The 60,948-nt window shown below is 49.0% G+C and overlaps 1 protein-coding gene across 1 annotated transcript; it reads left to right on the top strand.

The window, feature by feature from the left end:
- The first annotated feature begins 5,111 nt into the window (after positions 1 to 5,111).
- Positions 5,112 to 34,233, top strand: LOC119517188 (cytochrome P450 3A4-like). Its single transcript, XM_037813757.1, is given in 17 exon segments — positions 5,112 to 5,118; positions 15,226 to 15,319; positions 16,037 to 16,089; positions 18,596 to 18,712; positions 19,894 to 20,017; positions 22,186 to 22,274; positions 24,735 to 24,883; positions 26,026 to 26,057; positions 26,473 to 26,541; positions 27,710 to 27,766; positions 27,849 to 27,900; positions 28,488 to 28,648; positions 30,291 to 30,390; positions 30,393 to 30,407; positions 30,410 to 30,533; positions 32,733 to 32,895; positions 33,794 to 34,233. Coding segments are annotated over 17 exon segments (1,497 nt in total). The 5' UTR covers positions 5,112 to 5,116; the 3' UTR covers positions 33,890 to 34,233.
- Positions 34,234 to 60,948: the final 26,715 nt, after the last annotated feature.

Genomic DNA, 60,948 nt, shown 5'->3' with positions numbered 1-60,948 from the left:
GTCCCCAGCGTCCAGCAGCGTCTCCCCCCAGCCCGGTGCTCACCTGAAAGCTCAGGTTCCTCTAAGAGGAGCTCGGGAGCCTGGGCCTCCTTCCCCCCCACAGAGAGCCCACTCCCCAGCGGGGAGACACCCAGGCCCCACGAGACCTTGCAGAGCGAGCGGGCCGAGCTCATGAGGGGTGGTCCCTTATGCTTTGCTGCCTGGAACCATCTCCCCTGCCCACAGCACACCCGTGGCCTCTGAGGACTCACCTCGACCCCAGGACACTGTGCGGGGGCCCACTGGGGGGGCGACAGGTGACCCAGGCGGCAGGAGGCCCCAGGGCTGTCTCCTCAAGAGAGGGGGAGCATGCTGCAGGGCTCCCCTGAGCTGATGGCAGAGGATCCCCAGCTTTCCAGAGCTGCCTCCTCCCTGCCAGTTTCCAAGCTGACTTCCTGACAACACAGCAGCGATCCGCCGCATCCTTTCAATAAATCCCTTTTGCTTTACTGGCCTGAGACTGTTGACCCACTTGCAACTGGAGAACCCCACTTCCTCCACCTGAGGAGCCCGTCCTCCCACCCCAGGCCTGAGCCCCGAGCCCCGGGCTGGCTGGCATGGAGGCCGTGCGCTTGCCCGTGGACGGGCCGGGCTGGAGGATCACCCGTGAGGGGCGCCGGGCCTGCACCCACCCCGAGAGCAAAGCCCCAGGGAGCGCCTCAGCACCCAGAGAGTAGCTGTGTCCCCTGCTTTCCGGGCTCAGGGGATCGCATTGCTGCCTGGTGAGCCTGTCATCTGCCTGAGCCAAACGGATGTCTCCAGCCTTAAAGAAAAGATTCAGCAACTCAGGAGAGGCCTGGCTCCCCGTGCACTGTGGACGCAGCCTTTAGCAAGCGGCCAGCCTGACGTGTTCCACAAAATGAAGCATTTCTGGGGCAAAAAAGCTATGCGAAAGCCATGTGCTATTTTCAAATGGCCCCACGCAGGGAGGTGACCCACCGGCGGAGGTCAGCCCGGCTACACCCACCCAACAAGAAAAATGAGGGCGCAAGGCAGCTTTCCCCCTGCCCCAGAGCTTAGAAAATGGCAAAACAACGGGTGGCTTTGAGGTGGGTGACAAGGCTTTGTGGAGCTTCCCAAAAAGCAGGAGGACGTGGTTGTTGTCAATTTCTGTTAATCACAATCAAATTTTAGAGGCTTGGTTTTGTCATGAAGTGGAACCATTTTCAGAGAGTTTATTTGGGAGCCACAGAAGCTTTTGCAAACCTTCTGATTAAACAACCTATTTTCCTAAAGTGGTTGGCTCACCAGACGCTTATTTTTAAATGATCTGAACACGTCCATGGCTTTGCTTGTACAAATTCCTTAGGATTTGCCAAAAATCCTCTGCCTTTAATGGCTTAAGTCAATTAACTGGCAGCATGGGCAAAAATTCCAAGCTGTTAATTTTGTGCTCTGTGGTCTTAAAATGTCCTGTTTCTCCTCAGATAAGACAATATTCTGCAGTCATTAAGCAGACCGCTACATTATGGGGTTGAATTCGAGCCAGACGCAAATATTTTAATGAAAAATTCCTCTTTCTGAGGCATCCTAAAAATACTTCTATTACTGCAGGGTTCTCCAGCCAGACGGCATAACTGATCTGACTTCCTGGGTCCAGAGAGTTCCACGGGGTCCCCAAAGTGGGGAGCTCACGAGGAAAACCCACGTACCTGTCAGAGCCACGGCGTTTGCAGACGAGTCCGCTGCCTCTCTCTGGGTCAGCAAATATGTGGGAGAACACCGAGCACCGGAGGACAGGGGTGAGGTGTTGCCTGATGCAGAGCCAGGTGTGGTTCCAGAAGCCCAGACAGACAGAAAGACACAAAGTCTGCTGGGAGGTATTGGGGGTCTCTGATGGAGACAGGGAGCCCCAGGAAGGGAGCTTTGTCCTCACATCAGGAGCCAGGCTGAGCCCCCTTTTACTGTCCCCCCAGCAGTGCCCACTCACCACCCCGTGCTGGGCCCTCCATGAGGCCCAGAGGCCACCTGCCCCTCTCGTGCTCCTGCAGCCACCAGCTCAGACTCCCTTGCAGGCCCCCAGGGACCCCCACTTCAGTCTTTTCCTCCCCATTTCTCCACTCACACTATCTCCACCCCCTGCTTTCTTCATCTCCTGTTCTTCAGCTAAATCCATCCCTGCCTCATGCTTCAGCTTGTGCTCCTCCTTCCCCAGGAAGCCCCCCGACAGCCCCAGCCAGCCTACCCTGTCCCTGGTCTCCCCCCAGCCCGGCAAGGCCCCACTCTGCAGTCCTTGCTCCTTAGTTGTTCCACGTGCCTCCCCCGTGCTAGATCAGACACCCCGCGAGAGGAAAAGCTTGTCTTGTCTTTTCCGTGCTGTTCACCAGTGCTGACCACGCAGTGACCCGCCAGCGGGTGGAGCACCAGCCCTGCCCTTGGGCTGCCAGGTGCCTGCGAGAGGGGCGGAGGCAGAAGCACGTGCACCTGCTCTGCAAACAGTAGGAGATGAGTCCGCGCAGGGACGCCACTGTCCACCCATCCCTTAGGTAAATGAAAAGCAGCTCCACTTAAAATTCACAGCCCTGGCATCTTAGTTTCCCAGCTGCTAAAACACACACGATTCCGTGGGTTGGCTTAGACAGCGGGGATTTATTGGCTCATGGCTTTGAGGCTGGGAAAGTCTAAAATTAAGATGTCAACAAGGCGAAACTTTATCCTCAAAGTCTATGACATTCCAGGGCTGGCTGCCGGTGATCCTTAGTCCTTGACTTTCCGTCACGTGGTGAAGCACCTGGCAGCTCCTTCTCCTTTCTCCTCCAGGTTCCATTGACGTCTACGTCTTGCTCGCTCCCGTGGCTTCTCCCTGTGGCCTTCTCCACAAGGCCTCTGGGAACAGGATTAAGACCCATCCTGATTGGGGTGGGTTGCACCCTAACTGGAGCCACCTCTTCAGAAGGCCCTTCCTACAAGGCCCACACCCACAGGGACGGGGTAAGGTGAAGGGCGTTTTCCTGGGGTGAACCCCTCCAGCTCCCGCACCTGATTTCCACCAGCCTGCCCTGAAACTGGACTGCGTCAGCATTGCATTTGGGGGCAACTTAGGTTTTTTGGATGAAAAAAATTGTACCTTGGGTCAGTCCCATCTTCCATTCGGAATTCCATCTGTGCTGGAAAGTTTTGTGCACTTAAAACATTAATTTTTGAAGTTTTACAAGTATCTACTTGCCTAAGTCTTGACCTGAAAACTTAGCCAGCTAGAGCTCACCCCCCGCAGCCCCGGGTGATGTCTGTGCCTCTTTTCCCGTATCATGTCCCCCGTGTCCTCTCTGTCTGACCAGCCCCTAATTCTGATTTTCTTTCATCATGTCAAGGACAATCACCACCAAATTTTGGTGTCTGAAATTTCTTTTGCTTTCGGAGGGAATCATAACCCAGCTCAGACTAAAATTGGAAATACACTGGAATCTCAGTGAGGCCAGGAGAGTCCCGGGGGCTATTAGCAGAGACTATTGGAAAACAGGGAGATGAATGGTGAGAGGAACACACAGTTAAACAAGGTCAAGATCTTTACCACCCCCGACGCCTGTTATCTGCTCTCTGATGGGTGGTTTTGCCAAACCTACCACTGGCCAGTTTGTCCACTGCCCTTTGTCACCTGCACCCATCTCGCCGGCCAACAGAGCCACTCGCCCCTGCCAGGGCTTAAGAAAGAGCCAGAGGGAGGAGGGCAAGATGGTGGCACAGAGAGGAGTGGAAGCTAAGTAGTCCCCCTGGAACAACCACAAAAAACCAGAAACAACTAGTAAATAATCCAGAATAACTGCAAGGGGACAAACGAGACCATCCACTCATCATACACCAACCTGAATTGGGAGGAATGCCCGAGAACACAGCATAAAATCTGAGGAAAGGGGTGGGGCCCTTTCCACTCAGAACCAGAGCCTGGGGGAACACGGCCATACCTCCTCATACCAGTCAAGAATTATAGGCTAACAGGCATCACCTGCTGGGCAGAAAAGCACAGTGACCTGAGGCATCAAAGGGTGGAGCAATTTTCTAAGACACACCCCCAGGGAAACCAGATACTGAATATTTCTTCCCTCTGGGACCTGAGCCTGTTCTGGTCTGGGAAAACCTGATTTGGATAACCAAGGAAACCATGCCTAGACAACAGAAAATTACAACCTACACTAAGAAAAACAAAGTTATGGCCCAAAGGAACAAACGTACACTTCAACTGAGATACAGGAATTTAAACAACTAATGCTAAATCAATTCAAAAAGTTTAGAGAAGATATTGCAAAAGAGATAGAGGCTGTAAAGGAAGCACTGGGCATGTATACGGCAGAAATCAAAAGTTCAAAAAAACAACTAGTAGAATCTATGGAAATGAAAGGCACAACACAAGAGATGAAAGACACAATGGAAACATACAACAGCAGATCTCAAGAGGCAGAAGAAAAACACTCAGAAACTGGAGAACAAAACACCTGAAAGCCTACACGCAAAGGAGCAGATGGAGAAAAGAATGAAAAAATATGAGCAACGTCTCCGGAAACTCAAGGATGAAACAAAGTACAATAATGTACGTATCATTGGTGTCCCAGAAGGAGAAGAGAAGGGAAAGGGGGCAGAAGCAATAATAGAGGAAATAATCAATGAAAATTTCCCATCTCTTATGAAAGACATAAAATTACAGATCCAAGAAGTGCAGCGTACTCCAAGCAGAAGAGATATGAATAGGCCTACGCCAAGATACTTAATAATCAGATTATCAAATGTCAAAGACAAAGAGAGAATCCTGAAAGCAGCAGGAGAAAAGCAATCCATGACATACAAAGGAAGCTTAATAAGACTATGTGCGGATCTCTCAGCAGAAACCATGGAGGCAAGAAGGAAGTGGTGTGATATATTTAAGATACTGAAAGAGAAAAACCGCCAACCAAGAATCCTGTATCCAGCAAAGCTGTCCTTCAAATATGAGGGAGAGCTCAAAATATTTTCTGACAAACAGACAATGAGAGACTTTGTGAACAAGACACCTGCCCTACAGGAAATACTAAAGGGAGCACTACAGGGTGATAGAAGACAGCACTGCGTGGTTTGGAACACAATTTTGGGAGACGGTAGCACAACAATGTAAGTACACTGAACAAAGGTAACTATGAATATGGTTGAGAGAGGAAGGTGGGGAGCATGTGAGACACCACAAGAAAGGAGGACAGATAAAGACTGGGACTGTGTAACTTGGTGAAATCTAGAGTATTCAACAATTGTGATAAAATGTACAAATATGTTCTTTTACGAGGGAGAACAAGCAAATGTCAACCTTGCAAGGTGTTAAAAATGGGGAGGCATTGGGGAAGGGATGCAATCAGCATAAACTAGAGACTGTAACTAATAGAATCATTGTATTATGCTTCCTTTAATGTAACAAAGGTGATATACCAAGGTGAATGCAGATAAAAGGGGGGGATAGGGGAGGCATGTTAGACACTTGACATTGGTGGTATTGTCTGATTCTTTATTCTACTTTGATTTAAGGTTATTTTTCCTTTTGCTGCTTCCTAGCTGTCATTTTATTTTCCTCTTCCTTTTGCCTCTCTACCTTCTTTGACTCTCCCTCCTGCCTTATGGAAGAAATGTAGATGCCCTTATATAGATAGTGGTGAAGGTGGTGAACACATAAATGTATGACCATGCAGAGAACCAACGATTATTTACTTGGGATGGAATGTATGGTGAGTGAACAAAACCATATTAAAAAAAAAAAAAATGGGTTGATGACAAAACCTCGAGGGCAATATACTGAGTGAAATAAGCCAGACACATAAGGACAATTATTGCAGGGTCTCACTGATAGGAACTAATTATAATATGCAAACTCATAGACATGAAATATAAGGTACCAAGATATAGGACGAGGCTTAAGAATGGGGAGTGGCTGCTTAGTATGAGCAGAATGTTCAATTAGGATGAACTTAAATGTTTGGAAATGAACAGGGGTGTTGGTAGCAAGATGTGAGAATAACTAACAGCGCCGAATGGTGTGTGAATGAGGTGGAAAGGGGAAGCTCAGAGTCATATATGTCACCAGAAGGAAAGCTGGAGGTCAAAAGATGGGAATGTATAAAACTGAATCCTATGGTGGGCAATGTCCATGATCAACTGTACAAATACTAGAAATCACTTCCATGAACCAGAACAAATGTATGGAATACAATTAGAAGTTAATAATAGCGGTGTCATATAGAGAAGAAATATATACCTATTGGAAACTATATACTACAGTTAGTAGTATTTCAACATTTTTTCATAAACAGTAACAAATGTACTATATCAATACTATGAGTCAACAATTGAGGGGGGTTGGTTAGGGATAGGGGAGGATTAGAGTTTCCTTTTCTTTTCTTTTCTTTTTTTTTTTTTTTCATCTTTCACTTTATTTCTTGTCTGGAGTAACGAAAAGTTTCTAAAAATTGAACAAAAATTAAGTGTGATGGATGCACAGCTGTATGAGGGTACCCAGGGGCAAGTGGTTGTACACTTTGGATCTTTGGATAATTGTATGGTATCTGAACAATCTCAATAAAAATGAAAAAAAAAAAAAAAAAAAAAAAAGGAAAGAAAGAGCCAGAGCAGGAGGAGGCGGCTGAGCCAAGGCAAAGACATTGCAGAAAGCTGGGGACCAAGGATGAGCCGTCCATGCTGGTGGTGTCCCCACAGGCACAGCCTTGGAAGGCTCTCGTCCCGGTTGATGCAGCTCCAGGGGCAGAACCTCCGCACTGGACGCTGTCGAGATCCTGGGGCCATGCCCGCACTCCCTTGTGCATGCTCATCACAAAAATTACCCATTAACATGTCTGTAAATCAAAATGCACCTACGTATTAATTTCTGTTTTCTGGAGTCTGTTGCGCTCTTACTTTCTGTCCTTGGCTTCTAACCTGGTGAGCCCGTTCCCTTAGGGGTTCAGAGAGACGCCAGTGGGGGTTCACAAGCGGTTTTCAATATTTCAGAATGCCCAGCAGAAAATTGTTTAATTTTCCTTATCAAACTGTGCAAGTTTCTTTGCTTTTGGCTGGAATAATATCTGCCAGGGGCGGTCAGAGGGGTTGACCCAAACAGATCAGCACAGCACGGATGGGGCCCCGGAGGGAGGTCGCCTGGATTCACCCTGAGGACCCCCTTTACTGGCCGAGTGACCTGGGCAGGTACTTAACGATGCTGAGCTCAGTTTCCCCGTCTGTGAAATGTGGATATTTACCATGCTCTGGAAATGGGAGCTATCATTATTATGTTATTATTATTTTACCCAGTTCTTAGAAAAATAGTAGAAAGGAAAGATAAGTATTACTTAGCCATTCAATCAGCAAATATCCATTGAGCCCTTACAATGTATTTCCAGGTGCATGTGGGGTATCCGTGAGCAAAGCCAGACAAACTGCCCCTCCCCCCAACGGTGGAGTTGATATTTGAGTGAGGGGGAGCCAGACGTTCAGCAACAAACATAATTATGAAGTATATTTTATAGTATGTTCAGAGGTGGTAAGTTTAGCTGAAACAGAAGAGATCAGACAGGGTAAAGGGGGTTCATGGGGCAAAGTGGAGGCCAGTTGCCATTTTAATGAGAAAGGTCAATGAAAAGATGGCCTTTCCTCAAAAGCTTGAGGGTGTTAACTGTGCAGTTATCTGGGGAAAGATAAAATAAAATTTGTCAAATAGTCCCAAAATACGGATTTCAAAGGGAGGGAAAAAGTAAAAGTGGCTCTTCAGAGACAGCTTGATTTGTACAACAAACACTCTGCGAGTTTCTTAATGATCTGAGGTCCCGGCAGTCCCCTGGGGAAGCTACCTGACCCTCCAGAAAGAAAGCAAACCCAGTAGGGCCAGTGTAGATTGTGGGTCGAGATTGGGGCTCCACAAACTGTAGACAGCAGGTAAAATCCAGGCCACTGCCAGTGTTGTGTTTGTTGGTTTTAAACTTTGAGCTGTGATTTACAGTTCATACAGGTCACCTGTTTCAATATACAGTTCAGTGGTTTTGAGACATTTGCAGAGCAGTGAAGCCATCACCATATTCCACACACTGATCAGAATGGCTAAAATGAAAAATAGTGGCAACACCAAATGCTGGTAAGGATGTGGAAAAACCGGATGCCTCATAAATGCTGGCTATCCCACGAAACAGAAACCTGTAACCAACTGTTCATGGCAGCTTTATTGGTTATCATCCGAAATGGAAACAACCAAAAGATCCCTCTTGGGCAAATGGTTACATAAACCATAGTGTGTCCATTTGATGGAATACTACGCAGCAATGGAAAGGAACAAATACTGGCAGTCACAGAGACTTGGATGGATCTCAGGGGCATTATGCTGAGTGCAAAAAGCCAATCTCAAAAGATCACATTCTGTATGATTCCATTTATATAACATTCTCGTCATGGCATTTATAGGGATGGAGAACAGGCTGGTGATTGCCAGGGCTTAGGGATGGGAGGGGGGTGTGAGAATAAAAGGTGGCAGGAGAGGATCTTGGTGATAGTGCAATGCTAAATTGCACAACCACTTTGTAAAATAGTTTGGCAGTTTCATAAAAAGTTTAATATATACCTACCATATTCCACTGTAGTATTTACCCAAGAGAAATGAAAGCACATGTCCATACAAAGACATACAAACGCCCATCACAGCTTTATTTGTAATTGCCTGAGTTGGAAAGAACCCTTATGTCCCTCAGTAGGTGAATTGATAAGCAAATCGTGGTCTGGTCATACAATGGAATAAAAAGGATAAACTGTACATGCAACTCGTGGATGAATCTCAAAATAATTAAACTGAGCAAAAGAAGCCAATGAAATCAAGTGATTGCATCTGATCTAAATTTCTAGGAAATGCAAATTAATCTAAAGAGACAGAAAGCAGGTCCTAGGTGGGGACAGCGGGCAGGAGCACAGAGTCGTGGGCAGGAGGAAGCTGTCACCAAGGGCAGGAGAAAACTCTTGAGAGTGATGGATAGATGTCCATTATTCTCACTGTATCAAACTATACACTTTAAATATGTACAGTTTATTGTAGGCCGATTATACTGCAGGAAAGCTGTTACATATTGAAAAGAAAATGTATTCATGGATTGTATGTGCAATCATAAAACAAAAAATCAACCCTTTTAGGGGAGAGCTGATGCTGGGCCAGGGTTCGGGGTGGGGACCCCACACAGGCTGCCGCCCCATCCTTCCCCACACACACCTGGTTCTCTAACCCTGTCGTCGCTGCTGAATCGTAAGCTTGGGGCGATGGGTGCATTGCAGCTCAGGCCAACCCTGATCTCCGTTCCTCTCGCAGAGTGGAAACCCGCGGCCCGGCCTCGGGGACGGCGCTGCGCTCTCGGAACCCCGCCTGGGCGCCCAGCCCTGCGCCCTCGGCCTGGGCCTCCCCTCCCTGCACCCTGGGGCCCGTCCCGGGGCTCCCCCTGCGCCCCTCTGGCCCCGACTCCAAGGTTTCCGGCTCCCGGCGCCTCTGTCCCCGCCGCCGCCTCTGCGCACCCGGGTTTGTGACCGTGGGAAGGGGCGCGGGGAAAGACTGGAAGGGGGGACCGTCGGCGCCCCCTGCCCGGCGGGACGCGGACGCAGACCCGGGCCCCTGCGCCAGGAGCCTCTCGGCGGAGACCTGGGCCCCGCTGGCGGCCTGCGGCGCCCTCCTGCTGCCGTGAGCCCCTCTGGCCCCTCCGGCGGGCGCGCGGGGGCGGGGGGAGCCGGCGGATCCGCGCCCGGGACCCGCGAGGGCTGCAGGAGGCGGCCTCCCCGGTGGGTGCAGCGGCGCCGCCCGGCCTGCGCGTTTCCCGCCCCGAAGGAGGAGGAGGAAGCGCAGGGTCTGGGGAGACCCCACCCCGGGGAGGGGGCAGCCGGGACCAGGCTGGGAACCGCAGGGGCCACAGGGAGGAGCAGGCCTCGGGCCGGGCTTCCAGGAGCTGGCAGAACCATCGCAGCGCCACCGTGGAGATCAGACTTTCCCAGAGAAAACTCAGAGCAAGTCCCAGACGCTGGGTGTCTCCCAGGTCAGGTAGCAGGTGTAGACTCTGGCAACTCCCGGGCCAGGTAGCAGGTGTAGACTCCGGCAACTCCCGGGCCAGGTACCAGGTGTAAACTCTGGGCGACGCCCGGGCCAGGTAACAGGTGTAGATGCTGGGCGACTCCCGGGCCAGATAACAGGTGTAGACGCTGGGCGACTCCCGGGCCAGGTAACAGGTGTAGATGCTGGGCGACTCCCGGGCCAGGTAGCAGGTGTAGACGCTGGGCGTCTCCCGGGCCAGGAAACAGGTGTAGACGCTGGGCGACACCCGGGCCAGGTAACAGGTGTAGACGCTGGGCGACGCCCGGGCCGTGTAACAGGTGTAGACGCTGGGCGACGCCCGGGCCGGGTAACAGGTGTAGACCCTGGCGACTCCCGGGCCAGGTAGCAGGTGTAGACGCTGGGTGACTCCCGGGCCAGGTAGCAGGTGTAGACGCTGGGCGACGCCCGGGCCAGGTAGCAGGTGTAGATGCTGGGCGACTCCCGGGCCAGGTAGCAGGTGTAGACGCTGGGCAACTCCCGGGCCAGCTAGCAGGTATAGACACAGGTGCATGAGATGAGAGGGTGCAGCAGCGCGGGGTTGGGGTGCAGGCTGGCTCTCGTCCCTCTGCAGAGGTGAGGGAGAAACCGCTGCCTTTGTTTTAAACGCTCCGAGGAAGCAGGACTCAGGACAGGCAGGAGGGTGGGGGGAGGCTTAGGGAGGGGGGAGTGTCCACGTATCATGAGACGGGGGGAAGGGGCCTTTGGGGGACAGACCTGGTGATGGTGGGAAGGGGGCGAAGCAAGGGTCTCTGGTCACTGGGGATAAGGCGGGAGTGGCCACGCAGCGTCCCCTGTCAGTGAGGAGTCACGAGGAGGGGGCTCCTGCCTGCGGTGGCCCCAAGGACGGGCGTAGGTGAAGCCTCCGGGTAGGCAAGTTCACAGAGACAGAAGGTGGACTAGAAGTTTCCGGGGAACGTGGGGTGGGGGCTGCTGCTTAATGGGACAGAGTTTCTGTCTGGGGGGATGGAAGAGATTTGGAAATAGAAAGTGGTGGTGGTACTTTGTGAATGTACTTAATGGAATTCTGCACCCACAAATGGTCAAAAGGGCAAATTTTATGTTCTATGTCTATTACCAGAAATTTAAAAACATTGCTTCTCCTGAGGGTAACCACTGTACAGACATCTGTGGGTTGCATTGATCTTTGCTTGAATAAAATGGGAACAATTTGGTAACAGCAAGCTTTACGGATCTTAGGAAATATCCCTGAGCTCCTTGACCTGATGTGTGTGTTTATTGAGGAGCTACTATATGCTGGGACAGAGAAATGAAGAGGACAGGAGCAGCAGCTGTCAGGGGACTTATCAGGGGAGCAGACAGACACACCAGGGTTGGTACAGAACAGGGGTCAGGAATGGAGAGATGCGTGGAGATTAGTTCCCTGGTGCCACCGGAACAAAGAACCACAAACTGGGTGGTTTAAAACAAGACACTTTTATTCTCTCACAGTCCTGGAAGCCAAAATCGGGGTGTGGCAGGGCTGGGCCCCTCTGATCCCTGGAGGAGGGACCCTCCAGCTCTCCCATTTCTGGGGGCTGCCGGCCGCCCTGTTGCTCCGTGACTGGCAGCTGCAGCTCTGCCAGCTCTGCCTCGGTCGCTGTGTGGCCTTCTCCCCTGGTCCGTGTCTGTCCCATCTGCCTCTTCTCGTGAGGACGCCCCTCATGGGGTCAGGCCCCGTCATCTTAACTAGTCACATCTGCAGATCAGGCCGCATGCCCGGGTCAGGGGTCAGGAGGTGAACACATCCTTTGGGGGGCACAGTTCCCCCTAACAGGGCTAAGACAGGCACCTGCACGTGAGCCGTGCTCCCAACAGGGACTGGAGGTTCAGGGGCTTTGGGAGTCCTGGGAGGATGTGCGTTAAGTTGCTCTAAGGGGCTGACGGAGGACCCCACACTCCAGCTTTCAGAAGCCGGCTCGGGGAGCAGCCGTGTCCCAGAGTCCGAATGGCGCAGGTGTCCGTTTCCGTTCCTTGTGGAGCGTTTGCTCTGCTGGAAGCCGCCCTCCCGCCCGGCTCGCCCCCCCCCCCCACCCCAGCCTCTCCACCACATTCCCCCTCGTTCGAGAAAAGGACACAGATGCCAAGAGCTGAGTCACTGACCCAGGCCGCTGGGTGGGCGGCCGTAGACTTTCCCACCACATCCTCTAGTCTAGGATGGAGACTGAGGCACCCAGCCCTGTCCACGCCCCGCACACAGCCGGTCCACCATTAAATGGGAAAAAACTTGGTGACTGGTCTCAGCATTGTTCTTAGGAAAAGGAGGCATTAGACTTCCTCTTCTCGTGAGGACACCACCTCACTGTGTCAGGCCCAGGGAGCCCCCAGAAGCTGGGAGAGCAGGACGGTCCCTCCTCCAGGTATGAGAGGGGCCCAGCCCTGCCACACCCCGATTTTGGTTTCCAGAATCACTGCATGGATTTCCACAGTTTGAGCGGAGTGCAGTTTATTTGCCCAGCCTCCAATAAACGGGCATTTAGGTTGTTTTATGCTATTGGCGATCCCAATGAAGGTTACGAGGAAAATCACTACATTCCTGGGTGCACGTTACCCTTCCCCCAGGTGCCCCCCCAATAACATCTTACACACCTATAGTCCCATATTGAGACCAGGAATTTGACATTGGCACAGTGTGTGTGGTTCCATGTCATTTTATCCTACGTGTAGGTGTTGTAATCACCACCACAATCAAGAAACAGAACTGTCCCACTGCCACCCCTTCAAGCCACACCAAACTTCAAGCCAACCTGCCCTCAACATCCCTAACCCCAGCCACCCCCAAGCTCTGTAATTTTGTCATTTTGAGAATGTCATAGAAATGGGGTCACACAGTGTGCAGACTTTTGAGATTGGCTCTTCTCGCTCAGCATAACGCCCTTGAGATCCTTCCAAGCTGTCGTGCGGATCAACAGTCTGCTCCTTGTCATGGCGGAGTGGCATCTCCACGGCCTGCAGGTTAGCTCTGTTCAATTACCCCTGCACCTACGAGGGGTGGTGCGGCTCTTCCCAGATTTTGGCTGTTGCAGATGGAGCTGCTATGAACAGTCGTGTGCGGGTTTTTGTGAGAACCCAAGTCTTCATTTCGCTGGATATTGCCCAGGGCTGCGTTGTTGGGTCCTGCGGTTGAGTGTGGGTTCAGCTTCTAAGAAACTGCCAAACTGATTTTGAGAGTGGCTTTGCCGTTTTACATCCCCACTGCCAGTGCCTGGAAGATCCAGCCTGTCTGCATCCTCCCCAGCATATGGTGTGTCCGTCGTTTTTGTTGTTGTAAACTGGTGACTCGTTTGTCCGCTTTTTATTTTTTTAGCCATTCTGACAGGTGTCTTTGCCTTTTCCCAATGGCTAATGATGTTGAACAGCTTTCGAGAGCTTTGGTAAAATGTCTCCATGGTTTTGGCCCCTTTCCTAATTGGATCATTTGGTTTTACTGTGCTATTGAGTTGGAGAGTTCTTTATATAATCTAGACAAGAATGCTTTGTCAGGTTTGTGGTTTGCTAATATTTTCTCCTAGTCTGCAGCTTGTCTTTTCATCCTCTTTGCAGGGTCTCTCACGGAGCAAACATTTTTTAATTTAGGAGAAGTCTAATTTGTTGATTTTTTTAGAAAAACAAATGGTGCATTTGGTGTCAGAACTCTTCAACAAGCCCTTGTTCCCAAATATTTTCTCCCATGCTATCTTCTAAAAGCTTTATAGTTTTACATCTACACTTAAGTCTATAATCCATTCTGAGTTAGTATCTGTGCCAGTGTAAGATTTAGGTAGAATTTCATTCGTTTGCCTGGGACTATCCACTTGCTCCAGCACAAGTTGTTGAAAAGACTATCCTCCTTCCATTTATAATTGCATTTGTACTTTTGTCAAAAACTGTGCCATTTCTGGGTTCTTGATGTGATGCCATTAATCTACACAGCTATCTATTTGCAATTTCACAGTCCTGATTCTTGTAGCTATACAATAAATCTTGACATCAGATTTAGTAATAATAAATAATCCCACTTTATTATTGTTTTTCAGAGTTTTAACAATTCTAGTTATTTTACTTTGCCCTATAAATTTTAGAATAATCTCATCTATATCTCAAAACAAAAAAAAAGCTTGCTGGGATTTTTATAGGAAATGCCTTAAACCTGTGTATCAATTTGGGTAGAACTGACACCTTTGCTATGTTGAGTTTTCCAATCCATGAAAATTGAATATCCCTCCATTTATTAAGATCTTTAATTTCTTTCCCTAGTGTTTTGAAGTTTTTGGCATATAAGTTATGTGCACATTTTGTTAGATTTTCACCTAAGTAATTCTTTTTTTTTTTTTTTTGAGCAAGTGTAAATGGTATGGTAATTTAAATTTCAGTTTCCACGTGCTCATGTTTAGGATACGGAAAAAATAATTTTTATTTGTTCATCTTGTACACTGTAAACTTGCTGAGCTCTTTTAGGAGTCCTAGGAGTGTTTTTGTAGCTCTCTTGAGATTCTGTGGGTAGATTGCCATGTCGTGTGCACACAGGAACTGTTTTACTTCTTCATTTCTGTTTCATGTGCTTTTCATTTCCTTTTCTGGCCTTTTTGCACGGCCTGGGCCTTCCAGGGTTGTGGTGAGGAGGGTGCAGGGAGGGGACCTCGTTGTCTTGTTCCCGGCCACACACAGGCACGTGGAGAGGACAGCTGGCCAGAGACGCACCGTCGCCGTCACTGGTTTCACTGATGGCAATAGCCACCCTCTCTCCGGATGCTCCTGCCTTTCCTCATTCAAACCCTACTCGTCGCTCAGCAGCCATGTGACACGCAGCCATTTCCACAAATCCTTCTGCAATTACTCCCTGCAAAAGGAGGAATGAGCCAGATGGTTGGAAGAGGTGTTCTGGCTCAGCTGACTGTTAACTAGCCTTTAAATAGATTCAGCCTAGAGCTGTGTTCCCAGATACAGCCGCCCTAACTACATGTGGCTGTTTACATTCTGACTAATTAAAATTAAAAATCCCTTTCCCCAGTCACGCTGGCCACACTGCAAGTGCCCCGTAGCCCCGTGTAGCCATGGCTGCCATACTGGGGGGCACAGATGACAGAACGTTTTCATCGTTGCAGAAAGTTCTGTTGAAGGAGCACCTTCGTCTACATCCTCTCTTCCCGTCACAGGTATGGAATTTGGCCGTATGGTTTTTTTAAGAAACTGGATATTCCTGGACCCAGACCCCTGCCGTTCTTTGGGACGTTTTTGGAATATCGCAAGGTGGGTGTGTTTCAGAGTCATTTTTCCCCAGTGCTTGGGATTTCTTGTCCTGTTCAACCAATTCTAATTCTGTTGTCTTCAGTCTTGAACCCCTTGAAATTCCTGGGTGGCGTGAGGAAGGCAGGGGGCATAGAAGGCTCTAACCCGACCCAACCCAAGGTTGGGAGCCCTCACAGTTGCTACCTCCATAGGCAAAAAAAAAAAAAAAAAATTTGGCCAACTGAAGGTGGAAATAACAGTGTTTTACAAGCCCCTGGCCCAGATGGAATCCCAACGTGGAATTCTTTTTAAATTTCCTGAGAGCAACCTCTATCCCCTGCGCTCTGGGGAGGTGACATTTCATTCGCATCCACCAAAGCTCAGCCAGTGCCTGGAGGAACAGCCAGTAGCTTGGTGATTGTTTCTACAGTAAATCCATCCACTGAAGCTAAGGTCCATGTCTTGGACTAATCTAGAAATGCAGATGCAAACCAGGGCTAATTTTCCAGGTTGAGAAGTGGCTGAGTGCCACCCAGCCATGTGGAGCTGACACCTGACCTTCAGGACTTTCTCTCCCCGGGCCTGGGTGGGGATAGTCAATACTAACATAACAAATCACCTCGGTGCCACTTTGGAGCACGGTGGACTGGGGGATGGAGAAGAGCCTCTACGTGCCTGGGCAGCAATGAAACAGCAGCTTACGTGCAACCTATCTAAGAGGACTTTCTTCTTTTGCAGGGTCTTTTGCAATTTGACCTGGAATGTTTTAGGAAGTACGGAAAAACATGGGGGTAAGGCTCTCATATCTTAGTCCCCTCCCTCCACAGCGGCAAGAGGAGGCCAGAGGGGTTCTCCTTCTCTGACCAGTACCAAGTCCAGGCCCCTCAGCTGGTCTTTGCTGCCAAGCACCCTGCCTGCCCCTTCAAAACCAGTCTTCCTTAGCCAGTGGGTTGAGAGGCACTTGCATGGCCTAGTCACCTTGAAAATTAAGCAGCCAGTATTTGGGCCACAGCTGCGTGTAGGGCCCTGAATCAGGCACAAGGTAAGGATTCATCCCGCTGGAAGTGGGTAATATCTGAGTGGGGTCTTGACGTATGTGAAGGAGTGAGCAGAAGTTGGCCAAATAGGAGAGTCTTAAAATCCAGCGAGGAGGATGTCGATTGTGCAAGCTCAACACTCCGAGGCAGGCTGTGGAGGTCACCGAGGGAGCTGGGAGAGCAGTTGTCCCAGGCGTTCTCCGGAAAGCAGTGACCGCCACGAGGGAGAGGCAGGAGCTGGGGCTGGCAGCTGAGACGACCCCTTCTCCTGTAGCATTAGGAAGGTCGGTTTCCTCTTTAAATATGGTTCCAAGTCAGAGCCGCCAACGAGCCCGCATTTTACGTGCTGGGCTATTACTCCCAGAGTTTTCAGTTTCTCCCTTCTTCCTTGTCAGGAATAAAACAAAACAAAATTTAATGCTGCAAAGTCTGAGCACCAGGATGGATGTAAAAGACAGGCAAGCAGACACCACAGTCACTGTGTTGATACCAGTTTTGTACAGCTTAACCCAAATGGGTCTTGAAATTCACATTTTAAAAAATCAATTCTTGGCAAATAAATTTTTAAAAGTCAGAAATGCCAAGATTTCAAAACCAGAAATAGCTCCACCCTCCGTCTCAGTCCTCGTTCATTCACTGGACCGTCTTGGGCTTCTTCTGCCGGTCAAGCCCACTGGCGGGCACTGGGGATGCCAAGCCTTATAAGACACCCCCTGTCAGTTCAACAGATCGGGCAGATTCAACCCTGGGGCCGGGCAAGGCCTAGATACCAGGTTTTAAGGGAATCCAGAGTAAAGCTGGAAGGCTACAAAGAAAACGTGGTATCTGAGCGGAGTCTGGAAGGATAATTAGGAGATGGTCATATACAGAAGGAGGAAACCCATTTCACACATGCAAGTGTGACTAAAAATATGAGAGAGTCACAATTCCAAATGCTGGTGAGGCCGTGAAGCAACCGGAACCCTCCTGGTGGCAGGCAGGAGCTCAGTTGAAGAATGGTTTGGCAGTTTCTTATAAAGCTAAGCACACATTTACCCCACAGCCCAGCAATTCCATACCCAAGAGAAAGGAAAACATGCCACAAAAAGACATGTACAGAAATCTTCCTAGCAGCCTTATTCATAATCAAAATGTTCACAAACAGAAATTAATAAACAATTAGCGGTCTCTCCATGCAATGGCACGCTATCAGCAATAAGAGGAAACAAATGCTTGTTCTCGAATCTCCCAAACATGGTGTTGTACACAGGAAGCCAGGCATGAAAGAATAGGTGTGATAGGATATTGTTCATATGAAGGCCAAGGACAAAAACTTAACTGTGGTGATGAAAATCAACAAGCAGTTGGGGGGGTGGGAAATGACTGTAACTGTCCAGCAGAAGTGCTCTCTATCTTATTTTGGTCGGTAGTAAACACAATTGTCAAAACTCATCAGTCCAGACTCTTAAGCATCCATGTCCCAAAGCAGAATGAGGCAGAAAGCTCCTGGAATATTCTGGATATTCCAGAATATTAAAGAGTTCAACAAGGCTGGAGTACAGGATCCCTGATAAAAAGCTGGAGAAGTAGGCGGGAGCCAGGCAGGAAAATAAATCGTGTTAGGCTGTGTGTTAGGGTTCTTCAGAGAAACAGAACTGACAGGATTTATACAGAGATGTATTACAGGAATTGGCTCATGCAGCCATAGGGATTGATAAATCCAAATCATATAAGGCAGGCCACAGGCTGGAAACTTTGATGAAGGTGAGATTGGATTCCCCAGAAAAAGCTGCCTGGCTGAAGTAGAAGCAGGAATTCTTTCTGCCTTCTGAAATCCTCAGTTCTGGCTGTAAAACCAACCAACTGATTGGACGAGGAGACTCCCCTCATTGCTGATGGCAATCTCCTTTGTTGATTGTAGATGCGGTCAGCTGTAGACGCAATCAACTGACTATGGATGCAAATCCATCTATGAAAAACCCTCATGTAACAATCAGGCCAGTTCTTTCTTGACCAAACACTGGACACCATAACTCAGCCAAGTTGACACGTGAAATTAATTATCACGGGCTATATCCTTGAAATTAAATACTCAGATGTTTGATTTATACCAGAAGGGGGGAATTAGTGTGTGTTTGCAGGGGAGGGGTTGCTTAATAATGAAGTTCTTATTTCTTAATGAAGGCCAAGCTTGCTAAGTCAGAAAACTGGGGCTTAGGAAAGGTGTTTCAAGCTGCTGTGTACTGTCTTTTCTTGTCTGGGGTCCCGGTACCTGTGATAGCATCTACGATGGCAGACAGCCCATCCTCGTCGTCCTGGGCCCCGTCCTCATCAAGGTGGTCCTGGTGAAGGAGTTTTACACCGTTTTCACCAACCGATGGGTAGGATCCAACCCAAAGTGGCAGCTTAATGTTCATGTTCTCGTCAGGAGGCGAATTAAAGTTGGGCTTTCTGCCCTGACTCCTTCCTGCCCCCCACTCTAAACCCGAGATGGGGATGCATTGTCAGCTTGTATGTTTGAAGCCCTCTTCCACATTCGTAGTTTCATTTCCTCTCCTGATGGCTTTGCAAAATATGGGTTGCCTCTTTAAAATCATGCCAGTCTCTAAGAGGCTGGGCAGTTGCCTATGCATTGGCAGCAATTTTTGGAAAATAAAGGCAAGTTATTATGGAAATGGCTATATCCAATGGTGGCGTCCCAAGCGGTTATTTATCCTTTTGCTGAAGTTAAAACAGCCATATGTCCAGGCAGCCAGGAACTGAGCCGTCGGGGTGGCTGCAGGCCCTTGCCAACTGGCAGCCCCCCACGCAGGGGATTTAAGGGCTCCTGGGTAGACCCTGAGCTAATGTCTCCCCTACGTCTACCCATCGTGATAACTAAAATTCCACCATTAGAGAGCAATTCTTTGGTGTCTTTCAGGCCAAGATCAAGTTTTATTCATTTTATAATCCCCCTTCTTCCTTCCCTTAACACAGTCAGAAAACATCAAACCATTTCCAAACATGCTGCACACCGATTTGTTTTCTGGAATGTTCCTCCCCTCCCCTCCCTCTATTTATTTACCTCAGACCTGATTTGTGGTCCCAGGTTTGCCTCAACCTGGCCTGTGACCCTAGAAACCCACAGTCTCTTCAGGGACCTGAGTTTCTTCACCTTGCAGAGAAGCGAGTGGAGGAGGTGGTGGGGTCGCCTGAGCGCAGCAGTGTTTCCGCAGGGGGTGACGTGAGGCTGAGACGCGACCCTCAGGAGCTCTCAGGCCTCGCTATCCTCCCGGCTTCACTCCCGGCGAAGAACTGGACTGGCCGGTTCTGCCAAGAGACGGGTTTGGGACCCCGTACCCCGATGGCGCAGTCACCGCAGCCCCACAGCCAGTGTTCTCGGGGCGGCTCTTAGCACGCCACCCCGGACCCACCACGCGCGGCCGCCGAGGCTTTGCGCTTCTGAGCGTCGTGAGAAGGTTCCGCTCACACAGGATCTGGTGCCATTTGTTCTCCCACTTTTTGGGCAAAGCTTCTAACCCTCCCTCGGAGAAACTCCATGCTCTGTTCTCTAAGCCAAGCCTCTTTGCTTGCACTTAGTCCACTTTCGGACTTCGGTTTGAACGGAGGTTTGGAATCGGGCCTCACCACTGCTGAGGACGAGAAGTGGAAATGGATCAGAACTGTCGTCTCCCCAACCGTCACCAGCGGGGAGCTCAAGGAGGTAGCGTTGGCTGCCCCAGGGCAGGCCGGAGGGGCGCGGGCCGGGGGCTGCAGCCAGGGCCGGGGCCTCAGCAGGAAACCTCGGGAGGCGACGAGCGGGAACGGTGTCAGGGTCTTGGGCTCGGGGCTCTGCCCATCCTCCGTCCTCAGGTTCCTTCCTCCTTCTCTCTCTGCTTTTACCACTCCCCTTTCCTTCCCTCCTGTCCTCTCTTCCTTCTGCCTTTTCTTCCTCTCCCTGTCTCAGTCTGCCAGGGCTGCTGTAACAAACATCCCCGGCTGGTCAGCAAAAACAGCGGGAATTTGTCTCACAGTGTTGGAGAAAAGGGAAGTGCTTTCTCCGGAGTCTGCAGCACCTTGGGGGTGGCTGGCCATCCGTCCCTCTGTCCATCTGTCCATCCCTCCATCTCCCTCCCACATCTCCTGCTCTGTCCACGTTTCCTCTGCTTAGGAGGATCCTGTCATAACGGGTCAAGGCGTCCCTGACCAGTGACCTTCATGTAACATCAGCAGAGACTCTGTTTACCAGCGGGGTCTCGGCCACCGGGCCAGGGGTCGGGTCTTGGATGTGCCTTTGTGGGGGCGTGATTCCATCCAGAATGCCTGCCCCCTTCCCGCTCCCCCTTCCCCCTTCCCGCTCCCCCTTCCCCCTTCTACCTCTCTCCCTTTTTCCTGTCCTTACTTCGGTACTAAGCAGATTTCCCACGCACCAGTCCTTGAGAGACGCACGGTGTCACCCGAGCACCCCACCCCACACCCTAGCGTCCCTGTGTCAACGGCGTCTCGTGGCGCAGAAGGAAAGGAACCCAGCCTGGGAGCGTCTAACAAAGGGGACCCCTGGGCTCGGGCCCAAGGAGCTCCCTGAGAATGACCCACTCCTCCCCTTCTGGTTTCTCACAGCTGGGGAGGCTAAATACTGATTCCAAATTTCCCTTTTGGACAAACAATTCTTACATTGTAGGTGGATTTGAGCAGCGTCGTTACGGCACTAATGGTTTAGCTGGACCGAAATCAGTATCTGTAAGAAGTGGGGGCAGGGGACATAGGTGGACAGGATTCAGATTTCCAAATACAGTGGAGGCGTTTTCTCTCCTTGCCTCTTTTCTCCCATCTGTCCCCAGGGCCCGGGAAAGGACACCTCGAGCATCACACACGTGGGTGCAGGTGGCACGGGGGACCCCACGCAGGGCTTTCCTGCCTCCTCGTCTGGAGCCGGGAGAGCAGAGCCCCTCCGGAGCCCCTGGGACGAGGTCCCTGTGCTGGGCTGTAGACCCCACAGGAGGCGCCTGGGGGAGCAGCTCTTTTGTGGGGGGTGAATCTCAGGCAGGGGCTTGGGGAGATGAGCCCTGAAACCTGGTGGGGTCGGGGAGGGGGTCGCAGGGCCTTCTTCAGGGGAGCAGGCGGGGGCGGGAGGGACGGGTAACACTTTCCTGTGCAAACCTGTCCCGGCAGAGAGAAACGTGGAGCCCCCAGCTCCACCATCAGCGTGGCTGCACCAGCCCCGAGTAAACGGCTTCTTGAAGGAAGGCACTGGGTTTGTTCTGTCCCATGGTTTCATCAGCCAGAAACGAACTCAAACCCAGGTTTTGTGTCTGCACTTGCTGTACAGGCAAAAGGGGCCAGACGGTAGCAGCATAAATTTGTAACCGGATTTAAAAAACAAGAGAAGCCTATCCAGCGATGAGCTGAAGGCAGCCTGTGCGGTTTTGAGGGTTAGATTGTGGGGCTCTCATCGCAAGACCGGGGGCTTCAAACACAGCCCCGGATTGTGCCGTGGGCGAACATACAACCTCGGCGCTGGGATAAGAGGTCTTGGCCCAGTGCGGGGCTTTTTCCCCTTGGACAGCCGGTTGCTGACTGCTTACTGATCGCTTCCCTCTGGAACACAGGCCGGTTTCCCCTCCTGCCCAGGGACCTTTTCTGCTCCACAGGCTTGGACTCTGAGCTGCTAGAAACGGCTGCCAGGAAGCCGGGCTGGAGCCCAAGTCCCTCTTCCTCGTTTGCTTCGGAACTACTCAGAACCCCTCTTTTCCTCTTTCAGTTACCATCGAACCCCCCTTTGCTCCAGCCATTCTGACTCACGGGCGTTCTAGATTAGAGACCCCAGAAGTCCGTGTGGGCGCTGGTGACCCCTGGATTCACCGCTGAGTGCCGCTGGCTGTTGTTCTCCAGATGCTCCTGCTCATCCGGCACCCTGGAGATGTGCTCGTGCAGAACGTCAGGAGGAGGGCGGCCCGGGGCGAGGCCGGGGACACGAAGGCGTGAGTGCGGCTGGGGAGGCCCGGGGGGGCAGCTGTTTCTTTACCGGGTCTGCCAACGGACGGGTGGGCTTTCGGTCCACGCGCCCAGGCATGAGGATTCAGGCTTCTCTGTTCCCCAGTGCAGAGCGAGACAAGCCCCCGTTGCCCCTTCCCAGGGCCCCCCGTGACTAGCATGGGCAACGAGGCCCAGGGCCTAAAGGAACTGAGAGCAGGTGTAACATACAGGGGAGGATTTCACGAGAGCGAGAAGTGCACGGGCTGGGCACAAAGCGGAGAGGCGGGTCGGCGGTACACACGGGCCTCCCCTGTGAGCCCCGGGACAGGGAGGTCTCCTGTCCTCCCAACACGCGAGCCAAGAGGCCGGGAGCCCCCCTGAAAACGTGCCCCCCACCGCCGGGCCACCCCTCCCCCAGTGAGTCTGAGCGTCGTGCTGTGAACACATCGACGCACGTTCCAGAAGGTGGAGCATCAGGGGGAGAGGAAGGGGTGTCTCCAGGTGAGTGGAGGGTGTCCTTGAGGGGGGATAGAGGGGACAGAACCAGAAAGCCAGCAATGACAAGCCCCCCACCTGGGAACCCAGCGTTGGCTCCGCGCTGCAAACTGGAAATCTGGAGACGCGCTGGGGACCGTCTGCCCCATCTCCTTTCATTCCTTCCACCTCTGAGTGTTTTCTGTGGCCTCTGACGAGCCTCAACTTGCCACCTTCTCAGCCCCTCTCAAACTGACGGGTCCCTCTCTTCTCTGGAAAACTAGCAGCGGGAAAGGGGCCGCCCCAGCCCCGCTTTCAGGCCCTCGTGGTGAGGAGCCACCTGTCCTCCCCCCGACACTGGAGATGTGCGCCCGGTGGGCTCTGCCCCCAGCTTTCCGAATGTTAGAGCAGCTCTGAACGTTGTCATCGGCAGGCTCGCTGGGCAGCTCTCGAGTACACGGCGTTGGTTTTAGAAAGAAAGAAATCTGCATATTTGCAATCTGTAAAACACATCTCGGGCAGTGGAGCTGCCGAGAAAGCACCGTTCTGCTTTGCAAAACCGACGTGTGGGAGGCGTCGGTACCGGGGAGGCGGGTGGAGCGGGGAGGCAGTGCCTGGGCAAGTGTTTCTGCAATTATGTTCCTTTCTGCTTCCGGAAGCTGATGTAGGAGTAAGCACACAAAGGCTTTGGTTTCTTCACAAAGATGGGAGAGGCTCCCCAGTGAACTGGAACATGGCTCTTCTTTTCTCTTGAATTGTCCTTTTCTTTTAGTTTGATGATCATGGTTGCTTATTTTTAAAACCGCTTTTATTGTGACATAGCTCACGTGTAAGAAATTGCACAGATCTTAAGTGCATAGTTCAGTGAACTTCTATGTCGATACCCAACTGTGGAACCTCCTCCCGGATGAAGACATAGAATATTCCAGCGTTCCAGGAGGTTCCCTTGTTCTCCTTCCCACCCATTTCCACCCACCTCCCACCTTTACCTCCTCTAGAGATAGGTTTTGTCTCTCTCTGAACTACTTACAGATGTGACCACATGGGAGCAGCCTTTTGCTTCGGGCCTCCTTAGCTGAACAATTTACTGTGAGGTGCCTCCATGGTATGGGTAGTTGTAGTTCATTCGTTTTCACTGTTGTTAGTACTTCATTCTGTGAATACTCTAGAATGTGTTTATCCACTCTACTGTTGATGACTATTTGGGAGTTTCCAGTTTGGGACTGTTGTGGTTAAAGCTGCTATGAATGTTCTTATACCTATCTTTTGGTGGACTCGAGCACTTGTTTTTCCTTGGGTAGATACTTAGGAGTTGAATTGCTGGGTCATTAGAGTGTGCTTGTATTTAGCTTTATTAGAAAACATATAACCGTTTTTAAGTAACAGTACCATTTTGCATCCCACTATGTTGTGTGAGAGTGCCAGTTGCTCCCCACCCCTGTCAACACTTATTATTGTCAGTCATTTTAATTTTAGCCATTCTGATGGGTATGGAGGGGTATCTTATTGTGGTTTTACTTTATATTCTCCTAATGACTAGTGATGTTCTTTCCACTTATCTGACGTCTCCCCTGCTTCTCAGGTCCAACTCAGATCAGACCTCTTCTGTGGCCCCTTTCCTAACACCTACCTCCATGATTCATTCCTTCTTTGGCCTCTGTTAAAAAATCAGCCAGCCAGCACACTGCAGATGAGAACTTAGTTGTTCTCCAATTGACTTTCCAAAGTCCATTTCATAATATCGCCCCCCATACCCTCACTGTGCCCAGCGGGATCTGTACACCACAGGGCTGCAGGGACTCAGCGATGCCCAGAAGGTTTGCTTCACTTTTCTTGTTTGCCCAGGGGGTCTGATGTTCTGCCAGACTCAAGGAGGGGCTTGGGGCTCAGGGGTTGGCTGGTTGGCGGGTCCTGAGGGTCCCAGATCCTCTGAACCCTTTCCCGGCTCTGTTTTTGAGCCCTTGGATTTTAAGTCTTCTTTTCCAACCCAGGATTTTTGGGGCCTACAGCCTGGATGTCATCATCAGCACTTCTTTTGGCGTCGACACGGAGTCCATCAATAACCCCGACAACATTATTCTCTGCCACATTAAGAAGTTGTTCTCATTCAGTTTTTTGAGCCCTCTGATCATCCTCATAGGTACAAAGAACTCTCCCTCTCAAACAGCAGTGTCGGGGCTTTCAGCTTTGGCCCCGGCCATCTTTGACACACGCCAGGCTTGCCAAGCGTCTCACAGCCCCACCAGAGGACAATAAGGACTTGTCCCCCCAGGGCTGTTGTGGGGCTTAAGTGAGATAGAGTGTGCAAAAGGGATGTGTAAACTCAAACGCTTACACGTGCAGAAGTAAAGAATTAGCACGTCACTAGAAAAACTTCTCCACTTATTGCTGTGCAGTTTTGCAGGAAAGTTAAAAATATCTTTAGAATAACACAACCCTTTAATTCATAAGCCCAGTATATTTCAGCATCTCCAAGCTCTTTTGGTTGCATCTCCATATGAGTAACGGTTTTTTGAGCATGTATCACAAACGTGATATTTATTTATCTACAAAGCTTGCAAATGTACTACTGTGCTAATATATTATGTACATAATAAAACATACCCCGAAATAGATAAAAGATAGTAGCAAGTAAAAACCTCACCACAGACTGTTCAGCACGTCCCCAGGAGCAGCACACATGTCTGATCCTAAGAGGCGTCATTCTTTGGCGAATGAGAAGGTTCTTAGGATACAGGAAGTGTTTCACCCGCAGCATTTTCATCTTGACAGACCTGTTTGTGAGGCTTCCAGTGTGTTCTCATTCTAGCCTTGCCAACACCCTATTTCAGCTCAAATATCTTGTCGTGCTGGTCAGTCTGAAGTTGTGCTAAAAGCCAAACCACAGGGGAGGCTGTGGGAGACACGGTGATTAGAGGGTGGGCTCTGGGCTCACACTGCTATGGGCTCGAGTTCCGGTCCCGCCTCTTGCCGTGTGGGCTACGCAGTTTCTCACCTCAGTTTCCTCTCCAGTGAAATGGAGATAGTAGTGGAAAATGCCTGGTGAGGCCCTTGTGAGTCCTGAATGAGGGAGACCCGGGAAGTCCTCGGCTTCACGGTTAGCACTTAACCAACGACCGCTCTCCCCTGGCCGTGGAGGAGGTGGGGTTTTTCAGGACTCTCGCACCCCTGAGTCCCGGCCACCCAGGCCCACGTGGGTCCCCTAGAGGGTCTAGGATCTGCCCAAGGTTGCCACACCAGGCTGGGGTCCAGCAATGTTGGCCTTTTCCCCTTTCCTTCCAGTGATATGCCCTTTCCTTGTGCCGCTGCTGAAAGAATGAGGGTGACTCTGCTGCCCAGAAAGAGCTGGACTTCTTTGTGGACGTCACCCAGCGTCTCAAGAAGGAGCGACAAGCGAGCGGGTGCCAGGTAAGCCTGGGGCTCACCACCCCGCAGCTCCCCCAGCAAAATCCACACGCCAGCCTGGGGCCAGCAGAGGATCTTGTCTTCACCCAGACCTGAGTGACCCAGGCAGGGTTCCAGGGGCAGCAAGTCAGCCGTGGAGACGGTAGCGGGGCATGCCGTGGGACTGGCTAAAGCTGAAGATGGTTGTTGGGACGTGAGATTGAATAAAAACCAGTGGGCCCAATCCCTGCCCCTGTGGAAGGAAAGGTTGGTCATAAACAAGGATGGGAGCATGAAGGGGGCCTGAGGGGGGCTGGGTGGCCCGAGCCCCTCTGCTGGCACCAGACAGAAAGGGAGATGGTGGCCGTCATCTCCGGACTGAACTTGCAGGTTGACCTGTTGCGCAGTGAGCAGGTGGGGGGCCCCCAACTCCATGATGTCTCCCCACTTCCCCAGGCTGCCTCAACGTGGACTTATTTGTTGGACCTTTTCAAACACCTTGAAGGGGAGAGGGCAGTATAATGGAATGGCAGCCAGAGAGATGAGGGCCACCTCAGAGAGGGGGAAGCAAACGAGCCCAAGAGCATTTATCTGCTTTACTAAAAGTGCCCGTATCAAGCTGGGCAAAACGTTTGGGAGAAATATGACAAGTGAAGTGTTAACCGGACTTAATTTATAAGGATCTTGTGCAAATCAATAAAGAAAACACCAAGACTCCAAAGATGGATGTTCAAAGAACCTTCATTAAAGAGGAAATACAAATGCAGATAAGTGTATGGAAAAATATTCAACCTCATTAGCAACCCGAAACATGCAGATTAAAAGAAGACTATCTGTCGCTTATTTTACTATCAAATTACAATTTAAAAATAATAGTATGTAATGTTGGTAAGAGCCGGAGGTATGCATAGTGGGTCTGTACGTCAGTACAAACGCTCTAGAAAACAATTTGGCAATATGGACAAAAGGCTTAAATGATTCCCATTCTGTGATCTGTTAGTTCCATTTCAAAAAAGCTAGAAATCTATAATATAATAATTATAATGTGTGCAAAAAGATTCTCAAGCAAATAGGTTCACTGGAGCATTATTTGCAAAATAAAAATATTAGAAACAAAGGAAGAGTTAAAAGATGGAGTACTTATATCATGGAATCATATCATAAAATGCCGAGGAAATTTTAATGGCAGCGAAAAACCCCAAACTTAAATCATGCTGGGTGAAAATACCAAACAGAAAATCTTGCATGGAACGTGAGCTCCTCCATGGAAACAATGCCTGCACAAAAGACTAGAAAGAAAAACATAAAAATTCAGTAGCACAATAGCATGCTCTATAGGTGTTGGATAATGAATAATTTTGATAACTTTTCTGAATTTTCAAAAATATACATATATCTAAAAAATAATTTGGACATAAAAATACATTTAGAGATACTTGAGCATTTTTGCTTAAGACCCACTGTGAAAATGCATGAATGGAATGGGAGCTTGCGGGGGGCCGGGGGCACGATAGGATGAAGGGGTGTAGCCCACTGGAGCAGGAGGTGGCTGGCTTCTGGTCTGACTTGGACGCGTCCCCAGATGGGACACAGGCTGAAGTCTGGGAAACAGCCGGAGCCCCTCTTCCGGGGGTCGTCAGTGAGCGCTCCCGGGCTGCCGTGGTCACTTCCTCCCCTCTCTCGCTCTCTGCTCCAGGACCGTGTGGACTCATGACTGATTCCTCCGGCTCATGACTGATTCCCAGGCCACAGCCAGTCTGGAATCCAGCAGAGGTGACATCACAGAGGCCCTTGGGGGCTTTTCTCCTGGACTGGCTTGAGGCCAGTGTCCAAGCCTGTGTGCCAGAAACCATCAGTAATTTCCAAAGACGCCATTGCCTTACGGGCTGCAAGCACCCAATTTTTTTTGTTAAAAACATACCTCGTGGATCCAAGATCTGGCTCCACTTTTATTTCACCATTCCCTTGATCCAGTCACTTCTCACCTCTGGCCTCATCGTTACCTGTAAAATGAGGGTGTTGGCTTGTGTGATCTCCAGTCCCCAGCTCATAAATTTTTACAAACCTTCTCTCTTTTTCCACTATCATAGAACTTTATCTAGACGACTGTTCTTTTTTAGCTAAACTTTGTGGGTCGGTTGCTCACAGCCAGCCATGTGTACTGAGAGTTTCTCCTTTCCCAGTTCTTCCTTCTTTGCCGGGTGGGGGTTTCCCAAGAACTGAAGGACAGTACATTTCATGTGGCCGGGAAAGGAACATACTGGAAGGGGCATCTCTCCATGCAGAGAGCCTGGGGAGGCATCCAGAATCTCGTCAGCCGTTGCTGCACCTGTTCACGCTGCCATTTGTTTCCCTCCCAGCTCTGACCGACATGGAGATCTCCGCTCAAGCCAGCAGCTTTATTTTTGCCGGATACGAAACCACAAGCTCAACGCTCAGCTTCATCGCTTACAACCTGGCCACTCACCCAGAGGTGCAAGAGAAGCTTCAAGAGGAGACGGACCGCGCCTTTCCCGACAAGGTGAGCTGCCCTGGGGCCACTGTGGGGTCAGCAGTCCCCACTACTTAAATCTCACAGTTTAATTCTGAGTCTGAATTCTAGATGTCCCCAGAGAGGGGGCTGCTGACGCACTGGACCAAGAATGTGTCTCCTGGTACGTTGTGCTGACTCCGGGATCCCACGGGAACAATGCCAACTAGGAATCCCGAACCAAAAGAGCTAATGTGGGAGCTGGGACGGACAGCGTGGGACAGTTAAGGATGCTTTGCAACTGCTTGATAAGTGCCAAGTGGCCCAACGTTCATGCATTCAACCAGTCTTTGACTAGACCAGAGGCGGGCCAGGGTTCAGGGGTAGACGGACAGACAACCGGGGCAGGGCTCCAGCCTCAAGGAGGGCTGGTTCTAGTGGTGACGCCTGGGGCAGGGCCAGCTTCACGGGCCCAGGGCTTGGCATCATGCTCTGCAGGTGCTGTCTTGAAATTCCTGATCTTTGAACAGGGCGCCCTGATTTTTATTTTCCATTTGAGTCCTGCAAGTTATGTCGCTGCTCCTGGGTGGGGAGGGGGCGGGCAGGTGATAAACAGGTGAAGCGATAAATGAACAAAGTAAGTTCAGCTGGTGATACATTCAGTGAAGAAAGTACGACAGGGTGGAAACTGGTTGGAGAATGGGGAGAGGACAGAGGGTGGGGCAGGTGGGGTGCAGGAGGGCACACCTGAGACGAGGTGTTCATGGACGACGTCTCTGGGCAGGGCGTATGTGAGCTGGGATCTGAGGGGGAAGCCAGCCTTGCGCTAGAGCATTCCGGGCTGAGGGGACGGGCGGTCAGAGGCACTGAGGCAGGAGGGACCTTGGTGACTCCAGGAGCTGGGAGAAGGCCACGTGGCCGAGTGCAGTGCCCAGGAGGAAGAGGACGGAGCGGTGGGCAGGGCCAGGGCCCGGCGGGCTTTGTAGACCAGGGGATGGAGCTGCACTTTGGACCTCTTTGCAGTGAGAAACTATGGAGGGCTTGGAAGCAAGGAGAGATGTGGTCGGATTTGTGCACGCAGGGAGGCGAGTAAGGAGGCTTTGGTGCAGGTGGGAGAGACGCCGCAGTGGTGGTCAAGAAATGTGGATGGATTTAAGGGGAAATTGGGAGGACAACCCAATGGGCCTTGCTGATGGATGGGCAAGGTATGTTAGAAAACGGATCAGGGAGAACTTCTAGGTTTGGAGCAAGTGGATGAATGGTGGGGCCATTAACTGAAGTTGGCAGAGACTAGCGAGGAGAAGTTTTGGGGAGGTGGAGAGAGCATTTATTTGGCCACGTTGAGCTAAGCATCCCAGAGAGATACTGAGGAGACACTGGCTTTCCGTACACCACAGGCACGCATGCTGTTAAAGCTGAGAAAGGAAGGCTGTACCCATCCTAAAAGCGGGCTACCACCTTGCATCCAAGCCATCCCTCACCAAGAGGGAGAGAGTCACTGAGACACACGTGCCATCCCGTGAGCTATGGGACACTTCAACCCCATCTCACCTAAAGCCGACAGCGTCTGCTCTAGAGACGGTTGTTTAGTTGGCTCTGAGCAGGCAGAGGTGCCTCGTGGACACTATTGAATAACAGAATTGTTCCTTTCCTAGCACCCAGCGCACAGCCCCTTCCGTAGCCGCTTCCTGAGCACCCTCCTCTCCCGCAAGCGGAGCCGACCCACGGGACCCTCTTCCAGATGGAGTTCCTGGACATGGTGGTGAACGAGACCCTGCGGCTCTTCCCCCTGGGGGGCGCCTGGAGAGGGTCTGAAGAAGACCGTGGAGATAAATGGGCTGACCATCCCCAGGGGGACGGTGGTGATGGTCCCTGCCTACACCCTACACCGCGATCCCGAGTACTGGCCTGAGCCGGAGGAGTTCCGCCCCGAGAGGTAGGAGCAGGGCAGGGTTCCTTCTGGTCCTGGAACCCTCAGTGCTCGCTCCTAGGACCCCCAGCTGGGTGGGTGAGGCCCACCCCTCCTCTCGAGGGTCTTCTCCTTTCTCAAAGTCAACTGATTGTCGATGTCCGTCCCATCTACAAAATACCACCACCATTGCGCAACCCAGCAACTCGACACCGTAGCCTGGCCCAGCTGGGATAGAAAGTGAACCCCCACACCACCCAGTCGCTATGTGGAGTATTTCCATTACCCAGGAAGCTCCCTTGTGCCCCCACCCCGTTATTCTCCACCCGCCTCCCCCACGGGGTCAACTGTTGCTGTGATTCCTGAGACTGGTGAGTGGTCGTACTGGTGGTGGAGCCTCCCCCAACGGAGTCATGCGGTGTGTCCTTTTCGGGTGGTTTGCTTCTTTTTATTGCCAAGCAGTCGTCCGTTGCATGGATGTACCACAGTCTGTTGTCCCCCTGGGTTGGACATTCTTGCATAAGCCTTTTCGGTTCTCTTGGGGAAATAGAGTGGAAGCAATGTAGAATTTCTAGAAGGACCTCGGAAGGCCACTTCGGCCCCCAGTGCAGAACACCTCTGCCCATTCTGTGCCGACACCGCTGTAAAAATAACACAAACGGTTGCCCGGATGCCAGCCACCGGCACCCAGCCCACCCTCTAGCCAAGGAGTTTTATAATCTCCACATGCTCACTGTGCTCAGAATTTAATTAACTGCATTGAGGAAAGTGACACCGGAACCGGCTTTATAGCAGCTGCAACAGTGAGGGGTTTATGGCCACATATTAAAGCCAGAGCCATAGGGACGCTGGCTCAGAGCCAGACAGATCAGCGGCAAGGAGAGTAAAGATGGGTTGAAAATAAAATTTAATTTTCTAGCTGCGGTGATGAGCAAGTCATATTCTGGTTTCACTGTGGGGTCAAAGACTAACAGAGGAGCAGGAGCCTGGGGTGGTGTCTGGAGGCCAAGCCAGCGGTGAACGGGCTGGAGCAGTTGCCAGGGCAGCCTCAGCAGAGGGTTTTAACCCCACATCCTCTTTTGCATAAATCCTCCCAGTCCCAGTGAAGAGGATCAGCTGGAACCTGTTAACTAAATGGCCGGCACAGCAGGGCAGGCACAGGGGGATTAATTCTGTGTTCACCCGAGTAGAGGGGCCCGGCCCGGCCTTCTAGGCAAAGTCCAGTGATGGGAGCACCCTGGCCTGACCCCACCACTCTCCTTCCCAGGCCTGCTGCCCAGGTGTGTCCACCTGCTCAAGACATGGCCCCCTCTCACCCTCGAGTGCTTTGCTCCTTCTGTCCTTCCCCACCTGCCGAAACTCCACCACCCTTCAAGGTCCACCTCTGCTGCAGGGCCTTGGCCAGCCACTGGGTGCTCCCCGCAGCTCCTCCTCCTCTCCCTCCTCCCAGCCTTTTCCTCTCGTCCAGGCCCTGTCGCTCTGCCCGCTCTTGGCACAGACAAATCTTTCCTGTGTCTCGGTCTCCAGGGGTTGCAAATGGGGTGGCGTAAAACCACAGCAATCTGTTGTCTCACGGCTGGAGGGCAGACATCTGGGACCAGGAGTGGGCAGGACCGTGCTCCCTCCGGGAGGCTCCTTGTTCGTCTCCTCCGGCTTCTGGCAGTGCCTGCTGCACCCCCCGGTCCTCCTCCGCTTCGGGGGTGTCCTCCCCAGGTGTCTGTCCTCCCCTGGCATCCTCCTCGCTGCGTCTGAGCCTGCCTCTTCTCTTCCTTCAGGGACACCAGTGCTGCTGGTGATCCTCTTTGCCTCATCCCAGCTGATGACACCTGCCAGGACCCTGCTTCCAAGTAAGGTCACGTCCGCAGGTGCCAGGGCTGTGAATTTCAAACTAGCTTTGCGGCACACAGTTAAGTACACAACACCTGCTACACCCTTCTCAAAGGAAGGGACTCTATTTCACCCATCTCTGTTCCTCCCAAAACCAAAAACAATGCTTTACACATTCTGGGGGCCAAATAAACACTTGTTGAGTTCATTCACCCATTCGTTCATTCATTCATTCATTCATTCAGCAAATCTTTATTGAGAGCTTAGTATGTACCAAGCTAGGAGGAAGCAGTGAACAAAGCACCAAATAATTGGCTTCCGTCACTGAATGCATATGACTGTCCACAAACAAAGGTGCCGCGGTTTTCTCTGCGGACCCATCTCCCTCTTGGCAACCAGGTTCAATAAAGCCAAGAGGGCGGCCCTGGATCCCTACGTGTTTCTCCCCTTTGGAACCGGGCCCCGGAACTGTGTCGGGATGAGAGTTGCCCTCCTCTCCTTGAAGGCAGCCCTTGTCGTGCTCCTGCAGAGTTTCTCCCTGGAGACTTGCCAAGAGACCCCGGTGAGGCACCTTCTCTCTACTTTTTATCGAATTTGTTTGCTTCAGAAGTCGGCGTGGTCTTAGGGCTGGGCCTGCCAGAAGCCGGGGAGGTTGGGTGAGCGCGAGGTTAGGGACCAGTCCACGAAACTCCCTCGCTCCTGACACCAGTTGTGAGTGTGGGGTCCCCAGGACCACCCTGTGTTTCAGTAATTCGTCAGCAGGACTCACAGAGCTCCCTGGAGGAGGTGACGCTTATGGTGACGTTTATTACAGAGGAAGGAGGGGGTGCCCGGGGCAGAGTCCAGGAGGGTTCCCGACGTGGAGGGTCGATGGCACGATCGGCTGCCCCCGTGGCTGACCGCAGTCTCTGGGTCCCCTGGAGGTCGAGCTGATACTGCCTGCCCCAAAGCCCCCACCCTAAATCATTCCTAGACTTTCTGCAAATAAAACATCCCTATTAGGTGACCACCAGGGTGTAGAGACCATCTCCCAGAGGCCAGGGCCAGGGCTTCCTTGGACAAGCTTGGATTCTTCATTCCACAGTGAGGGATCCATGCCTATTTCCTAGAAATTAGCCTCGAGGATTCCTGTTTCATGCTCTAAGCCACAAGGGGAACCTGTCTGAAGATATGGTCTAGGCACTGGATGCAGGATGCCCCTAATTGTAGGACTTGGAATTTGGGAAGAACTTTAGAGACCATTTAGAAAGGAGGAAACCTGAGACACACTTAAAACCACACCTTGGAATAACCCAGCGCTCTTTCTACTGTGCCAGCGAGGAGGGCTCGTCCCCCACGGAATGCAGAGCGGGCAGCCTTGTGTCCCTGGCTGGGGGGGCCGAGTACTTGACCCAGAGCAGCTCCCAGTAGCACACGGCTCTTTTGATCTTCCTCAAAGTCCCATCTGCTTTCCTGCACAGATCCCCCTGGAACTGGACACCAAGGGCTTCATGCAGCCTGAGAAACCCATCGTGCTCAAACTCACGGCCAGAGCGAGAGCTGAGCCCCGGGACTGAAAGGCTCTGGGCTTAGGAAGCTCCGTCCGTCCTGCTCAGCTCTCCTGAGGAAGGATCAGCGGTCCTGGATCACACAGAAGCGAGGTGCCACCTGGGCAGAAGCCGATTGCACTTTGGCTCTCCCCAACACCACACCCGGTGCTTGGACAACCTCACCTCCCGTAATCACCACGTTAAAAGAAAGCTTGACCTGGAATTCCAAGGCTTTCTCCTTGGATGCTGAGATCCTATATCCGCCCCCCCAGCAGTGCAAAAACGTGAAAACCCAACCCCTTCTTGTTGACCTAGTAATTGGAGAGTCCCATGTGATCCGTGTCATGCTGCTCAGTTCATTAAATTCTTGGTCACTGCCCGCCTCAGTGATCGCCGACAGTGTTTACCGTAGCCTTTGTTCACCTCGTACCCCGTCCCTGCGCCTGGGCACGTGAACAGAGGCATTTACGAGGCTCCAGGTTGTGTGACTTGCAGGGCAGGGGTGAGCTGGAAAGGTGGAGATGGACTCTGCCTGGGGAGGAATAGTGGTGGTGGGGGCCTAGCCCAGCCCTGCCTGCCGGCGCTGGCTGTCCGGGAGATTTCTGTTGACCTCAGCTCCTAACAGCCCCCTCCTCTGAAGTGTTTCCACTCTCACGTCTAGTCTTCACCAGCACAAATAAATCTTTCAACAGGGATTAAGGTTACAGATGCTAAAGCCGACTGTGTGAACCCCGTGGGCAGGCCGGAGCACTGTGGGATTCTGTTCATCTCACTGGGGACAAGGATGGTTTTGGAATTCGGTGCCCATCGCCACTCACCTCTAAGGATCTGGTGGTTTTCTTAAATGTGGAAGGTTTGAAGGCCCAGACACCTGCGGAGGGCACCTGTCTGCCCTCTTAACCTCCTTTGTTTAGCCCAGGGGTGCTGCAGCTCTTGCAAGAGAATTCCCACACAGGTGACGGCCCGGAAGCAGGCCCACTGCGCTCTGTGAGTAACGTCAGGGTCACTCGAATGCACTGCCCACGTAGAGGGAGTCCACTTGGCCACGGAGGGCAGGCCCCAGGGGTGTCCTCAGAAACATCCTATAGTGAATCCAGGACACTGAATAAACACAGCTGCTCTGGGGGGACCTTTCGTACCTGTGACCAAATAGCTCACGACTTCCACCCACGGGAACATTCTCTCATCACCTGGACCCCAGAGGGTGTACTCAGTGAAGCATTTCCCAGTTCTCCTCTGAACAGCTGCAGCACTGGGCAACTTTTCCACTCGCTTCTGCACCTTCCCGTCTGCACTAGATCGTACAGTCACTGGGGGGAGAGCCTGTTAGACGGGCCCCCAATGCCGGACATGTCCTGCTCAGTCCTGATGCCCTAAAAGGAGAGCATCCTAGAGAAAAATTCTGCAAAAGGAACCAGTCTTCATTTTTCAGATTTGTTCCAAAAAGTGGAATTGAGAAAGAGGATGCGACAAAAATTGTGGTGACAATGTTAAGAAAAATCCAAGGAGGATCCCTGGCAAGAGCTGGGAGAGAAGCAAACAGCAGAGAAGCCAGAGCATAGCCTTGCCGCAGGAAAGCAGAGCTGACATTGCCTGTGGTGTTATTTCTGTCTTGAAATTTCAGTTAAAAAAGATAAAGGATGGGGGTGTTGCCTTCAGTGTTGTCGCCATTTAGAGGGACCCAGCTGGGCAAAGAGATGATAAAATTAATTCAGGAAACTGTCCCACCCAAAGGCCCCTCTTCCCCAGGACGGTCCCCGAGGTGGGTGGAGGCCACCGGGCCCAGACCTCCGGCTCCACTCGTCTCACCGGCTGGGGACTAATGCAGTAAACAAACTCGGGATGTGAGGGAAAGATTCTGTCTCCACATGTGGAGGACGCATTTACCAAACCCCAAACTGTGCTGTAAAAAGAATCAGGCATTGCTAGGTGGGAAGGAACACGTGTGTTTCCCAATGAACGCTCCCCTGATGTCAGTGCAGATGGAGGAAATCACTCGCTCACCCATTTACTCAGCCGACCACCATTTCTTGAGCCAGCGTTGTAGCTTCGCACTACACTGACGAATCCCCTTCTGGTAGCAGGAAACTGACGATGAGCAAGTTAACAGCATCCGGGCAGCAGTCACAAGAAACCAAACGAGACGGTTACAGACCGGGAGCAATGCGATGAAGGAATAAATGAGGTGATGAGGCAAAGCGAGTGGGAAAGTCTGTCCCCTCTCACGGTCAGGGAAGGCCTCTGTTGGGAGGGGCCCTTTTCCTTGAGAGGTTAGTAAGGTGGTTTGAGTCACACTGAGAACTCAGGGAAGGCGCTCCAGATGGCAGGCAGGGGGAACGGTGGCAGTGCAAAGCCCTGAATCTCTTGGCGTGGTTGAAGGACAGAAGGCCAGTGAAGCTGGAAGTCGGGAAGTGTGGAGTCTAAAGAGCTAGAGATCTTGTGGGGTGGGGGGCAGGTTAGAGGATTAGATTAAGGACCTTGGAGTCTTGCTAAGTTCTGGATAAAGTCATTACAGTGTTTTAAGTTGAGGTGTGTGGTCATCTCGTTTGCATTCTGGAAAGTCCTCTGTGATTTATGTCTCCTACAGGGACAAGGTGAAAACATGGAGATCTTTGAGAAGGGTTATTTCTGTGCTGCAGCTGAGGGATGAGGCTAAGCTGGACTAGAGAGGAGGGCAGTGGCGACAGAAAGAATGATTCAAGTAAACCATGGAGGGAGAACCAACAGAACTCAGATCTGTTAGGGGATGGGAAGAGCGAGCCTCAAGTTTGACTCCAGCATTTACTGGCTCAAACACCTGGTTGTGTTGCAGCCATTTACTGAAACGGAGGGACCAGGAGGCACGGGTCTGGGGAGAAATCAGCATCCTGTTTTGGCCACTTGAAATTTGCAAGGTCTATCCAGAAGGTGGTTCCAAGTAGACAACTCCACGTATGAGTTTGGATAGATTCTGAGAGTTGGCAGCACACGGAGTCAGGTAGTTGGAGAAGAGATTTCTTCAACATTCAGACTTGGGGCCGAGGAGACTTTGGGAGAACACACTGCTGAGACCAGGGAGGAAATCGAGAGAGGGGGAGGGGGAGGGATGGGGAGGGGGGAGGGGAGGGGGAGGGGAGAGAGATGGGTCATAACAACCGGAGAACGTGGCGTGTCGAGAGACTGTCAGCTGACACAATGCAGCAGGTAGGGGTGACTGGGCTCCCACATTTGGCATCTTGGGGGCCGTGGGCACCCTGGACAAGAAATATTTCCACATAGTATTGGGGTAAGAAGCCACTTCTTCTGGAATACAGTAAAGGGTTGGTGGGCAGCATCTAGTATGTGGAGATAGTGGCCGCCCAGGTGAAAAATCAAATCACACCTCGAGCAGGATGAGGCACAGAAGCTCACAGACTGTGTTCTTACATATCATCCATGAATTATCCTGACAAGCATTTGCCATTTGGAGCCATCAATTTATTTCAGACGCCCCTGTGGCCATTCCAAGCAGAGAGAAGGGAGGCAGGATACTATCTTTTAGCCCATGGAGCTTTTCCGGATGGATGATCCCTGCGTCTTCAGATTGCTTTCACCCTCAGTGCTTTGTGTCCCCCACATGCAAGCTCTTCATCTCCACAGCATGGGGAGTGTGAAGAGGACTGAATGTATTTCCCACTGTGTGAGCTCCGGTCTTTATCAGGTGTCTCACTCAGATGCCTTCGGGGCTGGACAGGTAACGGCTGGACAGGTAACGTGACACCGGCGCATGTGACAACTGCCCTTGAAGCCTCACTTACAGTGTCTGCTACCACGTCGAGTGTGGGGACCACCGGGGTGCAATGCCTCACTTCGGATATTACACAGTGCTGTTCCTGGGGGGGACATGTGCAAAGGGAAGGAGAGAACCCCACTTCTGCACCAGCATTTTTGTTTGCATCAAACCTGGTTCAAGGTCCTGGCTCTCCAGGCTCTGGGGCACGGACTAACACCTGTAGTGTAGTGGTAGCGCTGAAAAATGTCACCTTGCAGAGGGGTCACAACCCAACAGCAAGCCACTCTGAGGAGTTACAAAGACAGGGCACGGAGGGTGAAATGGTAACGGTGATTGGGTTTTGGCAGCCCCCTCTTTGCAGTGTAACTTTTAGGCTTCCCTCCATGGGGTGGGTCACGGGAATAGCCCTGATTTGTGACACCTTGCGAAGAGTGCTTGCTCCAGTTGTGACACTATTTGACATGTCCCCAAACATCTAGAATTGAAAGCCATAGTTTTTCTGGAGTTGGTGTTGGGATACAGCGGATAGAACGACACCAGATTCATAATGCAGCTGGTAAAGATGAATCCATTATTTTGTTTGGCTCAGAAATGGTCCCAAATCTTCTTTATTTTCTGTGCCTCAGCTCTCCCCAGAAGCATTTTAGCTGCTCTTTTTGATAGATTATGAGACAGCCTAGCTCTCCTGACTGAGAGAGTTGTAGGATTTCAATGTTACATTTTTATATCCGCACACTCCACGGAAACTCAGGTCATTTTATGCATTATTAAGGACTTTCACTGTCCATGCTCATCTATGCTGGTGGCCGAAGGGTGAGCAGTTGGCCAGGATTCTGCACAGCCAAACCGAGATGAAGGCCCGACACCTGCCTTTATTTCACATAGGGGCGTGCTTTTCTCAGCCGCTTCTTGTGATGTTTGACAAGCAACTGCAATTTTCCACCTGCTATGAATCTGTAGTTATAACCTGTTCTGATGAAAGGGGGTGGTAAATTATTTATTGGGAATAAAAAAATAAAGAAGACTCATCCAAATGTTTTTGTTGTTAATGGTTTTGGCTATTTCACTTAGGCACAACTCACTGAAAAGTAATCCTAAAATTATTAGATAAATCTAAAGGGTAAAAATGCAAAGAGTTTATTTCCTTGGCCAGTCTCCCACTATTTGTTCTGTTTTTGTTTAATTTGGATTTTTATTTGATTTTTTTTATCAGAGCAATCAAAAGGTTCCATCCTAATCAAAAGACTAATAAATCTGCCCCCACAAGATTGCATTAAAGAACATGGCTTTTGTGGGGGACATAATAGATTCAAACCAGCACACCATACAACCAGAAAAACATGGAGGTAGTCTCAAGGCAGAAGGAACTTGTTAAATATGATGGACAGACCAATTGTAACTAATTGTAACAAATGTACCACAATAATGCAAGGCATTAATAATAGGGTGATATGGGGGAACCCTGTATTTATGCAAGATTTTTCTGTAAACCCACAAGTTCTCTAATAAAAGAAAAGTTTTTTAAGTAAAAAGTAAATACAATGGATGCTTCTCAGTCTTTATTTTACTTGCCATCCCTACAGTATTTTAAAAATTATTATTTTCTGATTATAAAAACTAGCCCATGTTGATGGCAGAAAAACTGGAAAAAGCACAAAATCATGGGCAAAATAAATATTGCCCCAAATCACGCTTCATGAAGGCCACTGTCCATATTTTGGTGTATTTCTTTCCTTCTCTGTTTCAGACATTCCACAAATATTATCAAGTGCCCACGACATGGCAAACACTGTTCCTTTAAGTAGTTTTTTCTGCACATAAATGTCTATGTAGTTATTTATTTCAGAATGAGGACCTATAGCACACTTTCAATTTCATATCCTGCTTTCCCTCCACCTAGTGTGTTATTACCGCTTTATCCCTTGCGCTGAGTAGCTTTGTAATTGATACATAGAATTTGTTATACACATTTGCCACAGGTTCTTTAATTCTTTCCTTTTTTTTTTTTTTTAACATATTTAGGGAGGGATCCCATTTCTGGCTGTTTCAAATTAATATCTGTATATAAATTTTGGTGTGTTTATTTAATTGCAAGTTGAGGGTAAACTGTTAAATTGAATTCCTGAGTCAAAAGTATGAGCATTACTTAAGCTTTGGACGCTTGTTTTAAAATTGTGCTCCAGAAATATTGCTGGGATTTTCTCTTCTGTAGTACTTGCACTCAACGCTGCATGTGATCTTTTTTTAAAAGCTTCAACAATTTGATTTTTAAAAATACCTCATTTGCATTATTTTTTTATTTTCTGTTAACTAGGATATTTTATATGTTTATTAGCAACATATGTTTCTACTCTTAGAACTTGCCATCGTCTGTCATAGATGATGGCAAATACTTCTCCCTAGATTGTCTTTCCCCTTTTAATTTTGTTCATTTTTTTTCCCTAATTTCTGTTTATCAATATAATTTCATTTGGTCTCCATTCTGTTGTCATTTCTTTTATGTTTTATGCCGTATGGTGTGCTTATTTGAATCTATTATGTTCCCCACTAAATTAGTGGGGATCTATTATGTTCCCCACTAAAGCCTTTGGTTAGATTATTTTCATGGACGTGTGACCCCGCCCATTCAGGCTGTGTCTTCGTTAGATCACTGGAGTCCTTTAAGAGAGCTCACAGAGAGAGGGAGCTCAGAGGAGCTGAGAGAGACCTTTTGGAGAGAAGCTAAGATATGTGATCCAGAGTTTGCCCCTGGGAGAAGCTAAGAGCTGACACAGACCCAGACACTTGGAGACACTTAGAGATGCAGGCAGAAGGACATTTGGAAATGCTATGCTAAGAGATAAAGCCCAGAGTTCGCCCTGGAGAAGCTAAGAGAGGACCCCAGACACTTAGAGAGAAATGCCTCAGGAGAACCAATCAGAGAGCTGAGAGAAACAAGGAGAGACAGAAGCTCAGAGACACTTTGGAGAAAACCATTTTGAAACACAACCCAGGAGCAAAGGACCAGCAGACGCCAGCCATGTGCCTTCCCAGCTGACAGATGTTAGCCTTTCCTCAGTGAAGGTATCCTCATGTTGATGCCTTAGTTTAGACACCTTTATGGCCTTAGGACTGTAAATTTGTAACCTAATAAATTCCCTTTATAAAAGCCATTCCATTTCTGGTACTTTGCATAATGTCAGCTTTAACAACCCAGAACATATGACTTGGTTTTTTGGCTTGGTTTTTATTTTTTATATTTCACTCTTTAAACCAGCTGGAATTTATTTTGATATCTGATGCAAGGAATGTACTAACTTTCTTAGCATCCCATTACTAACCACTTATCTTTCTGGTGGACAGTGTGAAAAGTTCATACTGATGCAGAAATAGTGAAAAGAGAGTTCAGAGCTGGGCTGTCAGCCTCCATGCCTCAGTTTCCCCATCCCTGGAATGGAGAAAACAGACTTGTTTTAAGTATTAAATTAGCTCATATTTTTAACTTTAGCGACTCTTTTACAGATCTTCTGGTTACAAATAATCTCAGTTTTCCTTTATCTGAAATTGTCTTTTGTCACCTTCAATCCTGAAGGGTAGTTTTGCTGGATGTAGAATTCTGGGTGTCTGTTCTTTTTATTCAGCACTTTAATAATGGCCTCCATGGGTTCTTAGAAGAAATCCACTGTCATTTGAGTCACTGTCACTTTATAGTTAACGCAGTTTGTTTTCTTGCTGCTTTCAATGTGTTTTCTCTGTTTTTAGTTTTCAGTCTATGGATTATGAAGTGTCTGGATATGGATTTCTTTGGACTTTGCTGTTTGAGGATCACTCCACTTCCTGAATCTGAAGGTTTGTGTCTTTCTCTACACTTGGAGAGTTTTCAGCCATTATTTCCTCAAAAATTTTGTTAGCACCATACTCTTTCTTCTTTCTAAGACTCTGGTGACATTTGTGTTCTTACCCCACAGGTCCCTGAGGCTCTGTTCATTTTCTTCAATCTTTTTTTCTCTCTGTTGCTCAGACTGGATGATTTCTATTGACACATCTTCAAGTTCAGTGACTCTTTCCTCTGTCATCTACATTCTGCTCTTGAATTTACTCAGTGAGTTTTTAAAATTTTAATTCATGTAATTTTCATTTTTTAAATTCCCATTTTTAAGAGCTTCTATTGCTTTATTGAGAGTTTATATTTCAACATATGTTCCAAGAGTATTCGCAATTGCTCAGCTGAGCATTTTTACAATAGCTGCTTTAAAGTAAAGCCTTCATCAGATAATTCCAACATCTGTATCATCTTGGAAAAGGTGTCTATTGATTGTCATGTAAGTTGAAATTTGCATGTTTCTTCACATGTTGCACCATTTTGGATTCTATCCTGGACATTTTTAATGTTACTTTATGAGACTTTGAGTCTTGAATAAATCCTCTGGAGAATGTTGACATTTTTGTTTAAGGAGCAATCGACCTCATTAGATGCAAGCTGCAAGTTCCAATCTACATTCTGTGGGCCAGTGGCTCCAAGGTCAGTCTGTTTTCAAAGACTTTGCAGTGCTCTGTCCATCTGTCCTGGCTGCCTGCCACCCAGTGGTCAGTCCCTGGGACCTGGGGAGTGGTTTATCCATCAGTTCAATTCCTGAGATCTTTGGTATGTTAATTAGGATCAGGTTCATCCAAGCCAGGCTTGGTGGGGAGCCCTAGAGTCCCCAAGGTTGTTTTCATGAGCTCCTCCCTCTCCGCCCCTCCCTGGTCCTTTCCAGCTCCCTGGGGCCCCCTGTTCAGCCCACCAGCTGATGCTTCCTACCCTAGTTACTCGGTTCCACTGGGCACGTCTGTGAACAGGCCCACATCTGGGCTGAAGCAGTGGGAGGAAGAGAGAGAGATGAGCGCAGGGTTGGGGCTGCCCTTTGGGATCACAGCTCCACTAATTGCACGGGAAGACGCCTCTCCCTGGGACAGCACCACCGTGGGATTGCCTGAGAGCTTGGTCATGAGAGAACAGAAGAACAAGAGAAGACAGAAAAGGAAAGGAAAACCCCGGGGTCTCCATGTGCCCACTGAGCACTTAGAGATCCTTTTATCTCTTTGAGCCAGAGCCAGAGAGATTTCCCAGAGCTCTGTCTGTGCTCTGCGTGCACTTCCAGGTTTCCAGCTGCTTTAACTTCCGGCTGGCACGCTGGAGGAGAAAATGGCAAACTCGCCACCTGTTTGTTGCTACTTAGAATTCCAGTGTCCTTCCCTTCCCCAGTCTGCCTTCTATTTACTTTCCGTACATCTGTCCAGGTAGCTGCTCTGTGCATGTGTCCGGGTTTTAGGATCTTGAACAGAAGGAAAGATGAGCAGACCGTGCTTATTCCATCTCACAAAGAACTGGACCTGCATTGGCTTTTAAAACACAAAAATTAATACAAAAATTAACTCACTGTGGATCAAAGTCCTAAGTAGAAGAACCAGAACTATAAAACTCCTAGAAGAAAACATAGGGCAGCATCTTCAGGACCCTATGTTTCTTACACCAGAAGGATGAGCAACAAAAGGTAAAATAGATACAAAGGCCCTCATCAAAATTTAAAACTTTGAGCCTCAAAGGACTTTGTCGTGAGAATAAAAAGACAACCTACAGAATGGGAGGAAATATTTGGAAACCACATATCCAATAAGGTTTTAATATCCAGAATATAGAGAATAATCCCACAACTCAACAACAAAGAGACAAATAACCCAATTTAAAAATGGGCAAAGACTTGACTAGACATTTCTCCAAAGAAGACAGACCAGTGGTCAAAAAGCATGTGAAAAAAAAACGCTCAACATCATTAGCCATTAGGGAAATGCAAATCAAAACCATGAGATACCATTTCTCCCCTACTAGAATGGCACCTGAAAAACAGAAAACAGCAAGTGTTGGAGAGGATGTGGAGAAACAGGAACACCCATTCGTTGTTGGTGGGAAGGTAAAATGGTGCAGCCTCTGTGGAAAACAGTTTGATGGTTCCTCAGAAATTTAAGTATAGAGTTACCAGATGACCAGGAAATCCTACTTTTAGGAATATTCCCCAAGGACTCAAACAGATATTTGCACATTGATGTTCATGGTGTCATTATTCACAATTTCCAAAGGATGGACATAACCCAAATGTCCATCAACCAACGAAAGTATAAACAAAATGCGGTATTACATGCAGTGAAATATTATTTAGCCATAAAAAGGAATGAAGTTCTCATACATGTGACAACATGGCTGAACCTTGAAGATACCATGTCGAGTGAAATAAGCCAGACAGGAAAGGACAAATATTGTATAATCTCACTGATAGGAAATAAGTAGAATGAAAAAAAGCCATAGAGACAAAAACTAGAATACAGGATCCCTAGGGCCGGGGTGGGGTTAGGGAGTGGGGAGTTGGTGCTGAATTGGTACAGTTTCTGTTTGGGATGATGGAAAACTTTTGGTGATGAGTAGTGATGATGGTAACATAACATTGTGAATGTAATCAACTCCGCTGATTAGTATAGTAGAACGTTGATAAAAAGGGGAAGTTTTGGGTTGTATATGTGTTACTAGGATAAAATTTAAAAAAAAAAATAGGACTATACAACACACTATGAACTACAGTTAATAGAGTAAGTGTAATAATATTGTTTCATCATTTGTAATAAAGATACCACACTAATGCAAAGAGCTAATAATCAGGAAAACTGTGTGTGAGGGGAGTATATGGGAGCACTGCATTTTCTGCATGGTTTTTTTGTAAACCTTCAACTTATATAATAAAAAAATAAAACAAAAGCTAAAATAGCAGCATAGGGTAATGCAAATCCATTACTGTTTCCTGGGAAGATAATTAAACCCAGATTCTCCTGGTGGGAGGTCAGCAATAGCTTCCCCACCTGCAAAGATGCTTCATCATCATAGTCTACATTTTATGCCCCAAGCAGAACTTCCCCTAATTTTACTTTATTTGAAAGAATTATTCAGATTCATTGAAATTTCCAGCTGCCACTGGATTAGGTTGAATAAATGAGCAAATGTCTCTTGGGGACTCTCCCACTTTCTAAGGATGTTTCGTAACCTGCCCACTCTAGGATCCTTCTGATGTCTGCAGTGGAGGTTCTGAGGGATTATCTCAACTCACAGTCTTGAATATTGACCTCTATTCCTGATGAAAGATATTGACCTCTATTCCTGGTGATGCCAACTCCAAAAACCATGAATTAAGAGGCACTGGATCACATCTGCTTGATCCGTATGTACAATACTCCGATGTGAGCCATGCAGTTTGTCCAACAAGACATGGAGAGGGCAGGGATCAGGACAGCCAGCGTCCTCTCCACGTTCAAACACAGACTTCGCGTGGTGGGAGCCGTGGATCCCCCGTCAGACATCAAAGAATACTTTTCTAGACGTTATTTTTTTCCCCTGCTCTTACCTTGTTCTCCTCCTATGGAAGCTCTTCATCTCAGGAGACTGGGGCAGGAAGGAGCTGCTTGCCAGATTCTTTCTCTACCTGGTTTAGTTTCAGAAAGTTAAACTCATTGAGAAAATAGAGTTTGAAGAGAGAAGCTGAGCTTCCAAGGAAGGCCTGGAGGTGGAGAGAGTTCCTCCCACATCAGAGCGGAGCTGCCCCTGGGGGAGAGGGGCGCGGGCCTCAGCTTCCCTCGGGGACAAGGGCACTGGCCGCAGGAGGTCCCAGGGTGCAGAACTTCCCCGGGGATTCGAGGTGGGACCCGACGCCTGGCTCGGAAGCAGCGGAGAGAGCCGTCACCCCGAAGCATCCACAGGGCGGGCAGTGGGCATCTCGTCACCACCGCGGATGGGCCATCACCCTGAAGCGTCCACAGGGCAGGCAGTGGGCATTTCGTCACCAACGCAGATGGGCGACCTACAACCCAAGGGGCCTCCCAGGTGTCTTGGCCCCGCGAGGAACCCCAAAACCTCGGCACAATCCCTAGGAGGTCAGAAAGATGCCTGCGGTTGTATTCCCACCAGGCAGGCAGGACGGGGGCTCAGAGACAAAATTAACTTGATTTAAAGACGTGAAGACATTTCCGGCCCCTCCAAATTGTGGGCTCAGATTCCCTCCCCACCCCCCAACCACACACACACACACACACACACACACACACACACACACACACACACACATGATACTAAATAGTAAACAGAGTCATAAACCTTGCGGAAAAAAAGAATTTTTACCAAATATACGAGGCTGCCAAAGCCAGGGAGTCTTATTCAGCCAAGTGATTACAGCTCGAGTTTTATTTCTAAGCGTCTTTTTTGCATTATGTTGTCACCTATAATAAGTAGTGCTTTCCGTGCAATTGGGGGAAGATCTAATTGGCCCTGGCCAAGGAATTTTTCACACATTTCACGGGAGAAAGGACGAGCAGCATATGCAGTTACACTAATGGTTTCATTTTTTTAAGACACTGAGTGTTGTTTATGGGCTGCGCTTGTTTCATTGCGTGCAGATTAACAATGGCTCATCTGGAGGAGAGCGCCGCGTTGGAGAGGTGCATTTGGTTTTTCTCTCCCCTGCTGAGGTCAGTAACCCGCTCCAATGTGATTTCTGCTGAATCAGTTTGCTGCGATTTGTCCTCTCTCCCCACGTTAATTATATCTCCAAATGAGTGCTGGGCTAAAATTCAGAGCTTATTTCAATAGTGGAAAAATGTATTTCTCCTTATTGGACGGTTATTCATTTTGACTTTCAACTCCCTCCCCATCTAGTCATCAAAAGTCACGTGGCCCCAGCCTTCATCTGGGAGAGGAAGGGGGAGGCTGGTGGCACTTTCTTTTCAGACTTCAGAATCCAGAGTGCACGTAGGGATAAAAGAACTTTATTCCACAACTATATGATGGTACTGTGAACAGTTGATTGTACACCATGGATGATCGTATGGTGTGTGAACATATCTCAATAAAACTGAATTTAAAAAAAAAAAAAAAAAGAACTTTATTCTCCTTCCCCTCTCAGTGAAATGCACTTTTGGCCTCTGATTTTAAAATAGCCCTCCTTGACAGAAATCTGCTCAATTTTTGTCTTCTATCTTATGAGGAATTAGACGGTTCTTTTTAGGGAAAGAGATCTCTGCCTCCAGGTGGTCAAAAGTAAAAGCAAAGTCTAAACAAATAACTCCAAAAAACATGGTCTCAAAGAGAAATGAGGATTTGTGGCCGTTTTCCAGTGGGAATAGATCCCAGAGCTTCATGGATCTCATCCCACAAACCCAGTGTGCCAGCCTTGTTGTGCGGTGGGCTGGTGGAGGCAGAGAGAGGAAAGAGCCCCCACTCCCAGCCCGGCACAGGCTCTATTCTGTATGAGTCGTCATTAGTATGAAGCAAAGGCCACTGGGGGAGCCAAAAGTGCCAGTGAGGGCACTTAGAGGAGGTGGAGAGGAAGTCAAGCATGGATTTCTTTGTCCCATGAGTTGGGGAGAGGATGGGCTCACGAGAGTCACACGCCTGCAAACTGCTGTCTTCACACGTGGCCCTCGGAGCCTTCTTCGCAGCACCGGTGGTCAAACTAGGGCCCCCTTTCCCTGTTATTATCACATCTCCATCTTTCAAGACCCGGCAGAGCTAAACCTGCTAAGTGGGAGCAGCTTTTAGGAATGCCCCAAGCCCCTGCCCTCTAGCATCTCCCCAAACGTCCCTCCCTGAAGCGTCGATGTTCTGAGCCTGCTCCCACCGGACCTTTCGGGGCGTCTCCGGCCCGTGCCTCACCCCTCAGTTTCCCAGTTCTGTGGCCCCGTCCCTGCTAAGCAGCACTGACCTGCTACCTCCATCTAAGATGCCAGGGACTTAAATAATCACCCCTCAGAGCCCCTGTCTTCGTTTTCCAGGCTGCAGTGACAAATACCACGTGATGGGTTGGCTTGAGCAATGAGAATTTAGTGGCCCAAGGTTTCGAGGCCAGGAGAGGTCCAAAATTAGGGTGCCAGCAGGATGATGCTTTCTCCCCAAAGTCTGGAATGTTCTGGCACTGGCTAGCCGCAAGCTGGGGGGCTTCTTGGTGTATCCCTGCCTCCTGTTGTGTGGCGATGTCTCCTTTCTCTTCTGGGTTCCTTAGACTCTGTCTTCTGGCTCCTCCCGGGGACTTCCTCTTATTGTGTCTGAATTTCTTCTTTTTATAAAGGCTCTAGAAACCTGGTTTAAGACCCAGCCCCATTTGAGTGGGCCACACTTAGCTGAAATAACACCCCCCAAGAGGCCCTTCTCACAGTGGCGCACACCCACACCATCGTGGGTTACGAACACGCATGTCATTCAGTCTACCACGGCCACGTTTAGATTTAACTGGGTGTTTTGCAAAGGGCTCCCAGGTTTGGGTCCGGGACAGGGGTTCAGACCTAGAGCAGTGCCAACGAGACAGACCTCCCGGGAGGGCGTGGGCTGTCTTCTCACAAGGATGCGAGCAAGCGGGTGCCTCCCGGGCCGGGCCAGGGCGGGGCGATGCCCAGCAGGAGTCCCAGGCTCTCCGAGCTGCTGCTCACCACAGGCCACCCCTGCATACCCGACATCCCCACAGGGTCCCCTGACCTCGGCTGGGTCTCTGCATTCCGCTGGGCCTTGGACCGTGGGGCTTTGCAGAGGAACAAGCCCCAGTTGAGCCAGGACTGTCCTCTGCCTTCCACTCTGGCTCCCATAAGCCTGCCCAGCACCACCCAGAGACACGGTTTCACCATCACCCCCTTCCTCAAACTCTTTGTCGTGTACCCCCAAGATTTCCTGCATAGAACTGAAATTATCTCACAGAAAAGAGAACTGAAAGGAAATACATCAAAATGTTAACAGTGGTCATATCTCTGATGAGATTATATATGTAAAGATTTTAACATTCATCTTTCCAGTTGCCACAGTTGGCAAGTATTATCTTCTAATCAGATAAGGGGCAGCAGCTGCTCAGAAGATGAGTAACAATTCATGGGCACCCCTGTCTTCAGAGAAGGGCTGGTGGCTGGCAGAGCAGTCCCCTTCTAAGTAGTTGTGGTGGTTTGAAAACACAGCCCTAGAATTTTTTACCTCCATGCCCACAAGGGCAAACTTGCAGCCCATAGCGGTGGGTCACCCAGGGGCGGCTGGGACTAAGAAACGGAACCCTCCTGCAGGGCAAGGCAAGATATTGGGGGACATTAAGTCCTCTGGGCTCCCAACCTTGGCATATTTGCCCTTTTTTATGTAAATAAAAAGCAAATTTAGTAGCTCATGTAACCAAAAGGTACAGATGTAGGTCGACTTCAGGTTCTGCTGGTTCCAGGGGCTTAGGCGATCGGATCTTGGTGCAAACCCACTCCCTCCATCTCGTGGCTCTGTTTTCCTGTGCCTTCTCCGTTCTCCACACACTTTTCCCTCATGGTGGATTACCTTCTATCCTGTTGCAGCCCTTGTCAAGCTCGGACAGCTCTTCCCGTGGTGCTCCAGCAAATGCTGCGGTTAGCGCGATTGAACTTCCTTGTGTCTCAAGCCCGTCCCTGAGCCAGATTCTGAGCCCAGAACAAGGGAATATCCTGACTGACTGGACCTGGGTCCCGTGCCCACTCCAGGACCCAGGGCGCCGACTCGGCCTCCCAAACCTTATGGCTGAGTGTGGAGAAACGCCCTTCCGAGCGGTGCGGGCTCTTGCTGAGGTCACAGAGGCCCTGAGAGCTGCTACCATGAGTTTGGGAACCAGGCGGAAGCCGGTTTGGTTCCGAGCAGAGGAGGGCAGCTGTGCGGATGGAGCCACTTTCCCAGAAGCGGCTGAGCTCAGCGGCAGGAGGGAAGGAAAGTTTTTGGGTGGTGGAGCCCGGAGCCCACATTGACGACGTTCCTTGTGCCCTGCGCCGCGTCTTCCTGCAGAGAGCTCTGCCCAGCCACACCGTGATTTCGGGCTTGGGATCCTGAACTGTGAGAGAATAAATCCCTGATGTTTGAAGCCCCCCAGTTTGTGGTCCTTGGTCACGGGAGCCCCAGGAGGTGAATGCTGTGGCCGATTGTCATCTCAAGCTTGGCACTGCTGGTGTCTTCCCCAGGACCCAGGGTCCGTGCCAGTGGGTGGTGACCCCGTCCTTCCAGGGGCTCAGGCCAAAGCCTTGCAGAAGCCCTCGATGAGCTCTTCAGGCAAACCTTCAGGAAGTCTTGTCGCTCCCGCCTCGGGCGTATACCCAGAATCCAGTCTCCCCCCATCACCTGCTCTGCTTCCCTCCCCTCCAAGCCACCCTCACCTTGGGTGGGATTATTGCAGTGTCCTCTAACTCGTCTCCCAGCTTTCCTCATCACTCCCTCACATCTATTCTCCATAGAGGCAAGGTGGCTCTGTTAAAATGTTAATCAGATGATGCCACGTCTCTCCTCGAAACTCCCTCCCCTGTGGGCTCTCGGTTTCTCTCATACATCTTTACACGCCCTGCAGCCCCCACCCCTGCACTGTGCCTTCTCTCTCTGCCCCCCCCCCCATTTCTTTCCAGCCACACTGGCTCCCTCAGTGTCCCTCTGATACCACCAGCTTGCCCTTGCCCCAGGGCCTTTGCACAGGCTGTTTCATCTCTCCACAGCCCCCAACTATCCGTATAGCTAGCCCTCTCTTTTCCTCTAAACATTTGCTCCAAAGTCACTGTCCCAGTGAGGTATCTCCAGAACACCCATTTAAAATTGCAATGCCCACCCCCACCCTGCATGCCCAATCTTTCTTACCCTACTCTATTTTCCCCATAGCACTTATCACCTCTTATCTTTAGTTATGTACTATGTCCATTATTTATTCTCTGTGCCTCCCTAATAGAATGTAAACTCAAGGCCAGCAGGGATTTTGCCTGCTTTTCCCTGTTATTTATCACTCAGGGCCAGACACACAGAGGCGCTCAGTATTTGTTGAATAAATAAGTGAAGTAAAAAAAGCAGATACTAATTCTTTCATAGTATAGTACATTTGTTGAGATCACAAAATAAATGAAATCATAATAAGGTTTGGTCCCCAAACCTTATTGCCTGAGGCGTAACATTTTGAAATAGGAAGATGTCCAGCTCTACTAAATATAGTTGTCATTTTTTTCATCCTATCAGCTGCATTTAGAATTCTTCCCACTTTGCAGAACATAGTCAATCACTTGCCACTGAGAACAGCAGCATTTTTCTTGCTGGTCTGGACCAAGATAATAATCGTGAACGGGCACACTGAGAACATTTGTAATCCCCAAGACACACTCCCAAGGACAGGCCAGTTATGCTGCAGTAACAACCAACCCCAAGACTGCAGTGCTTTGAAACAGCACAGGCTTGTTGTTCACACAGTGTGATACTTCAGGCAGCTGCTGACCATGTAACGGCTCATTTTTGAACCTCTCTACAAAATGTGCTTCCATGATCACTACCGCAAGGGCAGGGAGAGAGTACCGGAGCCTCTTCTACAGGCATTCAAATGCTCCCACCCATAAGTGATATGTTTCATGTCCCCTTCATTTCATTGGCCAAGACAAGTCACGTAGCCATGCCTGACCTCAAAGGGTGGGGGGAAAGCAATTACCCATGGGCAAGAAAAGAGAACTATAAAAACTTCTGGTGAACAGCATGAAGTATACCACCGTGTTATTCAAACTCTTTGTTCCTATCTTTTACCAAGTTTTCTAATGAATGTTGCTAGTTTTTCTTATTGATTTCTAAGTACTCTTTATATAGAGTAAACCCTTTGCCTCTACTGTAAGCTGAAAACATTGTGTTGCAATTTGTCTTTTGACTTTTGACTTTTTTATGGTATTTTATACCATAGAGAGTTTAACACTTTTTGAAACCTTTTTATTGTAAAATAAAGCACAGGTACAGGACAACACACAAAATAGATGAAAGACTTAATGAGTTTTTGTAAGGCAAGCACCCTTGCAAACACCACCCAGGTCAAGAAATAGAACTCTGTCAGCCTCCTCCAAAGCCTCTCTATTTCAACCTCAGCCCCTTCTCTCCCCCCAAAAGTGGCCACTCTTCTGACTTTATAGCTTTTACTTCCTTGCATTTCTTAATAAATTTAACACTCAGTGTGTATCTGCAGGACACTATAGTTCAGTCTATATATATTTTAAATATGTGCTATGCCTTTTACATCTCTTTTCATTGACAGGGTCTCTTCCTTCCCTTTTTTCTTTCTTGCAATTTACCTGCTGAAACACTGGGGGTATTTTTGCTGATTGATTGCCTCCCCGTGGTACGGCATGTTCCTCTGGTTTCTCTATTGCCTGAGAATTGGCCACTGGGTCCTGAGGCTTGATTAGATTCCTGCTTCAGCCTCTAGAGACCCTAGGTGGAGTCTCCTGTCCCAGTGCATGGGCTAGAATTTCCAGAGAAATCTTCAATAACAGCAGTGATATGGGCACCATCATCATGTTACTGATTTTAGTGGAAATGCTTCCGGGTAATGCCATCAGGAGTGAAGCCGGATTTTGAGCTGGGATAAATAAGTTTTATCATGTTTCCACAGAGGCTATTCCCGTTTCTTTGAGTGTTTTTTTTTTTTTAATTTGAAGTGGAGGTTGAACTTTTTCAAATGTCTTTTTACCATAAAACAGGAATGATCTTTTAATTTTCCAGTGAATTACTTCTATTAGATTTCTTAAAATGGAACTTTTCTCATATTCCTCACCTAATAACATAACTGATCATGATGCATTTGAATATGTTACAAGATTCATTCGCTGGTATTTTGTTTAGGGTTTTTATATCTCCTTTTACGAATGAGAATAGATTGCAGTTGGTTATTTTTATTACTACTAGCAGTAAGGGTATTATAATCATTTGTACTGCTACTGCAATCTGTAACAGATTGCACAAAACAAATGTAAACTTCTGCTTTCTGTGGTCAGGAATAATTTAAATAGCTTTCAAATGGTCTGTTCTTAAATTGTTTGATAGGATGTCCCTGTGAAAATGTCCAGGCAGTGTGCTTTTCTTGTAGGTAGCTCCTGGACAACTTATTTTAGTTTATGAAAATAGATTCAAGTATTTCTGTCTCTTCTGGGGTCCGTTTTTATATTTTTTAAGTAGTTTCACCTTTCCTCCAGGTTTTCTTTTTTCTTTTCTTTTTCTTTTCTTTTTTTTTTTTTTTTTTTTTTTTTTTTTTTTACAGAGTTGAGGGAAATAGTCTATGAGTCTTTTAATCGTCATTAATTCTGGCTAGTTCTAGCCTTTCATTTCTTGAGTCTTTGTTTTTCCCTTATATTAATTTGATAAGGTAATAATCTACCTGTTCAGTGTTTTCCTCCATAGAACCAGTTTTTTATTTTATTTACTAATTTTTCTCCTTTATTTTCTGAGTATGTCTTTATTGTCTCATTCCTTCTGCTTTGTTTTGGTTTGTTTTTCCTTTTCTAACTTCTTAAAGCAGATGCTGAATGCATATGTTTGCATTCTTTTTATTCACAGAAATACCTAAAACTATAAATTTTCCACTGAGCACTGCTTCTGTTATCACATGAGTTTTGACATATAGTGTTTTCATTATCATTATTTCCTAGATATATTGCAATTGGATTCATATTTCCATCTACATTTCTGAGATGGTTTCACTTTTTTCTTCTACTTTTTCCTGACTTTTGTGAATTTTGGTTTTCCTTCTCCTGCTTTCCTATCTGAGATCTAACTCTCTTTGACCCAAATCCTAAGGGAGAAATTTTTCATTTCCATACAGCAGGAGCTTTCCATTCTTCAATTCTGTTGCCAGTTTTAGTTTTATAGCATAATTCATGCTACTTATTTTTTTTTTTATTTTATGACTGGACATTTTAAAATAAGATGTGTGTGTATGTATACATATAAATATGTATATTAATATTCTATTTCTAGATGTGTATATATACACATATACACACACACTTAATTTTCAGGATACAATGTCTGCCATACATGAATAAAAGAATTAATTATAATTGATTAATCATATTTCCCAGTTCTTCTTTATTATTTAATTTTTATTTTATCTGTCAGGCATGAGAGAGGGGAATAAAACCGCCTGACCCTCATCTGTTGTGTGTGCACCTTCTTGTATCTCCTATAGTTTTAACTTAATGAACAGTATTTGGGGAGGGGCATACAGCCATTGCATCTTTGTTGCAAATACAGCCATCAGCATTATGAAGTGTCCTTTTCTGCCTCTTTTAATGCTTTCTATCCTGAATTCCCTTGTCTGAAGTGAAGATCACAACCCCTGCTTTCTTTCTGTTGACATTTGGTATACTTTTGCCTGTTCTATTATTTGCAATTTTCTCCATCTCTCGGTTTTAAGTTTCTCTCCTCTCTATGGTATAGAGTTGTGCTCATTTTGTTTTTCTGTTGGTTGGTTTTACTTTTGTGATTGAATCTAAAATTCCCTTTTATTGAGTGTTTTTTTAAAATCCATTTAACATTTATTGATATGATAAATATGTTGGGTCATAGTTGTATCGTATCATTGCATCCTTTGGTTTCTGTTAAATAGGTCTCAAAATCTATGATTTGTGGTATTTTACAATTTTTCAGTGAGTGTGGATATGCATATTCCAAAAGTTAGGAAGGCTTTCGATTACTTGAGTCACTTTGTATAATCCCCTTAGACCTCTGTTTCAGTAGAAACATCTATTTGTTCTCTATAGCTTCTTTCCTCTTTGTCACCCTCTTTTCCCTCTATTTTCCACTCTATTTTAGGTCAAATATTATTATTATTTTCTTAGTATTTACCACTGTACTCATATATCTTACATCTATTACTTGATTCACCAGCTTTCCGTTATGACGTGGGATTTGCAGTTATGAAAGATGAAATCACTCTTCCTCCTGTCCTTTACACCGTCTCCTAATTTTTGTAAGTCTTATTATTTCTACATTCTGCACTTCATTCTAATCTCCACACTATTTTATTCTTGTAGTACTTTGAATATACTTTATGTCCACCCTCTGCCTGCAGTAGGTTTTCTGGTCATCACATCGAGCAGAACCTCTGAGAACGAGCTGTCTTGGTTCTGTCATGTCCAAAGCATCTTTGTGGCTAGTCTTTATACTTCAAGGACAGTGTGGTCAGACATAAAATCAGGCTCACCCTTTCTCTCCTTGAGAACCTTTTAGGGCTTCTCCATTTTCTTTTTGCTTTGAATGTTGCTCTGAAGAAATCTGAGGTCAGCTTGATTTTTTTCCTTCTCGGTGCCTTCCTTTTTTGCCTGGATGCCCAAAGGATGTTTTCCTTTATTTTTGAAGTTTAGTAACCAACTAGGAACATTTTGGTGTTAACTGCTTCCAGTCACATAGCGTGCTCTTTCATTATGTAGGTTCGAGTCTTTCTTTTCTTTCCACGGAAGTTTTCTTGAATTGTATCTTCAAATATTTGTCGTGTTCCATTTGGTTTTCTTCTTCAGGGACTCTAATTACATGCATGTATGATCTCCTCATGTAGCTTCTGTATTATTGACCTTACCCTCCACTGTAAAGCTGTTTCTCTTTTAGGTTGTTTGGGTTTTTGTTTGTTTGTTTTTCCATTTATCTCCTCTATGTCACCTGTAGGCTACAGGTTTTTTAAAATTAGTATTTTTTAAAAATGTTTTCTTTTTGGCAATATCCATTAGCCCTTTCACTCCTTCCACCTCCAGGTACCCTTCTGAGATGGTTTCACTGCTTTCTTCCATGTTTTCCTGATTTTTTCAACATTTGTTTTATCTTCTGTTTTCTCATCTGAGATTTAAATTTTTTATCATCTTCATTTGACTGTTACTTCATTGATTAAAGAAAATTCATGGTGAAATGTCTCCTTGCAATTTTCTTCTTTGCACCATGATGTGACGGGCGGAATAATGCCATCCCCACCCCCAAAGGTACCCTGGCTTAATCCCCAGAACCTGTGGCCATGCCGCACAACATGGAAAGAGGAATTAAGGTGGCAGGTGTAATCATGGTTGCTAATCAGCTGACCTTGCTGTAGGGAGAGTAACCGGTATCACCCAGGTGGCCCCAACACAATCACGAGCGTCCTTAAAAATGGAAGCAGAAGGCAGCGAAGAGTCAGTCCCAGAACGATGTGATGTGAGGAAGCCTCCACTGGCCAGTGCTGGCTTTGAAGATGGAAAGGGTCCACAAACCGAGGAGTGAGGGCAGCCGCTAGAAGCTGGAAAATGCAAGAAAACCAATTCTCTCCCAAAGCCTCCAGAAAGCACCATGGCCCTGATGACGCCTTAATTTTAACCCAGCAAGTCTCATTTCAGACTTCTGACCTGCAGAACCGTAAGACGATTTGTGTTGCTTTCAGACACTGAGTTTGGGGTAATTTGTTACAGCAGCACTTGGGAAACTAATACACATTGCCAAATACCTGATGAATATTCTTTGTCTGTTATACGTTTGGCTGCTGTCTCATTTTTTTTCTTTTTGTACATTGTATAGATGCTGTGCTAGTTCTATTTTTTATTGCTTATTACTGAATGAGTTAGGGTTTTGATAGCAACCATTTGCAAGATGTTCCTCCAGGTGGGGATGGGGGGTGGGTAGCATTCAGGCTTGCAGGGTTTCGTGATGCATTCTCTTTTCTTCTCAGCGACGATAAGGACAGATGCTTCCTGTAAACACGGGTTACCTTTAGACTTTCTTGTGCAGGGTTCCAGTGGGGGCCTCTGTCCCTCCCCATTCAACCCTTCTGCCCCCACTGCAGCAGCAGACGATAACCCTTTGCCCATCTGGGGGTGTCTCTTATCTTATGGAGCTGTAACTTTGCTGGTGTTTTCTGAGATTTGCTGCATCTGGACTATTATATTTAGATTCCTCCTTGGCACCTCACCCTTTCCTTCCACCAGCTTGAGAATGCACTCAGCTGCTTTGGGCAGGGCAGCATTTACCAATATTTTGGAGCCTATCTCCATCTGCTGAAAATGAGGTTTGCGCTTTTTAATTATTCTTTTGTATTTGGGGAGTATGGAAAAATTCTTGGTTCCACATGTATGTTCATGTCTAATCTGAACATTTAACAAGTGACCCAGTTAGCTAAAAGAGTTCTTTGGGCTGCACCGAAAAACATCTGGGAATTCTTCATCGATGAAGGGAGAGACTTGGCCCCAAATCAGAGACAAGGAGGAGGGCTCCAGGCAAACCAGTGCCTTCTGTAGGCTGCAGAGAGGAACAAAAAGGTGTTCTCCTGGGTCGGCTGCTGAGGAAAATCCTAAAGGCAAAATGCATTTTGTCTGTTAAATAGAAAAACAATGAGGAGGATGGTTTGACCCCAGCCTGTTTACTAAGACAGCTCTTTAAGATCCTAGGTGAAAAAAGACAAAAGGAGAGCCCAAAGGCTCTGTTTACCTAAAACCATCTCTTACCACAATCTTCAGGGCTTGAAAACTCTCACCACTGGAGGGCTGGAAAGCAAAGCCGAGGAACTGTCTCCAAAAGGGCCCGTGAAATGCCGGACCTACAAGAACAGGACTGAACCCAGTGTTCCCACGGGATGAAAAACAGGTTGGTTATAACATGTGAACCAACCACCGATGAAAACACCTTCGAGTCCTTCTTGAAACATTTAGTAAGCTTCTGTGTTGCACCAGCTACGAGGTTATCAGATTTACCAAAATGGTGAGGGCTAGTCTCAAATTTATTTGGACAATACGTAAAATCGTTGTGCCTGGAAGAGGGCATGTGTCGTAGAAGGTATGGCGGAATTTCTTCCCTTTTTATTCAGTGATCACTCAAGGAGTCTTTTTTGTTACTCTGGAAAGAGTCCTACACCGCGGGTCCCCGAGCACCGTCACTTACCTGCAGATGCTTACGTGCTGGTGACTGCACCGAGGCCTGACTCCTCTAGAGAACAACATTGATGAGCATTGCCTAATCGTATCCTTGGAAAATCTTGTTTTCCTCACATCAATCTTCCATTCTACCCTTCTCCTTGACCTTCTTGTAACAAACTCTCAGGAAATAATAAGTATCTCGAAACTTAAGACCGACAGGAGTGGGCAGCCTTGACAAGTTTATGTCGAGATTCTGGCAACGCCTCAGACAGGAAAATGAAGGTGAATATTGCCACGTTGTGTCTCGCATTTCTGTAAAGCCACGACTTACTCACATGCTCACATATCCTCTCCCTTCCCCCAGCACCAGCTCAGGTGAGATCGTGGACTTTTAGCATCATATCATCAAGACCGTCTTCTCCAAGTTTATTTAAGATCAGAGATTATGTGGCAATTATTCCCAGCTAAGGAGAGGAAAGCTATCATAATGATCTTCATGTGCATTATGAGACTAGGAATGCACTGTCCACAGGTGTGTGGAAATAAATTAGGATTTCTGTTGACATCCGTTCATGTTTTACTATTTACCGAGCAGCTGCTGCAGGCCCTGGGCTTGGCGCTGCAGAAAGGAGAGTCGGCAAAAGGTATCTGGGGACTGGCTCAGTGGCGCTTGGAGTCTGGTGGGAGAAGCAGGCATCGAAGGAACAAACACAAAGACGCCTCCCAAACCGTGATCAGCGTCAAGAGGGAAAAGGTAGTGCCGGGAGGCTGGGCAGACCAGCGGAATGCGGGTGAGCGGAGCAAGACATCCCAGGGAGGGGCGGCCCCGCCCACGGCCCCGCCCACGGCCACGCCCACACCCACGGCCCCGCCTTCGGCCCCGCCCTCAGCCCCGCCTGCTGCCCCGCCCTCGGCCCCGCCCATCACCTTGCCCATGGCCCCGCCCACAGCCCCATCCACGCCCCCATGGCCCCACCCCGGAGGGGAACTCCAGGAAGACACCGGGTGACGCCAGGGCGTGGATGGGATCTAACCACCAGGCTCCATGGGCCACTTTAGAGATTCCCAACGTGACAGGAAACACAAGGGGGATGTTTGGGTGCTTTTTTAGAAACAGCTTTTTTGAGGCATGATTCAAGGAGTTTTGGTATATTCCCACGGTCAATTTTAGAACATTTTCATCACCTCAGAACAAAACCCTTGTACCCTTTAGCTCCCACTGCCCTCCACGGCCCGTCCCCCAGCCCTGGGCAACCCTCATCTGCTCTCCATCCCCGTGGAGCTCCCTTTCCTGGATTTTCATAGGAGTGGAATCATGTTTTGTGAGTCTTGTGTCGGGCTCCTTTCACTCGGCAGGTTTTCCAGGTTCCTCCGTGTCGTGGCGTGCATCGGAACTTCATTCTTTTTTATGGGTAAATAATATTCCACGGTAAGGGGGGACCTCACATTGTTTATCCATTTGTCAGTTAGTAGACATATGGGTTCTTGCCACGTTTTGGCTGTTGTGAAATGCTGCTGCTGTAAGTCTTCATGGACAGGTGTTTTGTGGACATATGTTTTCCTTTCTCGTGGGAAGCCGCCCAGGAGTGGAATTGCTGGGTCAAGGGGTAGCTCTGAGTGTAATCATTTGAGGAACTGCCAGAGTGTCTCCTACATTTCCCATTCCTGGCAGCAGTGTGTGAGGGTCGTTTTTCCACCTGCTCGCCAGCACTTACGATTACCTGACGGCTTGATTCTAGCCCTCCTGGGGGCGGGAAGTGGGGCCTCACTGTCTCTGAGTGGTTCTAAGCCTGCCCAGAGCTGTTCACCCAGCTCGGAGGGTCTCAAACTCTAAATCACATCGACAGCCAGGAGGCCGCTGCAGCTCCTGACCCGAGGGTCTGGGGGCTGCCTGGAATTCACATCCATAAGGAGTCCCCAGGAGCCGCTGAGGCTGCTGCTCCAGGGAACATGCTTTGAGAACCACAGCCCTGGCACACTCAGGGCAGAAGCAAGGCTGGATGGAGGTGAGAAGCGAGGGGTGGGGAGGGAGCACAGGCAGAAGGACAGTCAGGGGAGGACGCGGCAGGAGCGTGGGGATGGGCGCGCGGGCTCGCCGGGGTCAGGGGCCATAAGCAGGCTGCAGGTGACCATAAGCTGGGCCTTGGGGGCATTAGGGGGTGGGCTCTAGGGCCCAGGGGAGGGTCGGCCGCAGCTGCTGCAGTGGGTGGGGAGGTGAGGGGATGTCCAGATGTGCATGGACCTGCAGGTGCGGGGTGGGGAGTTGAGGGAATTTGCAGTGGGTGGTGTCTTTCCTCAACACAGAAGGACGCGGCTGGGGGACACTGCCCACGCTCACGGTCGGTCTGTCCTGCTTTTGAACACACACAGGCCTTTGCTCCCCCCACGCCCCAGAGTCCTTCTCCCCCACCTTCTCAAATGTCTGCAATGACACGGAAAGGGGGCTCTCAAATCCCCCAGCTTAGCCCCAACCTTCTCCTCTCTGTCCCCCCAGACCCCTGGCACAGTTACAAGCCCCAGTGTGAGGACAGGGGGTCCCTGGCCCACTGCTGGGGTATGTGCCCCCAGAGATCATCAGCGTATTCCTTTTTACCTGTATGTGCACACCTGAAGGATACACCTTGGCGATGGGGTGGGGGGCAGTTAACATAAACGCTCTCCGTCTGCTCGTTGCACACTGTGATCTGCTTTTCATTTTCTTCCCCTGTTAGTACACGCGGCTCCACCCCAATATTTTCAGCTACTGCCAGGAACCCTCACCTGAGGCAGGGCTGGCCCCACCTGATGGCCATGCCGGATGTTTTCCATTTCTCACCATAACAAGTAATTTTGCAACGAACATCGTCTAAATGCTTCCTTGTGTAAAAGCCTCACTCTGTCCCTCTGTCACTGGATAGATACGTTTTTTCATTTTAGCAGAAACTGCCAGTTGCCCCCAAATGCCTGTCCCAGCTCTGCCACGAGCCAGACTCTTCCCCAGCACTTTTGCTGGCGCTCCACATGGTCCAGCTGAGATTTTTGCAAACCCGATGGGGGACACGGCATTTAATTCTTGTTTTAATTTGCATCTCCCTGATTACCGCCCACGTAATTGTTTTCAGATTGGACTGCAGCGGCTCTCAACCAGCGGTGGTTTTGCGCCCTCCCGAGGGCCGATTTGGTGACACGTGCGACCACTTTCGGCTGTCCCCGGGCGGGCATCCAGCTAGCATCGGTCCTGCTGGCATCCAGAGGGTGGGGGCCGGGGATGCCACTGATGTCCCACAGGACAGCCCCACGGCACAGAAGATCAAAGCACCAGCATGGGGCGACAGGGACAAAGAATGTGGTTTATGAAACTGAAGTGGTATCGCAAGATCTAATGCCCTAAAACAAGCTGGGTGGCTTTTTTGGGACCTGATGGTAACGAGGCGTCTCTCGGCAGGCTGTCGTCTCCCTCCAGGAGCACTGCCCTCCCGCATCGAGCCCACAGCCGGGGGGGCGAGAGAACAACCTGCCAACGGCAATTAGCAGTACGATGTCTCCCTGCAGTTTTTCAAGTCCAGCCTTGAATGAGAAGAACCAGATCAGGAGGTTTTGCAGCTCACCTCATTCCTGGGAGCAAAATGCTGTTTTATCCCTCCCCAGAACAATTCCAAACATCCCTTTGTTTTAT

This window comes from Choloepus didactylus, chromosome 21 (assembly GCF_015220235.1).
Source record: "Choloepus didactylus isolate mChoDid1 chromosome 21, mChoDid1.pri, whole genome shotgun sequence".
NCBI lineage: Eukaryota > Metazoa > Chordata > Mammalia > Pilosa > Megalonychidae > Choloepus > Choloepus didactylus.
The sequence above is the reverse complement of the archived record's forward strand: the minus strand, read 5'-3'. Positions and strand labels throughout refer to the sequence as shown.